Source organism: Nicotiana tomentosiformis, chromosome 1 (assembly GCF_000390325.3).
Source record: "Nicotiana tomentosiformis chromosome 1, ASM39032v3, whole genome shotgun sequence".
Taxonomy (NCBI): Eukaryota; Viridiplantae; Streptophyta; class Magnoliopsida; order Solanales; family Solanaceae; genus Nicotiana; species Nicotiana tomentosiformis.
In genome coordinates, this window is record NC_090812.1 from 47,187,653 (window position 1) to 47,259,741 (window position 72,089).

Here is a 72,089-nt window from a genome sequence, read left to right on the forward strand (position 1 = left end):
CATAACATTATCTAATATAGTCATGAAGCACAGGTTTGCTATTTCCTCATGTTCTGAGTTGTCTTCATCACTCCAGCTTCCGAAGGATTTGTTTTTGTTAAATCCTGTGGAGACTTTTCTTTTAAGTTCAAGGCATTCAACTTGAACATGGCCATACCTTCCGCTTCAAAGTATTTCCCATCATTTTTGTCTTGTTCATTATATTGCCTAGTTTATCTGGATGATATCTTTCCCTTTTTTGTATTTCTATATCTTATCATCAATCCATTCATGTTTCTTGATTCCATAGCAATTTCTTATTCAAGAGCTTCTGGATCGTCATCAATATCATCTTCAGGTCCTTCAGTTGTAGTTTTGAAGGCAACTGTTTTCTTCTTTTATTCCTGATTCGTTTTCTTGAGATGGGTTTTCTCAAATGCTATAAGATCTCCTCATAGTTCATCATATGAAAGTTTGTTTAGATCTTGAGACTCGAGCGCAACTACTTTTGTCTGCCATGTGGTAGTCAAACTCCTCAGGATTTTTCGAACTTGATCACCATTTGAGTAGGGTTTACCAAATGCTTTCAGATCACCAATAATTTTGCTAAATGTTGCAAACATTTCCTCAATAGATTCTCTTTCTTTCATCTGGAAGATTCATAATCATGAACCAACATGTTTATCCGAGTTTCTTTCAGTTTGATAGTTCCTTCATAAGTAACTTCCAGTTTGTCCCACATTTTTTTGGCAGTATCACAGATTGAAATTTTCTCATACTCTTCTCCACTTATAGCATTATAGATCAAGTTTTGAGCCTTAGCATTAACTTGAACGACAACCATTTGCTCTTCTGTGTATTCATCTATATCTTCAAGATCAGCGGATAGTTGAGCTGCTGCTGGCAGTGGATAGTTTTTCTTTTTTATGACACGCCATACTTTGACATCATAGGATTTTGCATAGATTTCCATGCGTACTTTCTAGTGGGATAAATATTGTCCATTGAAGTATGGTGGCCTTACTTGCGATGTCCCTTCTTGAAAGAGTGCTCCAATTGTTACTTAGTTTGATATGATCTTTTCTCACTAGCTGTTAAGCAAAAGATAAAAAGTGTGAGACCTGCTCTTATACCAATTGAAAGTACAAGAGGGGGTGAATTGTCGATTTTTTTTTTTTGTATTCTAAGTAGTTGACTAGTTTCAATGTGAATCCTACATCCAGTCCCCTTGGGTTGCAATGGTGCTCTCTTTCAGTATTTGAAGTTTTTTTATTACAAGAGAGTAGATGTAGCTTTACACCAACAGCTTAGTCACTATGTCAATTCTCTCTTCTTGATACAATATCTCACCAGTGTTTATCTCTTTTTCTTCTCTCACTAATTACACAACAGATCTAAAGAGAACTACAATGCTTGTTTGGAGTAGAACAAAAGGAGTAATAGTGGTTTGTTCAAAGTACATCTGCTTCAAGTCTGGTACAGATGTATATATACTTCGTGAGGCCTTCTTGACTCTTGATTGACGTGAATTTTAAGAGATTACAGACCCAAGGGAGTTGATCCTTGAAAGGAATCGTAAATTGATTCTTTCCAAGAAAAAGTTGAAGTTTCCATGATTCTCCTTTCTTACTTGCTTTGACACATATTTTCCTTATTTCTTTTACTTCTTCCATACTTGATGATAGAGCTTCTTGAGTCCTTTGTTTTATCCCTTGTGATCCTGCATCAATAGTAATATGTTATTTTTCATCATTGAAACTTATATTTAACAGAATTAACTGAGAATAAGATAGTTTGACCATTATATTCCAAAACCTGTTATTCTTTTTTAAATGTCGGGATTACATGATAAAAATTTCAAGATTGTGTACCAACTTTTTTTCCCACTTCATTATGCAAATAATTTGAAAATTTTACATATTTTCTTGATAAGTAAAATTTCTATGTCCCATTTGATAAAATAATTCAGAAAAAGCGAAAAAAGAAAGTGAAAAACAAATTAAAGTCCACGTTAATGACTGGAAAACATTACCAAACAATGTTTGTTTTGACATAAACTTGACCAGTAGTTGTCCACGTGCACAGCTTCTCTGCCTACAAATATGGAAAGAACAGTGCTTTCAGCGAATCGCACAATAAGCTCCATTCTATCCAAAGTTACTTCTTGTTTGAGAGAAACACAGAGAAAACATGAAGCCATTAATAAGAATGAGTTTATGGTCTTATTCTATGGTGATTACTTGGGTTTTCTTGGCAGCAATCTTATTTATGGTGGATACAACAGAGTGCAAAAACTGTGGATTTAAGGCAATCTTTAACTTTGGAGATTCAAATACAGATACAGGTGGTTTTTGGGCAGCTTTCCCAGCTCAGGGTCCTCCCCATGGAATGACCTACTTCAAGAAACCAGTTGGACGGGCAACTGATGGCAGAGTCATCCTTGATTTTCTAGGTCGTATATATGATTCTTCTCCGATCAAATTCCTTAAGTTTAATTTGACCGATCTATTTTTTTTTTATATTTTAGATTAGCATATTAGACTTGCTATGAAGAGTATTATGTAATTGTAGATCAACTCTTACTGTTTCAATTGAATTTGTTAGGTAAGACGTTTAACGGAGAGATAATGAAGGATAGTTTTTAGAAATAGTCTTATGATTTAGACTATTAAATATCTTAAAAGAGCAGATAATATAAACGAGAAGAAGTTTACTCTGTAAGTGTCATATCTTTGACCTGTAAGCTTTCGGACTTAGATTACAGGAGTTTGTATTTACAACAAAATGAAGTAGCCTTTGCTGGAAAAAGCAGCAAAATTGGTCCATGCATGTTCTGATTATCACTGGAAGTTGTTGTTTGTCCATAATATATAGGTTCTGTCCTAGATCCTTATCCTAACCATTGCACCTGTGACCGCTTCATATGTGCGCTTAATTTCGATTTACATTATTAGCCCTTTTATTGAGTGTCTTGCCACCATACCATAAGACTAATGATGTTCGGTGAATTCAATATTTAAGCTATATGGGTTCAATCTTTAACATTAGTAATGTGAACCTATTGTATCTTTAAAGTTATGAGTTACTTTTAATGAATTTTTACACATAAATTTATGTTCTACATCAAACGTACTGGGTTTAGTTGAACCTGATTTCAGTACGCTACATTCGACTCTGCTTTTAGATAAGATGATCACGTAATTCAACCAAAAAAAAAAATGTCCTTCATCCTGCCTCTCCTAACAGTTTTTTTGAAAGTCTTGTCGTTCCTCGTGTGCAGCTCAAGCGTTCGGTTTGCCATATTTGAGTCCATATCTGCAATCAATTGGATCTGATTACAAGCATGGTGCAAATTTTGCAACAGCGGCATCCACAGTGCGCTTGCCACAAACTTCTTTATTTGTTACTGGAGTTAGCCCTTTTTCTCTTCAGATTCAGCTTCGACAAATGAAAGAATTTAAGGTTAAAGTCGATGAACTTCAGCATAAAGGTATACCATTAGTGTTCCATTCTACAAATTTTTCGATGAATATTACTTTTTATTGTTAACCATAACCGAATATGTCCGAATTTTTCAGGGCAAACTAATCTGCCTTCCCCGGACGTATTTGGAAAGTCGCTCTATACATTCTACATTGGTCAAAATGACTTCACTGGAAATCTGGCAAGAATAGGAATAATTGGAGTGAAAGAGTTTCTACCTCAACTGATTTCTCAAATTGTTAGCACCATCAAGGTAAGATCTTTGACCTTCAATTTCCTAGCTAGCATTCAATGAATAATTAGTCACTCGTCTTTTCTTTCTCTTATTATTTTATAATTTCTTTTTGTAAACCAATGTGAGTCCAGTGAGCATAAAGTGAAAATGCATGTAGATATGAAATACAGTGTGTGATCATCTTATTTAAAAACTGAAATTATTAATATGCTTCTGATGTGTGATCTAGCTCTCTTTTCCTAGATCAAGCTTGATAAATAAATGACTGTGAGCTTTGAATCAAGACCTTTGTGTGCTCTAATATCATGTTAAAGTGTATGACGATCTTATAAAAAAAGTTTTGGCTAGCTATTTGATAGAGCATATGTATATATGTAAAAACAAGCATTGAACGGAGAGAAAGGACATTCAAGAAAAGAAGATAGTTGTTTAGGAAACATCTGATTATGAGTCCGTGCTCAAGCTAACCGAACGCTTATCTGATGTTAATTCTGTTTTATATGCCAGGAGATATATGCATTAGGTGGGAGGACATTTTGGGTGCTAAATTTAGCACCAATTGGATGTTACCCTGCATTTTTGGTGGAGCTGCCTCATAACTCTTCGGATATTGACCAGTTTGGTTGTCTAATATCATACAATAATGCAGTGATGGATTATAACAATATGCTCAAAGCAGCATTGGCAAAAACAAGAGAAGAAATTGCTGATGCAGATGTGGTATATGTGGACACTAATACTGTGCTCTTGGACCTCTTCCAACACCCTACTTCTCATGGTATTTGTTTTCTTTTTTAAGATGCTGAATAGTACATGATGTGCTCTTGAAAGGCCATATATTTTGTGATAATTTTTTTGTTTTTGCAGGGCTAAAATATGGAACCAAAGCATGTTGTGGATATGGAGGTGGTGCCTACAATTTTAACCAGCAACTATTCTGTGGAAATACCAAACAAATAAATGGAACTAAAGTGACAGCCAATGCCTGTGAAGATCCACAAAATTATGTAAGCTGGGATGGAATACATACTACAGATGTAGCAAACGAACTCACTATATATGCCATTCTCAATGGTTCTTATTTTGATCCTCCTTTCCCACTTCATCACATTTGTGATATCTAGCCTATAGGTTGACTCCATTGTTTTTTGTGTGTAGCAATAATAAACTATGACTCATGAGTCATTACTAGCCAAAGAAATGAAAATTTCTTGATGCTTTGATTATTAGCATCAAGTTCATATAATCCATAGTTAATAACCTGGTAGTCCGTTTGGCTTTACCGATTGAAAGTAGTTGATAAGCATTACAAGATAAAAAGAACCTTTAAATGTTGAATTGATCTAATGATTACTTGTTTATATAGAAGAGCTAAAACTGATAATATTAACCATCATCAGGCGTCTATAGGTTTATTTTTGTTAAATTTTTAAGATTTATTTAGTGGTATGACTTAACTTTAAAATGCGGCAAATAATGGAAACTTTGATAGTGGTATGAATTCCATCCCATGAAAACAAACTTAATCTATGAGCTGTGATCCATATCCTAATCCAATTTTCTTAAAAAATTCAATCCATCCATATCCATATGATGTGAATTTATCATTAGGTATGGTTTAATTTGAGACTGGACTTTGCAAAATGTTTGAATGAAAAAAAAAACTTTCTTTCTTCTAAAACTGTAATTAACTTAATCTTGAGGTCATCAGCAGCCCAAAAAAATATATATATACCTCTTTACATCAGAAACAGCAATTTCAAATGTCTTTAAAGGTAACCTTAGGGATTCTGTTGACTTGTCTTGAGGATTATCATCAAATGCTATAATCATCTAGGAAATTCTTGGCTTACACATCAAACTTTATCAAAATGCAGACAGCTCAACAGAAGATTATTCTAAATTTTGTGTTGGCCCATACATTTTGAGGAGAAAAGGTCAGATGTGCTGATCTTTATGTCAAAAAATTATAAAATTTTGGTTTTAGTACAATGTTGTAGGTAATTGTGCTTTCTTTCTGTCAAGAATAAATTTAGTACTCCTATTTAACAGAAAAAAACAAGTATGTGAGCCTGAAGCTATGGATAAAACCTAGTGAGGTGACTTCACTAGTTATTGTAAACTTTGAATCTTTCTTTCACATAGAACAGTCAACTTAATATTTAAATGGCATAGTATTATTTAAGCATAATCAGTTAAGGATCTCACTTTAGAACATTCTAATCATTTTGGAGTTTCTTCATTGGATCAAATTAATATTTTCAACCAACCATAAAGTTTAATGACAGTATGTACACTCAAAAGGAATCTCACCTTTTATGCATAGTTTTCTTTAGAGAAAGCACATTGCCTTCTTATTTTATTCATTTATTTGGAGGGCAGGAGCTGTATTATCTCATATTAAATAACGGATAGTTAAATAATTTGCAATAATAATAATAATAATAATACAAGACAAACAAAACAAAAACAAAAAAAAAATAGAAAGAAAGAAAATAACAATAAAATAAAGAAGGAAGGCAATTAAGTGGGCTTTAGCCCATCTGCTTCAAAATGACGAAGCTAGAAAAGGGTTTGAAACAAAAATTTCTTTAGCCAACCACATGTCAAACGGGGGAATAGAAAGAAAACGATTATACTGTTTCTTAGCGCCGAATACCGTGTTTCACTTCGTCATCAGCATATATTCTTGAGTGTCACCAATAAACTCCAGGTAATTACATATAATTCTTCTTCTTTTGATATAATATTATTTTATATTCTTGATTCCTTATGGGACTGAGTAGAGAAGATATTGGGATTGGATTAAGAGTTTAAAAGATAAAGTTAAGGGAATTGGGAAAGAGAGAAGCGCCACATTTAAACTTCTGTAGAATCAGAAGATAACTAAAATCCCTAAAGAAAGAAAAGGTTGGATTGGAGAAACAAAAGAAACCTAAAGCTTCACCAATGAAAGAAAAAAATTGAGAAAATAAAAGGCTTTGATCTCTAAAGCTTTGTCAACCTGGTTCGGTGAAGTTTGTAGTTGCTCTAGTGAAAATACTCCACCGCTTAGAACTAAAAATTCTATTTCTCCTTCTTTGGAACTTGCTTGAGATATTTTCTATAGTGTATGCTTTCATTGAATACAAAAAAAAGAAGATTTAAATAACAATTAAGAAGAATATCATGGACAATAATATTATCTGATTTTTGTAGTATTCATATGATTAAGGAGACCAAATAATACAATGAATAGACTATATGAATGACCTTTGTTTCGAAGATTATGGACTCGCTTAAGTTAAGTGTAGTATGGGTAGATAAAAAATTTGACGAATTGAGAACTAAACATGTGTTCCCGAGGGGTGGGTATTCAAATTTAGTTATGAATTAAACCGAACAAGGAAATTAACACGAGATCAATTTGATGTGATCATAGATTGATTGAAGGAAGCTGTACGGATTGCCCGAGGTGACGAGTTTGGTATTTCGGCACGAGTACTATGAGTAGTAATCTTACCACAACTTGTGTTTTATAACCTGCATGGTTTATATATGATTTTTAAAATAGTACGTCACCAAATGTTTGAAATTACATGTGGGATAAGTCCTTTACTTGATATGGTACTGAACAATTTACTCGAGATGTTTACAGTTATTTAAAATGTTCTCAATGTTACCAGACATGTTTTACTGTTACTTGAGATATGATTACTGTTACCGAAATGTGATTACATGATTTGATAAGAACTGAAATACCCTATACTATTTTGAAAATGCTTTCATATGAATATGTTTCGTTTACAAAGAAAAGTATAAATGGGAGAAAACTTTGAAGGATCCCGTAGCTAACGGCGGGTTCGTTAGACCTGGTACACCTTGTATTTACAGATTATCGATTATAGTTGTAGCCCTCGCTAGTGGAAAGGTAGAACTAGTATATCGTTACAGTTTTCCCGCGGGTAGGGACCTACAAGTTATATTTGACTCCTTTTACGAAGGGGTCCACACAGTGATACATATTACATGATCCTTTCTTGGAAACCTTCCAAACATAAAGATTTGCTATGAGACAGTATTTATCGAGTTTATTACCAAATTGTTAATTGATTTTTATTTATATGAAACACATGATGAAACAGATTATTGTTTACTGCTTCTGAAAGAGCATTTTTATGATATTTTCGGGTTAATAGGCATTTTTCTGACTTGTCCCCAATTAAAAATGATTGTGATTAAGTGTTATTACTCACTGAGCTAGCGACTCACTCCTCGCTATTTATTTTTACAGAGGCAATAGTTGACGCGAGCGAGGATTCCGTTAATTAAAGTACACAATTTGCTAGTTCCTGGTGAGCCCCGCACTTGTTCACGCGTGCGAAGAGTTTATTTATTGTTATTGTCTTTTCTTTTGAACTCTTAAAGTCGCTCCATAGTCATTCTTATTGGTGTCATGATAATTCATTCGTTATATTGGACTAGTTACTAGTATTGCACTTCCTCTCTATATTTTGAGATGGGTTTAGTATTATTATGTTGGTAATGGTAATGTTGGTGAAAATTTATTTTGGTTAGTTGATGAAGATTTTGACTGATTTGGGTAAAAATTGGTTGGTTGTTAATTGTTTATCAGACAGAAAAACTTTTGGATAGTCCTAAAATAGGGAAAACTCTGTCCGATTTTCTGTAAAATACCGATGATGCTTACTTGGGGGCACTTTCTCCCAAGCGCCGGTCATGATCCTAAATTGGATCGTGACAAAGTTGGTATCAGAGCTTTAGGTTATTCCTGCGACTAATGAAGCACATGTCAGTAGTAGAATCTCAATTATGGTTATGTAGCCGGCCATTCCCATTATTGTGATTATGCGAGGACGTAATAGGATGTGTCTTGTCTTTCTTTCTTATTCCTCCTAACGTATGTAGTGATTAAGGTCAAATAACTACATGTGTCACTGTTATCTTGTTCATGTATGGTTCACCCAATAATAACATTTGGCTAAAGGTTCAAAGATATCAAATGATGATACTAGACAAGCAATTGTCTCCCGCAAGAGAAAGCGACAGAAATGGTAGACAAGGACAAAGAAGGGTCGTTGTGCCATAATGAGGAGCTTTCTTTCCGCTAACATGTGTAATGGAGTCCATTCCTGAAATTAGTACGGTTTCACCATTATAGCAATCGGAGAGTGCCATCACAAAGGTACTTACCTCCATGCATAGAGAAATTGAGATCTCGATAGAAATAATAGATAGAGATGAGAAGAATGGGCAACACAATAGTGCTCTAGAGTCATTATGTACGTAGAAGATTGTAGGGAACATAAAAGTATCCTTAATAAAGTTTCTAAAGTTAAAACTACCAAGTATAATGTTTCTAATAGTTCATACGATCCTTAAGGGTTTTTGATAAAATATTTACCACATTACGAGCTATAGGATATTTCATGGAGTGGTCTATGGAACAAGCAACTTATAGACCAGAGATCATATCGAATACATGAACTGATACTATACTCTTAGGGATACCAACAAGAGCAACACAAATAATTTGCGAATCATTTCACTAAATTCTTTATGAATCACTTTCTTCTTGACAAGTTTCTAATATGAACTTGCATGCAAGATGGTTAAGGAATTAATTTAGACGATGGGTGTAACAACATATATCACCTAACTTTCTCAACTGTATAGATAAGCAATATATTAAGTTTAGACGCTTGCCAAAATATTGGTTAACTATTTAAACAAGGTAGTAACTACACATACGAAAACGTTGATCTATTCTATGGCAGTTACACTTAACGGAAAGATTGAAAAATATGGATATGGTAGCCGTGCACGTAAGAGGACCGAGATTAGGAAATCTTTCAGTATGGATTTTAATATGGGTCGAAGATCTAAAAATTACGAATATTATAAAATATTGAACGATCCTTCTGGGGTTTCCATTTTTGTAAAAAACAATCTACAGTAGTTAAGCTGTGTATAAAAGCTTATTACATTTGAGTTAAGAGAATGAATATCCTAGCTAACCAATTTGTACTTGATGTGGTATGCTGTGACGTGCCGATGGGTGTGGATTATCTATCCAATTGCCATACTACCTTTGATTTCCACGTAAAGGTAGATTGATTGAGATACACAATAAAATAAGTTTTGTACTAAAATGGATCTTTTACTAGTAATGGGTAAAGTTATATCACTTAGTAATGTTTAATGATTATTGAACAAAGGTGATATGAGTCTCATAACGATGGTCAATACAAGATATGAGACACTTAGTTTGAAAAAGGTACCAATAGTACGAGAATTTTCATGAGGATTATTAGGACTACTTCCGATAAGAGAAATAGGCGTCGCCTTTGATTTGAAACATAACATGCAAACTATATCATATGGCACCAACAGAGTTGAAAGACCTAAATGAACAATTGCAAGACTTATTGGATAAGAGTTTTATTATGCCAAATATTTCACCAACAGGTGCACCAATGTTATTTGAAAGAAAAAAAGGGAAAATAGGTCTCTAAAAATGTACATCGACTGCAGACAATTGAATAAGGTAATGATACATTATACATACCCATTATCTCATATAGATAACTTGTTTGATCATTTACAAGGAACCTCCCACTTTTAAGAGATTGATCTCCAGTCTAGTTATTATCAGCTTAAAATAATAATGGAAAATATTTTGATATCAGCCTCGAGAACTCAGCACAGATATTATGAGTTACTTGTACTGCCTTTTGGACTGGCCAGTGCTCTGGCCGCTTTTATAGATATAATGAATGTGGTGTTTGAGTTATTTAAAAAAAAGGATTATAGTTTTTATTTTTGATATTTTGATATATTCTCGTAGTCAGGAAGAACACGAGTACCTTAAAAAAAATATGTTATAGATGCTGCCAGAAAAATTAGTTTTTTTTGCCATATTCTTGAAGCATAAATTCTGGATAGACTCAGTTCGGAAATTTTGTAACTAAGGATGTGATTATGGTAAATTCGAAGAAGATAGAAACAATTCAGAAATAGCAAAGATCAACTATTCCTATAGTGATCTGCAAATACTTGGCCTGGCAGACTACTACTGATATTTGGTATAGGATTTTTCCAAAATAGAAGCACCACTAACCTAGTTAACACCCCCTCCCCCCCCCCCCTCCAAAAAAACAAATAAGGTTCCGGTGGACAGAGAAATGTGAGCAGAGCTTTAGAAACCCAAAACATGTTTAACAACTATACTAGTATTACCCTTACCATTAGGTTTTGGAGGACTCACGATATTCTGTGATACTCTGAGGATGGATTAGGATGTATCCTCATGCATATGATCGTGTTATACTGTATGCTTTGAGACAACTCAAGAAGGATGACCTACACTATCCTACTCATGACTTAGAGTTAGTTGCAGTGGTTTTGGCTTTGAAGGTTTAGAGGTATTACTTATACTGTAAAATTTGCGAGATTTATATAGACTACAAGCGTCTGAAGTACGTTTTCCAACAGATATATCTAAACATTCAGTAACGTAGATGGATAAAACTATTTAAGAACTATAATTGCACTACTCTATATCAGTGTTATCAAAAGTGAAAAGCGCAAAAAAGCTCTAAGGTCTATTGGGGCTTTAAGCGCAATGCGAAAATAAAGCGTTGTCTTTAATGAAAAAAGGCGCAACTAGAGAAAAAGTAAAAATATGTATATGTAATCCAAGACCAATAATTATAAGTATAAATAACAAATATATGGATAAAGAATCTGAAAAAAATTACGACAAAGTGAAATATCAATTGCTTAGTGTCGCCTTTTCAGGATCACACACATTGGCAAGGAAAAGTATGCCTTAGAACCTTGATGCGACAATGAAGCGCTCGCAAAGCGAGGCGAAGCGTTCAATATGTTTTGAGCCTCGCTTCAGGGCTTAAGTGCGCCTTTGACAACACTTCTCTATAGTATCTTGAAAAGTCCATTGTTGTGGCCAATGCAATTAAAAAAAATATTGTGGGGTAGTTTGGCACATATAACTCCTATAAAGAGACTTCTGGTTAAGAGTATGTACATACTAAATGGTATAGGTGTTAGATTTAGTATGGAAAAAAACAATCAGAGTCATTGTTGGCTTGAGTTCAAGTAAAATCTTCATTGGTAAAGCGCATAAAGGCCACTCAATATGAAGATGAGGCTTTAACTAGTAAAAGCAAGAATATGACTATTGATAGTGATAGTATTCTTTGGCTAAGTAGCGGGTTATGTATATCTGATATATATGGGTTAAGACAAGTTATTCTTGAGGAGCTCACAACTCTAGCTACACTGTATATTCGGGGACCAATAAGATATACCATAATTAGAAGAAAATTATAAATTAGCTTACATAGTAGGTACAGTTTAATTAGCTTACATAATAGGTACATTTTTGCTAGTTAAAACTTCTCATATCGAAGATAAATATGCACAAATATACATGAATAGAAAATTGTCAAACTCTTTGGGGTCTATTATCCACCATTTCTAATAGAATATCATAATTTACTGCACGGTTTTGAAAATCTATCCAAGAAACATTGGGCACACTAGAAGATCTTAGTAACACATTTCATTAACAGGCAGACGGGTAGTCTGAATGTACTATAGAAATCTTGAAAGATATGTTGAGAGCTTGCACTTTGAGTTTGGAGGTAGTTTGTACGCTTATATGTATATTTAGCTAAATTTGCCTATAACGATAGCTGTCAGTCCAGTATTGAGGTGGCACCTTATGGAGCCTTGTATAGTATACAATGTCATTCTCCTATTGGATGGTTTGAAGCCGATAAGGCTAACTTATTAGGACTCGACTTGGTACAAAAAAATATTGGCAAGGTCCAGGGGGCAGAGTGTCCTGACAAGTTCTACATGTGAAAGCCGTAATGTGATTCAAAAGAAAAAGAAGGCAAGTTGAGCCCTAGGTTTATAGAACCATATGGGATACTAGACCGAGTGAGAGTTATGGCTTATCGTTTGGTACTTCCTCTTGAGGTGTCTTTTATTCATCCAGTATTTCATGTTTCTATGCTAAAAAAATGTATATTAGACTCCTCTCAAGTGCTTGAAGCACCGACTATACCGCTTGATGAGAAGTTATATTACGAGGAGGAGCCGATGACTATTTTTGATAGACAAGTAAGAAAGCTATGGTCAAAAGAAATTGTGTTTGTTAAAATCTAGAAATCATACCGTTGAACAAGCTACTTGGAAAGTAGAAAAATGATATACAAGCAAAGTATCCCCGCTTATTTCATCTACATGTTTAAATTCGTAGACGAATTTCATAAGGTAGGGAGAATGTAATATCTCATATTAAATAACGGATAGTTAAATAATTTGCAAAAAAAAAAACAAATAATACAAGACAAACAAAAAAAAAAAGAAAAGAAAGAAAATAACAATAAAATAAACAAGAAAGGCAATTAAGTGGGCCTTAACCCATCTTCTTCAAAGTGACGAAGCTAGAAAATGGTTTGAAACAAAAATCCCTTTAGCCAACCACATATCGTCATCGGCATATATTCTTGAGTTTCAACAATAAACTCCACGTAATTACATGTAATTCTTCTTCTTTTGATACAATATTATTATATATTCTTGATTCCTTATGGGATTGAGTAGAGAAGATATTGGGATTGAATTAAGAGTTTAAAAGATAAAGTTAAGAAAATTGGGAAAGGGAGAAGCGCCACATTTAAACTTCTGCAAAATCAGAAGATAACTAAAATCCCTAAAGAAAGAAAAGGTTGGATTGGAGAAACAAAAGAAGCCTAAAGCTTCACCAACGTGAAAGAAAAAAAAATGAGAAAATAAAAGGCTTTGATCTCTAAAACTTTGTCAACCAGGTTCGGTGAAGTTTGTAGTTGCTCTAGTGAAAATACTCTATGGCTTAGAATAAAAAATTCAATTTCTCCTTCTTTGGAACTTGCTTGAGATATTTTTCATAGTGTATGCTTTCATTGAATACAAAAAGAAGAAGATTTAAATACCAATTAAGAAGAATATCATGGACAATAATATTATGTGCTTTTTGTCATATTCATATGATTAAGGAGACCAAATAGTACAATGAATAGACTATATGAATGTGATGACCCAAAATATCATCTTTAAATTTAATAAGTAATTTCGTATTATAAAACTTCGAAAAGCACCATTTATCATTCCTCGACTTGCGTGTGCAGTCCGTAAAATTTTCCTGAAAGTTTTTATGTGAAAAATGGATTAAAATGTGAAATAGAGCCTTAAAACTCAACTGAGTTGACTTTGGTCAATATTTTGAGCAAATGGACTCGAATCAGTATTTTGACAGCTCCAGTAGCTCCATATCGTAATTTGGGACTTGGGCGTATGCCCGAAATTTAATTTAGAGGTCCCTATCTCAAGTTATGACCATTTAACGGAAACTAGTAATTTAAAGGCTAAAGATTTCCAAGTTTGACCACGGGGTTGACTTTTTGATATCAGAGTCGGAATCTGATTCTGGAAATTGGAATAGCTCCGTTATATCATATATGACTCGTGTGCCAAATTTAAAGTCATTCCGGATTCATTTAACATGTTTTGGCACAAGATTTGTAAATTGAAAAGTTTTGAAACTCAAAAGTTCGAATCGAGGTGTGAATTATAATTTCAGCGTCGTTTGACATGATATGAGACCCCGAGTAAGTCCGTATAATATTTTAGGACTTGTTGGTATATTTGGTTGAGATCTCGAGGGTCTCGGGTAGATTTCGGGTGGTCAACGGAATTTAATTTTGGCATTTCAAGAACGTTCGACGTCGTTTCTTCAAGAATGAGTGGTATCCCATTAATCAAATGAATTCCAAATTCAGTTTTTATGGAAGCATTAGATCCGTATTGAAATTTTGGAGCCATAGCAAAAAGAATCATCGAATTCGGACATCGTATGAGAGAGTTATGCCCATTTTCGTATCGGGAAGGATTTTTCGTAGCCGTCAGCGCCCAGGATAGCGTGGGGCGCTAGCCCTGGCGCTGGAAATTATTGGTGTACTGGAAACTGCGCCACAGGCAGTGCCCCACGCTACCTGTGGCGCTCGAAAATGCCAGAAACCCCATAAAATGGGGAGTTTAGCCATTTTACTCATTTTTGAGTTTGGGGAGCTCGGTTTAGGCGATTTTTGGGCGATTTTCACAGGAAAAAATTGGGGTAAGTGTTCTTTATCCTATATTGATTATATTTTACGATTCTATACTCATTTACATCATGAATCCATGAATTTATGGAAGAAAAATCAAATTTTTATAAAACCTTCCAAAAATGTAAAACGAAGATTTGAAGGTCAATCCGATGTCGGAATTTGATAATTTTTGTATGGTTGGACTCATCTCAGAATGGGTGTTCGGATTTCATAAGTTTTTTTCGAGATTTGAGATGTGGGCCCCACTGTCAATTTTTAAAGTGAATTTCGGATTTTTATCCGAAAAATTAGTAAATTCATATTGAATTAATTCCTACGATTTGTATTGAGTATATCAAATTATTTGTGAATAGATTTGAAGCTTTTGGAGACAAATTTAAAAGGAAAAGCTGTGGTCGAGTAATTTATTGGAATTTGCATAGCGAGGTAAGTGTCGTGATTAACCTTGACTTGAGGGAATAGAACCCTTAAATTATTTGTTATGTGAAATGCATGTGAACGACGTATAGGCGAGGTGACGAGTGTCTATACGTCGTCAAATTAATTATTTGCATAATTATTTGAAAATCATAAATTGTTCTAAGACACGAATTAATTGTTATAATAATTATTTCTTTCCTATTCCTTGACAAATATTAATTCTTGAATTTCTGCAATAATTGTTACATGCTATTTGATTTATGTGTATTAATTGCTACTTGACATTTAGCATATTTAATATTAAACTGTCTATTTTCTCCCCGATTTTCATAATAAATTGCTAATTGTCATTGCTTGTTTCATAATTAAATCATAACTATTGAATGCTTGTTGTTTTAAAATTTTATATTAATTGTTGCATTTATTGGGATAATTTATTCTATAAGAATTGGTAAATGAATATATTGGAGGAGCGGGTTGCGCGCCGCAATAGAGTTGATTGAAATGAATATATTGGAGGATCGGGTTGCACGCCGCAACAGACTTGTTTAAAAGTCCATATTGGAGGATCGGGTTGCACGCCGCAACAGACTTGTTTAAAAGTCCATATTGGAGGATCGAGTTGCACGCCGCAACAGACTTGTTTAAAAGTCCATATTGGAGGATCGGGTTGCACGCCGCAACAGACTTATTTAAAAGTCCATATTGGAGGATCAGGTTGCACGCCGCAATAGACTTATAGAGAAGTCAATATTGGGGGATCAGATTGCACGCCGCAACAGACTTGATTAAGAGTCTATATATATACTTGATTGAAATAAATATATGACATACTTGATTAAAAGGAAAATATTGTGAGAGCGGGTTGCACGCTGCAACAGAATTGAATGTGAATATGTTGTGAGAGCGGGTTGCACGTTGCAACAGAATTTATGAAAATGATAATTGGTTATAACTGCTGAGTTGGCTTCAACCATTATAAATGAGTTACCTGATTTATTTCTATTATTGATGTTGTTACTAATATTGCGTACATGTTAATGTAAGTGAACCGCCTTAGCCTCGTCACTACTTCGTCGAGGTTAGGCTCAGCACTTACCAGTACATGGGGTCGGTTGTACTGATACTACACTCTGCACTTCTTGTGCAGATTTCGGAGTTGGTCCCAGCAGCGTACCATAGACTTGCTCGGATTTCAGCTACTCAGAGGAGACTTGAGGTATAACTGCACGGCGTTCGCAGTTCTGAAGTCCCTGTCTACTGTACCGTAGCTGTGTGCTTATTTCCAGACAGCTTTATTTTATTCAGACCTTTATTTTTATTATTCTAGAAGCTCGTGGACTTGTGACACTAATTCTGGGATGGTATTTAGACGCCGTTATTTTTATGGATTATTCACTATATTTCAGACCTTACTTCCGCATTTGTTTCTTTATTATTAATAAATTTAAAATTTATTTTAAAATGGCTAATATTATTTTAACGTTGGCTTGCCTAGCAAGTGAAATGTTAGGCGCCATCACGGTCCGAAGGTGGAAAATTCGGATCGTGACAGTTTGGTATCAGAGCACTAGGTTACATAGGTCTCACGAGTCACGAGCAAGCTTAGTAGAGTCTGAAGGAACGGTACGGAGACGTCTGTACTTATCTCTCAGAGGCTATGAAGTTTAGGAACAATATCACCTCTTTCATTCCTTATCGTGCGTCATTGATTTTGCTTGAAACCTATATCTCACATTCCTTTGTATCTACTCATGTATGACATTGCGCACTCGGTAACAGTTGTGCGTCTACAGTTCGTGATGCCGCAGATGAACTACGAGGGAGCCATAGATGCTCAAACATTGCCTCAAAATGTGATTCCGACTGAAGATGCGGACGTATAAAGAGATCACCCAGTGAATAATGTAGGGGATGCAACGTACCTTGGCATTTGGTTGATTTATACAAGTTGTGAAGGTTAATATTGTGGACCATCGGATGTGGTGAACTATGACATCGCGCCGAGTATGGGAGTCCACTATCAATGAATCGATTGCGAGTCATGTGTTATATCAGTTTTGGCCTGAAATGTATATATGTGGTACTGAAAGGTTCTCCCAAAATTTACATGTGTTTAAGGCCTGAGATCTTGTAGAGAATAAGGTTGGGACTTGCGGTATGTCCGCCTCCGTAATAATCTTATACTTCAGTACCAAAGGAGTTAGAGAAACAACATTAAATTTACTGAAGGTCTACTCAGTCTGGACGTCACGGTTACGGATTTTGGGGTACTTCGGAGGAAGTACAGTGGTTGGCGAGATTCTGGACTAAGAATTGTCTGTATGGAGCTCTACTTTTGTGATCATGTATATAAATAGGGGTAAGGTTTACCCCAAAGAAGAATCGAAGAGTATGTTAAGAAATGGGTTAGCTCAACAGTGTTGAGTCAGCATAAGAAAAGAAGAAATTGGCCTTGGGAGAGATAATTCTCCATAGGTGTCTGTGGCAAGCCTATGAAGAGGGCAGACCATCCAATACAACACTGCCCACTTGGTTCGATTCTCAGAAATACTTTTGAAAGAGTTTGTTTCCCGGACTCTCCGTAATGCATGGCGCATAGGGTTTGAACGATTGCGTCAAGTCACCATGACAGTGTCATAATATGCCATCAAGTTTAGTAAGTTAGCCCGTGCCAGAGAGCGAGTCCACAGACTCATTAAAGGACTTAATTATGATCGTAAAATTTTGTATGACTCGGGAGCTACAAACTAATACTTCATTTTCACTAGTGGTAGAAGTTGCCAAGATATTAAAACGTGTTCGGGGTGAGGAAAAAGGAAACTAAGGAGACCAAGACGTCTCGAGGATCTGGAGGATTCAGTGGATTCTACTCTGCGAGTATAAATCATTAAGGCGGGGGCTCGGGCAGTCGGCTAGCCCAGTTCGCACATAGGATTAATCGAGGTGCTCCAGTAAGTTCTTTAATGCACCACCGACATGAGTTTCCTACAATGGTTATTTCAGTTATCAGACACATACTCAATGTGAGCAGCCAAACCCGCAAAGAGGTTGTTATGAATACGGTGATACTAGGCACATCATGGGATAATTGTCCCAAACTTGGGAGAGGCATATTTCATCAAAGCACTCAGGCTACGTGCCCTATTGCAGTTACTACACCATCCACACGGCCAGTTAGGGGTGGAGGACAGGCGGGTAGAAAGCGTCCTAGAGGTGGAGACCTAGCCGTTGTTATATTTATTTTATGGTATGGCAGAGGTCGTTATACCAGATGGTATCATTATAAGTATGACCTCGATTTAAAATAAAAGAATAATTTCCTTAACTTGATTCAGTTATGAGTATCAAGACGAGTCCCCTTATTGTGCTCTACTTATGAGTGAGCTTCGTAATTCTATAATCTACTTATGTGTTTACTTCTGTTGTGAGGTTTTATGGAGATAACTACACCTATCATTCCATGATGGACTCTAATAAGATCTGTGAGGCTAAAGGTGCCTTTCTGGTACTTATTTTGGTATATTTTGATGTATTTTCGAATAATTAATTATAAATTATGAATTATATGCCCTACTGGTGTGGGGTTCATTATATGTTGTGATTTTGTTTAACAAAAATTATTTTAAATGAGAGAATGGAAAGTTTCAATTGGCACGATGTGCATATTACTTGTGATTCAGAACTGAGGACGAGATCCTCCCATTTTAATACAAATTGATATGTTTAAACCGGGCTATGAGCTGCGGTGGAAGTTATATAAGGACGAGATCCTTGTAATAAAAAAATTCTTGTGTTTAAATTCTCCCTTGTGAAATTAAATTTGTACTATAGTATTAATAGGGAGTCATGCCTGCTAGGCTTATTTGAGAAATTTTTTATATGAAATTCTCTGTGCATATTTGCCAAATTCATGTTGTAATATTGAGTTGTAACCTACGAGGTAGGTGCCCGCCCAGGTGTCGTTAAATGTGACTCGTTAATTCGGGTAAATAATAATTAGGTCTTCATGCCTCGCATCTCGTTATTAGTATTGCGAAGGTTTGAAACGAGATTTTTGATAACATGAAGTTAATTGACGATTCTGTAATTTATTATGAACAACTATTAAGACCAGATTGACCCAGAAAGGTGTCCCATTCAGATGGTCAGACGAGTGTGAGTTGAGCTTTCAGAAGCTCAAGACCGCTTTGACTACAGTGCTAGTGTTGGTATTACCACAGGTTTAGGATAGTATACGCTATATTGTGACACATCTCACATTGGGCTTGGTGTAGTATTAATGCAAGATGGCAAGGTAATTGCATATGCATCGCAGCAGTTGAAAGTTCACGAGAAGAGTTATCTTGTTCATGACTTGGAATTGGAAGCTATTGTTCATGCGCTGAAGATTTGGAGGCATTACCTCTACGGTGTCTCGTGTGAGGTATTTACTGATCATCGTAGCCTTCAGTATCTGTTAAAATAAAAGGATCTTAATTTGAGGCAGAGAAGATGGTTGGAGTTATTGAAAGACTATGATATCACCATTTTGTATCACCCTGGAAAGGCCAATTTGGTGGCCGATGCTTTGAGTAGAAAGGCTGTGAGTATGGGAAGTCTTGCATATATTCCAGTTTGTGAGAGGCCATTAGCGGCAGATGTTCAGACTTTGGCTAATCAGTTCATGAGGTGAGATATTTCAGAACCCAGTCGGGTTCTAGCTTGCACAGTCGCTCGATCTTCTTTATATGAGCGCATCAGAGAGAGGCAGTATGATGATCCTCACTTACTTGTCCTTAAGGACACGGTGCAACATGGTGATGCCAAACGGGTTGCTGTGGGGGAAGATGGAACTCTGCGAATGTCGGGCCGTATTTGTGTGCCTAATATGGATGTGCTTCGTGAATTAATTCTTGAAGAGGCACACAGTTCCAGGTATTCTATTCATCCAGGTGCCGCAAAAATGTATCAAGATTTGCGAAAACGTTATTGGTGGAGGAGAATGAAAAAGGATATAGTTGCACATGTAACTCGGTGTCGGAATTGTCAGCAAGTTAAGTACGAGCATCAGAGACCTGGTGGTTTGTTTCAGAAGTTAGAAATTCCTGAGTGGAAGTGGGAGTGTATCACAATGGATTTTGTTGTTGGGCTCCCACGGACTCAGAGAAAATTTGACGCAGTTTGGGTCACTGTGGATAGGTTGACCAAGTCAGCCCATTTCATTCCAGTGGCAGTTACCTATTCTTCAGAGAGGTTATCTGAAATTTACATTCGTGAGATTGTCCACCTTCACGGTGTGCCCGTGTCTATTATTTCAGATTGAGGTACGTAGTTTACCTCACATTTCTGGAGGGCTGTACAGTGTGAGTTAGGCACGCGGGTGGAGTTGAGTACATCATTTCATCCACAGACTGACGGACAGTCAGAGCGCACTATTTAGATATTGGAAGATATGCTTCGCGCTTGTGTTATAGACTTTGGAGGTTCTTGGGATAATTTCTTGTCACTTGCGGAGTTTGCTTATAATAACAGCTACCAGTCGAGCATTTAGATGGCTCCATATGAGGCATTATACGGAAGGCGATGCCGATCGCCAGTTGGTTGGTTTGAACCGGGAGAGGCTCGGTTGTTGGGTACCGCTTTGGTACAGGATGCCTTGGATAAGGTCAAGATTATTCAGGATCGACTTCGCACAGCTCAGTCTAGGCAAAAGAGTTATGCCGACTGTAAAGTTCGTGATATTGCATTCATAGTTGGAGAACGAATATTGCTTCGGGTTTCACCTATGAAAGGTGTAATGAGGTTCGGAAAGAAGGGCAAGTTGAGCCCTAGGTATATCGGACCCTTTGAAATTCTTGAAAGGATGGGTGAAGTAGCCTACATGCTTGCATTACCACCTAGTTTATCAGCGGTTCATCCGGTGTTCCATGTGTCTATGCTCCGAAAATATCATGGTGATCCGTCCCATGTGTTAGATTTCAGCTCAGTCCAATTGGACAAAGATTTGACTTACAAGGAAGAGCCGATGGCTATTTTAGCCCGGCAGGTCCGGTAGTCGAGTGCAATGGAGAGGTCATCTAGTAGAGGCATCTACCTGGGAGTCCGAGTCGGACATGCTGAGTAAATATCAACACGTTTTCTCCAACTCAGGTACATTTTTTAACTCCGTTCGAGGACGAACGTTTGTTTTAAAGGTGGAGAATGTGATGACCCAAAATGTCATCTTTAAATTTAATAAGTAATTCTGTGTTATAAGACTTCGAAAAGTACCGTTTATCATTCCTCGACTTGCGTGTGCAGTCCGTAAAATTTTTCTGAAAGTTTTTATGTAAAAATGGATTAAAATGTGAAATAGAGCCTTAAAACTCAACTGAGTTGACTTTGGTCAATATTTTGAGCAAATGGACTCGGATCAGTATTTTGACAGCTCCAGTAGCTCCGTATCGTGATTTGGTATTTGGGCGTATGCCCGAAATTTAATTTAGAGGTCCCTATCTCAAGTTATGACCATTTAACGGAAACTAGTAATTTAAAGGCTAAAGATTTCCAAGTTTGACCACGGGGTTGACTTTTTGATATCGGGGTCGGAATCCGATTCTGGAAATTGGAATAGCTCCATTATGTCATATATGACTCGTGTGCCAAATTTAAAGTCATTCCGGATTCATTTAACATGTTTTGGCACAAGATTTGTAAATTGAAAAGTTTTGAAACTCAAAAGTTCGAATCGAGGTGTGAATTGTAATTTCAGCGTCATTTGACGTGATATGAGACCCCGAGTAAGTCCATATAATATTTTAGGACTTGTTGGTATATTTGGTTGAGATCCCGAGGGTCTCGGGTAGATTTTGGGTGGTCAACGGAATTTAATTTTGGCATTTCAAGAACGTTCGACGTCGTTTCTTCAAGAATAAGTGGTATCCCATTAAGCAAATGAATTCAAAATTCAGTTTTATGGAATCATTAGATCTGTATTGAAATTTTGGAGCCATAGCAAAAAGAACCATCGAATTCGGACATCGTATGAGAGAGTTATGCCCATTTTCGTGTCGGGAAGGATTTTTCGTAGCCGCCAGCACCCAGGGTAGCGTGAGGCGCTAGCCCTGGCGCTGGAAATTATTGGTGTACTGGAAACTGCGCCACAGGCAGCGTCCCATGCTACCTGTGGCGCTCGAAAATGCCAGAAACCCCATAAAATGGGGAGTTTAGCCATTTTACTCATTTTTGAGTTTGGGGAGCTCGGTTTAGGCGATTTTCACGGGAAAAAATTGGGGTAAGTGTTCTTTATCCTGTATTGATTATATTTCATGATTCCATACTCATTTACATCATGAATCCATGAATTTATGGAACAAAAATCAGATTTTTACAAAACCTTCCAAAAATGTAAAATGAAGATTTGAAGGTCAATCCGATGTCGGAATTTGATAATTTTTATATGGTTGGACTCGTCTCGGAATGAGTGTTCGAATTTCGTAAGTTTTTCCGAGATTTGAGATGTGGGCCCTACTGTCAATTTTTAAAGTGAATTTCGGATTTTTATCCGGAAAATTAGTAAATTCATATTGAATTAATTCCTACGATTTGTATTGAGTATATCAAATTATTTGTGAATAGATTTGAAGCTTTTGGAGACAAATTTAAAAGGAAAAGCTGTGATCGAGTAATTTATTGAAATTTGCATAGCGAGGTAAGTGTCGTGGTTAACCTTGACTTGAGGGAATAGAATCCTTAAATTATTTGTTATGTGAAATGCATGTGAACGACGTATAGGCGAGGTGACGAGTGTCTATACGTCGTCAAATTAAATATTTGCATAATTATTTGAAAATCATAAATTGTTCTAAGACACGAATTAATTGTTATAATAATTATTTCTTTCCTATTCCTTGACAAATATTAATTCTTGAATTCCTGCAATAATTGTTACATGCTATTTGATTTATGTGTATTAATTGCTACTTGACATTTAGCATATTAAATATTAAACTGTCTATTTTCTCCCCGATTTTCATAATAAATTGCTAATTGTCATTGCTTATTTTATAATTAAATTATAACTATTGAATGCTTGTTGTTTTAAAATTTTATATTAATTGTTGTATTTATTGGGATAATTTATTCTATAAGAATTGGTAAATGAATATATTGGAGGAGCGGGTTGCGCGCCGTAATAGAGTTGATTAAAATGAATATATTGGAGGATCGGGTTGCACACCGCAACAGACTTGTTTAAATGTCCATATTGGAGGATCGGGTTGCACGCCGCAACAGACTTGTTTAAAAGTCCATATTGGAGGATCGGGTTGCACGCCGCAACAGACTTGTTTAAAAGTCCATATTGGAGGATCGGGTTACATGCCGCAACAGACTTGTTTAAAAGTCCATATTGGAGGATCGGGTTGCACGCCGCAACAGACTTGTTTAAAAGTCCATATTGGAGGATCGGATTACACGCCACAACAGACTTGTTTAAAAGTCCATATTGGAGGATCGGGTTGCACGCCGCAACAAATTTATAGAGAAGTCAATATTGGGGGATCGGTTTGCACGCCGCAACAGACTTGATTAAAAGTCTATATATATACTTGATTGAAATAAATATGTGACATACTTGATTAAAAGGAAAATATTGGGAGAGCGGGTTACACGCTGCAACAGAATTGAATGTAAATATATTGTGAGAGCGGGTTGCACGTTGCAACAGAATTTATGGAAATGATAATTGGTTATAACTGCTGAGTTGGCTTCAACCATTATAAATGAGTTACCTGATTTATTTCTATTATTGATGTTATTACTAATATTGCGTACAGGTTAATGTAAGTGAACCGCCTTAGCCTCGTCACTAATTTGTCGAGGTTAGGCTCAGTACTTACCAGTACATGGGGTCGGTTGTACTGATACTACACTCTGCACTTCTTGTGCAGATTTCGGAGTTGGTCCCAGCAACGTACCATAGACTTGCTCGGATTTCAGCTACTCAGAGGAGACTTGAGGTATAACTGCATGGCGTTCGCAGTTCTGAAGTCCCCGTCTACTGTACCTTAGCTGTGCGTTTATATTTAGACAGTTTTATTTTATTCAGACCTTTATTTTTATTATTTTAGAATCTCGTGGACTTGTGACACCAATTCTGGGATGGAATTTAGACGCCGTTATTTTTATGGATTATTCACTATATTTCAGACCTTACTTCCGCATTTGTTTCTTTATTATTAATAAATTTAAAATTTGTTTTAAAATAGCTAATATTATTTTAACGTTGGCTTGCCTAGCAAGTGAAATGTTAGGCGTCATCACGGTCCGAAGGTGGAAAATTCGGGTCGTGACAATGCATGGCCTTTGTTTCGAAGATTATAGACTCGCTTAAGTTAACTGTAGTATGGGTAGACAAAAAACTTGACGAATTAAGAACTAAACATGTGTTCTTTGAGGGGTGGGTATTCAATTTAGTTATGAATTAAACCGAACAAGAAAATTAACACGAGATCAATATGATGTGATCATAGATTGATTGAAAGAAGTTGTACGGATTGCCCATCAATATGATGTGATCATAGATTGATTGAAGGAAGTTGTACGGATTGCCCGAGGTGACGAGTTTGGTATTTCGGCACGAGTACTGTGAGTAGTAATCTTATCACAACTTGTGTTTTATAACTTGCATGGTTTATACATGATTTTGAAAATAGTACGTCACCGAATGTTTGAAATTGCATGTGGGACAAGTCCTTTACTTGATATGGTACTGAACAATTTACTCGAGATGTTTACAGTTATTTAAAATGTTCTCAATGTTACCATGACATGTTTTACTGTTACTTGAGATATGATTACCGTTACCGAAATGGGATTACATGATTTGATAAAAACTGAAATACCCTGTACTATTTTGAAAATACTTTTATACGAATATGTTTTGTTTACAAAGAAAAGTATAAATGAGAGGAGACTTTGAAGGATCCCGTAGTTAAATGTGGGTTCGTTAGACCTGGTGCACCTTGTATTTACAGATTATTGATTACAGTTGTAGCCCTCGCTAGTGGGAGGGTAGAACTAGCATACCGTTACAGTTTTCCCTCGGGTAGGGACCTACAAGTTATATTTGACTCCTTTACGAAGGGGTCCACACAGCGATACATATTACATGATCCTTTCTTGGAAACTTTCCAAACATAAAGATTTGTTATGAGACAGTGTTTACCGAGTTTATTATCGAATTATTAATTAATTTTTATTTACATGAAACACATGATGAAACGGATTATTGTTTACTGTTTCTGAAAGGGCATTTTTATGATATTTTCGGGTTAATAGGCATTTTTTCTGACTTGTCCCCAATTAAAAACGGTTGTGGTTAAATGTTATTACTCACTGAGCTAGCGACTCACTCCCCGCTATTTTTTTACCGAGGTAGTAGTTGACGCGAGCGAGGATTTCGTTAATTAAAGTACACGAGTTGCTAGTTCCTGGTGAGTCCCGCACTTGTTCGCGGGGGCGAAGAGTTTATTTATTGTTATTGTCTTTTCTTTTGAACTCTTAGAGTCGCTCCATAGTCATTCTTATTGGTATCATGATGATTCATTCGTTATATTGGACTTGTTACTAGTATTGCACTTTCTCTCCGTATTTTGAGATGAGTTTAGTATTATTATGTCGGTAACGGTAATGTTGGTGAAAATTTATTTTGGTTAGTTGATGAAGATTTTGACTGATTTGGGTGAAAATTGGTTGGTTGTTAATTATTTATCAGATAGGAAAACTTTTGGATAGTCCTAAAATAGGGAAAACTTTGTCCGATTTTTTGTAAAATACAGATGAGGCTTAATTGGGGATACTTGCTCCCAAGCGCCGGTCATGATCCTAAATTGGGTCGCGACAGGAGCAGAATTTAATTTGGGGTTGAATTATTCCCCTGTTCCTATAAAATATTAGGATGATATCAAATAAAAATTTCAAGAAAGTATCCATGAGAATTCTGGTTATATGGGGAGAAATGTAAGCAATGTTCATGATTCATACTACATTGATTTCCTAAAATGAATGAATTTGATGAGACCTGAATATATATACACCTTAAAATGGAAAGAACAAAAAATGAAAAAGTGAAAACAACAAAAAGAGAAAAAAATAAGAAAATTGAATCAAGGAACATAACTATTCTCAAGAACTGGTTGAGTTCTGATACCTGAAGCAGAAGGCATTCTGCTATTCCCAACCCAAACTGTGTCCAAAGCCTCACTTTTTTCAGATTGTCTCTCCATTTTTCCCCTCCTTTTTAGCCCAAAACATTTATATACCAAACTTCCAATCACAATCAACAATATGAATCCAACAACTCCTACTCCAAATCCTATTACCCACCATTTCCATTGCCCCCTTTTATTTTCCTTCTCCTCTGGCTTCAATGATGGAATGACTATGGAGAAATGGCCTTGTCCTCGCGATATACACGAGTTATTCATCGTTATATTGCTGAACTCTATGCTGCCATTTGAAACAAATCTAACACATTTCATTGTCACATTCTTGTTGTGATTTTGTGGCAGAGATATTTGTGGGAAATGAACCAAAATGTGATTTGCCATAATGTTGAGCTCAACCATTCCATAATTTTCTCTGCTTCTATTTGCATCATATGCTAAAAAGCCTATGACAGGAGTTACAAATGTGTAATTTGGAACATCATAGTATTTAGATGACCAATTACCAAGATTTTCATAAATGATGTCAAATCTCTTAACAAAAGGCCATGGTAATACACTTGGTGGGATGTGGAAGAAGCTAAAATTGGCCCCTTTTCTCCAAAAACTTCCACTTCTAAAACGAACAATTGAAGTTTCCATGCCTGAAAAATTTGTAGGGAGGGAAATATTATACAATTTACCTGTATAACGTCTCGTCATATTATTGATTGCATAGTCATGAATGAATGAATCTAATGAGTCTCGATCTAATATATGACTTGATCCTCGTACTTTTGATGGCAATAACAACAACAACAATAATAGCCAAGACATCAGTCGAATGATGTGACATATATTATTATACCCCATCAACAATCGCCAAATGACCTCTTCATCGTCATATTTACAAAAACATTAAAATCTTGATCTTCTCTAGCCAATGTGACATATATTGCACGAAAGAAAAGAGAAGATCACAACCAGCTAATAAATGAAACCTCTCAAATAAAGGCAGGGTTTTGGGGTGGAGTGAGGATATTAAACAAGAATTAGCATTGCTAATCTTCTTGGCAATGCCCAGGATTTGGAGGAGTATGAGTTGTACGAGAGAGGCTGGACTCTTTAGAGGCAATGATTGATAAATGCAACAAACAAGATTATTTAGGTAATGATAAAAAATGGGGCTTTTTAAATACGGTTTCTAATATTTTCGTGGGGTGGCTAGAAGGGAAGGTTAGGGGCCTAACCTTAATCTGGCACCTAAAAAATAAAGATACTGTACTAAAAAAAAGGGTCCCTTAGGAATTGTTCTATGTTGTTAATTTGTTTAACCAAGATTGTGCCAATTGGGTTGGTTGGAAATATGATATACAATTTTATTCTTCTAATCCATTAGTACTTTATAAATTGTGCCAACTGGTTTTTTGTTAAGGACAAAGTTATGTATACAAAATATGCACAAAATGCTTATTTTAAGGGGGTGGGTTGTATTGTCCATTTTATTGGCAAATCTATCTGTATTCCAAGTTATCCTTTTGCATATTAGGAAGAAAAAAAAAATCAATATAAAGCAGAAACCTCAATCTGGTGGAGATATTAGAAGCCGATGTAGTCCATTACAGCAGATGTTCAGTTTTTGTATATTTTCCTTCTTCTTGAACTTTGGTTGAGACATAGTTTTTGCAAAGAAAAACTAATTTTTTGTTTTTGCAAAAACTCTTTTTCACAATTTGAACCAAACACCGCTTAGTTGATTTAAGTTTGGTTTCCAACTACGTCTTTGATTATTTTGGCATAGTGTTATTAAGATAAATTTATATCTTAATACTAAATCAACCTCCAGTACAAAAAGTCTTCTATATATAATTTTCACTTGATCAAAATTAATTAGCATATATTCTACACTTAATTAAAATAAATTTATGTGAATTTGGTATAAATATTAGAGGTAAGTAAAAAAAAAAAAAAAAATATTGTACGAGGGTACTAACTAAGGACGGCCAGTTGACACGTGGATGGTTATGCTGAGTCAACTTGATGATTAGGTGGCCTCAGTGCGGCCAACTCAAGATACCATATTAGCCGAAAGCTTACCTCCACAAGCCATTCACTATTCAATAGGAATAGGTCTTAGTGTTAAGACTGCAAAAATACAAATGTAAAATTCCTCAATTTGTTCTAACGAGATGTTATTGACACATGCTTAACAAAAGAAGGAATTCACCAATTATTTTTGCGTGCATTTCTATAGCCATTACCATACATATTTGGTATTATTGGCTAATAGAGTAAAATAAATTGGTTAGAACTTGGAACTCCTATCCTAGATTCCTCATAACATGATAACAAGCTTCTAAGAGAATATGAAATTGTCATCTTGTTGTACATGTGAATACTACTGTTTTATTGGTTCAAAAATAATAAGATCGGTTAAAAATTAGAGATTCTTTAAATTGATAGACCGAAAAGATTCTTACAATCAACAAATCTAATATAAATGTGATAATAATAACTATTACTACATTTTAATCTTTATTCCCTTTTCAGTACCTTTTATTAGTCCTCTATTGATTTGGTACGCCTCTTGAAATCATTTATTAAGGATTTATTTTACTAAATTATCCTTGTTAGTGGCTTAGTACAAGAGTGATTGCTCTAGTAGTGAGCACCCTCCACTTCTAACTAAGAGGTTGTGAGTTCGAGTCACCCCAAGAGCAAGATGGGGTATATCGGAAACAGCCTCTCTACTCCAGGGTAGGGGTAAGGTTTGCGTACACACTATCCTCCCCAGACCCCACTAGTGGAATTATACTGGTTGTTGTTGTGGTAAGGCATGCGTACACACTACCCTCCCCAGACCCCACTAGTAGGATTATACTGGGTTGTTGTTGTAGTGGCTTAGTACATCGGGCTACCCTTTATCCTTGGCAGTGGCTGTTATGTTAAGTTTAATTCTAAAGGATTTTGAAAGTGCAGGTATTTAATATTAAGGATAATATTGGAAAAAATAATAAATTAAAAATAAATAAATAGAAGGAAAAAATTATTTTTAATATAAAGAATCAGTCAGAGGGAATGTAGGGAGCAACTTGTATATAAGGATGTCAACCGTTCGATTCGGGCAGTTATTTTATAAAATTTATACCATACCAATTTTTTAGTTACTTTATTTGTATAATCAAAATTAAACTTTTCAAAACCGTATCAATCATCTTGGTTTCTCTTCGGTATCGATATCGGTACAGTTCAATTATTTTTTTTTAAAGGTCATGTAAGAGTCACTAATAGAAGTTAGAAGATGATAACGTACCTACTTACTTATGACTTCGACAAAACTCTAGATATTTTTACTGTTTAAAAGACAATAAATCAAAGGAATATGAAAGATAGCCAGAATAAAGATACATCTCACTATTCAACTACAACGTAAGAGAAACTAAAAGACAAGATATATCCAGGGGCGGATCCACAGTGTAAATCGTGGTTCACGTGACCCCTTAGTCCTCCGACAATATCAAATATATCATGTACCTAATTTGCGAAAAAGTAGTTATTATTACTTGATGACACCCATGGTCAAAAGAGGCAAAGTGGCTCATTAGTTTTGGCCCCTTATTCTTTGTTACTTAAGGTCATGGGATCGAATCCCTTCAAAATTTCTGCTTTAACTTCTTATTCTAAAGTCTTTCCCACATCATTTTATTTTAGTTCTCCTTAAGTATTCCTTTTCTTTTCCTTCTTTCTTTGAGTTAACCCATCCTCTTTCCTTCATGATGCTATTATTGATCATTTTCAAAGCCAAACTCATGATATATTTTTGTGATAATAAAATTAGCTATTTTTTGTTCATAAGTTGTTACGGCAACAAAATTTTATATCATCAAACTAAATATAAAATTAATGGTGTACTCATATTCTCGAAAATTCTCGATCCGCCTCTGGATATATAGATCACACGAGTGAGAATATGCTAATCAAGATGAGACTTAAAAATAGAGTCTATTTAAAAATTAAGTATCATATCCAATAAGAAAAATCTAAATCATACGAGAGGCAAGATATTCAATACTTTATGACTTGCTACTCAAGATCGTTGGAATATCTTGTGGCTTTCTACTTAAGATGCTAGCAATAACTTATTTAGTTTCAATAGGATTAACATAATAGATTTGAGAGTTGAGACTTTGAGTTTTAATTACTTGTTAGCTTGTAGACATTTTCATAATCACAAGGCCCAAGAAAAAAATATATTTTTGTTACTTTTAACCTTAACATATAAAATTATCCGGTACAATTCGATATTTTTCTGTTTATTTTTTCCAAATTAAAAAACCCTAATTACCAGTACGATTATAAATTTATAAAAAAAACCTACAATTTTATTAAAAGAAACCTAATAATCAGTTCGCTAATGTAAGGTTCGATTGGTTTAATCGATTTTTAAAGATTCATTGACATTCCTACTTGTATAGCCTACATAATCATTTGTTGCTAATTGTGTTTTGTCACAAGCTAAACTCGGCATTAATTCAGAAAAAAATTAGAAGCTTTCAAGTATTCCACAATGCATTTTTATGGTATGATTTTAGTTGTTTTGACGAGCCGTATCTCTATCAAAACTCCTCCAGCAAAAGAAAAGATAGAACTTAATTCTGTAATTTAGTTATTTAAATGAAATCCCGTTTTCGAATCTCATCAAATTGAAATCACCCCAGGAAAAAAAAATCAACACTCTAATTTGGATGATTTTGTGACGACCCTATCTTATTCTATCTTGATTACCACAATTTCCCTGTACGACAAAAGTTGCATTTGTATATAATAATCGGATTGGTTTAGTAGTAAAAGTGTGATTTGTTCTATTATCCCTTAAATAGTTAAAGGGTCCTTTGATTTGATTCGTATTCCGATCAAAAATTTTATTTCTTAAAATGATTTAATCCTTTTCCTTTCAATTACAGATTCAAGAACAAATACACATTCTCGTGATTTGTATCCAAGGATCACTAAAATATTGAAAAATTAGATTATGAAATTGCGAAACATAATTTTTGAATTGGATCAATACTTCCAATTGAATAAGTATGAATAAAGGATCCGTGGATAAAGATAGAAAGTTGATTTCTAATCGTAACTAAATCTTTAATTTCTTATTTGTAAAGAAGAAATTGAAGCAAAATAGCTATTAAACGATGACTTTGGTTTACTAGAGATATCAATATATTGTTTTAGCTCGGTAAAAATAAAATCCCTATTAAATAGAAATAGAGAAGGAAATAAGTAGAAAGGTGTGCAACTCCAATTTAGAAATGAATAAAAATAACTCTAAATATAAAAGCTATGGAAGAAATATTGAAGACTAAACAAAAAGTAGATATTGAAGATAGGGAATGGTCCAATGAGAAAGCAGCGAGGTTCCACGTATCACACACCACAATCAAATTCTATTGCCCGAAAAAAATAGTGGATAACCAGAGGTAGGAGAAGCACATAAAATTCCCAGAAGAAAATATACTACTTTTGGGGATATCAAGATACCAAAAAGGAGATTTGAGATAGACAAGAAAGAGAGGCCAAAGTTAAGCTCACACAGCCAGCCCCAAGAATCTAAGCATCGGCCAAATGGCAGCAGCAGCTTCTACTTCAATGGCAGCTACTGCCGTCTTTGCTTCTCGTTTCCCACTTTCCTCCACCACCAAAGCCGCCCCTGTTCGCTGCTCCGCCTTGCCTTACCTTCCACCCCGCCTTTCTGCTACTGCCTTCTCATCTTCTCTCAAGTTTGCTGGTACCCGCTCTTTCTCTTCTTCTTCTTATTAGCTTCTGTGTTTCCTCGTTATAATGTCTCTTAAATACTATTTTTACTACCAAGAATTGGCTAGACCATTGTTGTAATTGATGAAGACTACCCATTGAGGTCACATTTAGAAGGCAATTCTTTAAACTCCATTGTCTGAGAGTAAATTCAAGTAGATGTACCACATGTAATTAGAAAAAAAGGAATCCAATTCATTAATATTAAACATATGGTGCTTTGTGTTAATTTTTTTCTAAAAAGATCCTTTCTTTTCATTATGTAAATCTTCAAGTTGATATGCTGATAAAGTTGTTGAGTTTAGATTCCTTTGATTAAAAAAAAGTGCTAAATTGTTAACCAATTCCAGTCTTCTGTATGTTTGTCGAGCAATTTGAAGCGAGCTCACACATGATAGTACTTAAACACTGATTTGAAGGCAATTCCTTAACTCTATTTCCCAGACCCAACCATATTCAATGAAATCAATAAAATTTGTATATGGAGTGCTTTGTTTGTACATAGAGTGCTTTGTTTGGACATAGAGTGCTTTGTTTTATTAGTATCCTAGAAATATCTGTTTCTTTTCCCTTCTCTCTAACCAGGATTGAACATTGTGCTGTAGTCCTTCCGGTTGCTATACTAAGAAAATTGTGCTGACGAACGACTCCTATATGTAAAATGGTGCTATCTTGTCACTAAACTTCACTCTTGTGTGTTTAAAAAACAATGTAAAGTGATTGTCTAGACGGTTGTATGACAAAATTGCTTCCATACTGGTGATGAATTGAGTAGTAACTTACTTCAATTGTTGTTTAGAAGCCATTTCTGCCAAGATGTCTTAACCTTTGCTAGGATGTTAACTTTGTGCTCTTTCCATTTGCAATGAGCTCATCTACTGCGCAATTATGACGTAGGAGCCTCCTTGTGTACCCCGTGCTACTTGAGTTAGGTCTTGGCTCCTTTGGTTAACTGAATTTTTTTCAACCAGTCCAATTTCAACAAGTTGTAGTTGTTGATTCTTCTGTCATAAGAAAGCATTTGGCACCACCTTAAGGGTCCTTACAGTAAGGTAACACGATATTATCCCAAAGGAATGACAGCTCTTGAGGCAGGCATAGGAGTAACAGCTTGGAGATCCGAGGTCTTAATAACAGCTACATTACTCGGTGTCAGTCCATCTTCTCAAATCTTGGTGGGCAAGTTGACCGGACACTTGTGCTTGTGGCCTGTACTAGACTGCACTGTGGATTAGTCGTGGTGCGACAAGCTAGCCCGGAAACAACAATCATTTATGTTTTAAAGAAAAGGAAAAATGATATCTTCAATTTGCAATCAACTTGAATTTAGCTAATTATTTTTGATTTTGTTCCACATTCACTAGAATCATGAATATTACTTTTTGATAGCTTCTGTTGAACCTATATCTATTATCTTTTACCTGCTTTTGATTTATTTTATTTTTTTGGTGAAGTAGATTACAGTTAGCCTGCTTTCGGTAAAATTTATGTGTATTGTTACTTTCCATTGGTTTCAGAGGTTCAAATTTTTGTCATGCTTCTTTGCAACAGACGAGGGACTCTATGTGATTTATCTACAAGATTGTCACACTTTGATGTGGAAGTTAACCCTGTATGCTCTGTTGAACGACTTCTCAATTGGATGTCTTAAAATAGAGAGTGAAATGGCTTAACACAATATTTTTCACATTTCCGAATGAGTAATGATAAAGTATCTCATGGGCATTATCATGTTATCTCCAAGAACACGGAAGTCCCTGCCCAGAAGCTGGACTCTATTCTTCCGTGCAGTCATAAGAAATTCGGTGCAGAAAAGGTCTAGATCAGATGAAAGTGATACGCTTATTGCTGATTTTGATATAATTACTTAAAGTTAAACCTGACATAAAATAATAAGCAATTAAGCATAAGTGTGCTGTTTACTATATACTGTAGTTCAATACTTATTTGTGTTGCTGGGCTCATCATCTTATGTTGATATTCTTACCAGAGCCCAAGAGGTCTTCGCTACTCCAAGTCAAAGCCTCTTCATCAGAAGAATCTGGTGCTGTTGATACCAGTGAATTGCTGACAGATCTAAAAGAAAAGGTAAACTGGAAACTTGCCAGCTGAAATCTTTTCTATTGCACTCACTTTAGTCATTTGCTACACACACACACTCTCTTGGCTGCATTATTAGCTTTAAGGTTATTCAGAATACATAACATTTTTCTGTACATAGTCCAATCTGTGAGAGTGTAAGTTGCTTGTTCCTGTAAAATAGCATGCGGCAAAACCTGTCATATCGGTGTGTTTGCTTTCTGCTTTATAGTTTTTTTTTTTTTTTTTTTTTTTTTGCTTTTATAAATGGTTTATTTAGGCGCTAACATAATGAGCATTTTTGGTTAATGGCTCACAGTGGGATGCTGTTGAAAACAAGTCTACAGTTATAGTTTATGGAGGTGGGGCAATTGTTGCAGTTTGGCTGTCTACAATTGTTGTTGGTGCTATCAACTCAGTTCCTCTGGTATGTTAATTAATGTGATAAGATAATAATCTTTCTCTCTGAACTGTTTTAAGCTTTGTTTTGGGTCTTATCCCAAACTATAGTCTGTTTCTGTCTGACTTCTTTTTTTTCTTTTTTTACGGATTTTCTTTTGTGATTTCATTCAACTATCCAGATCAGTTGATCTTTCTTCCTCTTTCTGCAGCTCCCGAAAATAATGGAGCTGGTGGGCCTTGGATATACTGGGTGGTTTGTCTACCGCTATCTTCTATTCAAGGTAAGATTTTCGGACTGTTGTAGCTAGTCACATCATCTTTTAAGCGCTGAACGCAACCACCAAACAAGCAGTAGAGAGCCTACTCTCTCTGTCTACATTCCATTAACCTTCCTCCATTGGGGTGGGTGTTATTATCCATCAGTCCTGTGACCTTAGAGGTTGTCTGTCAATTAACTTCAACAAATTTATAGCCTGGATTTGAATGGTGGTCTGCTATATACTTTGTTTTCTTTTGCATAGTTGCGAATTAATCTTTCGGACCATGGCATTTTACTGACTGATTAGGTAAGGAGTATTCTTTGTAGAATAAACTTTGATTATGCTGACCAGACGAAACAAAGGTTTTAATTTGAGTCAGTTTCTAACTCTTTTCTACATTATATCCCCCACAGTAACACTTCCTTCTACACCATCAAACCAGAGATACTTCCTTTAAAGTTGTCACGCAGTGTCTGTCTCAATATTATCCATGTTCAGTTCATTTGTCTGAGAAATCTGCTTTTAGCATCAATTTTCAACTGACATTTATGGATTTTACCTTTAGGTCCGTAATGCATCATTTACCACGACATGAAGCATAGTGTAGCAAGTCTTTTGTGAACTAAGTCAACTCCATATAAAATATACTCAACTAATATAGGTGCTCTCTTGACTATATTTACTAGTGATTTGAATTTGTTTTTCTCGCTGACAGTCAAGTAGAAAAGAATTGGCAGAAGACATTGAGCAATTGAAGAAGAAGATTGCAGGAACTGAATAAATGCGCACAATGGCAATGCCAGTTCAGACTGTTAATTTTCTGTACGAGAGGCATCTGTTCGTGTGAAGTAGAGTAGATTTTGATGTAATTTCCTTCTATTCTGAGCAAATCTTCAAATAAAATTATGTATTTACCTTACAGTTCATTGTGCTTATAAATTATATAGTATTATCCACTCTGTTTCTATGAACCTCTGATGCATTTTTTCTGCACCAAATTGTTTTGTTGGTCGAGTTCTATCCCTTTTTGTGCTCTTACTAGTGATCAACGGGGCAGGACAATATCCCAGTCAAATAAGATTTAAAAAACCCAGCTTTTTATCCTATTTAGTTATAATTCGTTATGCTATTATTAGCTAAAGCAAACCAGTGGAAGGAGATGAAGTATAATTAGTTGTATTTGTCTTTGTAGCGTGCAATTAGATCTCTAGCAAACATTGAAGACGGTTAAAAAAAATAAAAACCATCAAGTTGCTATCTCCAATCAATCCTGTTTGTATCTTAACAATCCAATGAGCCGTTCTTGGAACTTCTATTGTCTGAGCATAGCTAATAAAGTTTTTCTTCTTCTTTTGGGTTTCTGTTCAGGGTGTTTTGTGCCGGGAAGTTCCACTTTGGGAGTAAAATGCTCTACTCAAACCCGAGCCCTCTAGGTAAGAGGCAGTAGTAACTTACCAAAACCCATTACAACTTTTGATAGTATAGCTCATAAAGTTAAACGTAAAAATGTGATATAACCTAAACTAATTTCCACCTATTTTTTAGTAAAACCCTATCATAGAAACTAATAATATTTGGAGAATGAAACCTTTTTTTCTTCCACTACAATTTCTTAAAACATATTTGAAATACATTTGTTATAGATACATCTTCGGCTTGTGATAATTTATACTATATATTTTCAAAAATGATGGAGTAATATTTTCACACTAAAAGTTAAATGCTAATCCTTGTACTCCAAATTTAAGACGGAAAAAAATACTACTAGCAAATTATGAGTCAAAAAAAAAGGAGGAAAACTCCATTGATAAAGGTGTGGTTTTCTGTCGCAAATTAAAAAAGAAAAGGGGATATTTCTGAGAAGCCCTTGTTGTTTCTTAATTTCTATATTTGCCCCGACCCAAGAAGGGTTTTTGAGGGGTTTACAATTACATCGTCAGTCGTCACTTTCACTTTTCATTGCATAGCCAGATTCATCCTAGGTTTTGAGCATTACGCGGTGAAATCAAGATGATGCGAATAACCGAAATCGCAAAATCCAAACCCTTGACCTCATCAATTGAAACCCTAAGTCACCAATTCATACAAAAATGCTTCGTCAGTCGAACAGCAAAAGGAAAAGGCAAACTCAAAGCAGGGCAGCCACTGAAAAGATCAAAAGTCTCAACGAAGAAAGGCGCAGAACTAGCAAATAAAGAACCACCGAGAAGAAAAAACGAATTCGACGAAATGGTTGAAGAATGCTTATCGTCTACTGCTCCAGTGAGATCATTGAAGCCCAAAGAACAAGCGCGAGAAGCTGAAAGAGAGAGAATGGGCTTAATTAGCAAAGCCCGAGATGAAGAGCTTAAAAAAATGAACAAGATGAAGAAGGAGTTTGCAAATCCATGGCCAATTGGGCCACCGGGTTTGGATTTGATTTCACTTGGGCTTGTTGATGTAGAGAAGCTTCCCAAGTACGAAATGACAGTTGAAGATGGAAGGAGGCTTGCGAAGGAGTACAGTAGGGTTTTAATGCGTAAGCATAGGCAGAGGCAGGCTGCTGAGACGACATTGTTGAGGTTGAAGAAAGAGGCAATTGAGGCGTTACCGGAGAATTTGAAAGCTGCTGCTTTGGTTCCTGATTTGACACCGTTCCCTGTGAATCGGTTTATGGCTACTTTAACGCCGCCTATTGAAGGTTATATTGAGAAGGTTAAAGAGGCAGCTAAGAAGAGTTCTGCAAAGGAGAAGCTTAGATGATTACGAAAGGTAAGGTGATACTTTATTGATACATTTTCGAGAATCCCTAATTTGCAATAAAGACAACATTACGAGCATGGAGTAAATTAGGCTCGACTAGAAGAAATAGGACAAGTAATCAATCAGAATGGATATAGAGGATTTCATATAGCTGATCCGAACTAGTTTGAGATTGAATCATAGTTGTGTTTGATTTTGATCTTATTTTGCCTCTCTTTGAGTTTGTACCCTGGTGTCTGATTTATTTGTGTGATGGTATGATACTATGATACAAAGATGCTTTATGAACTAAGACTTAAAAGGAAAAATGCTAATTTTGGTAGTAAGAATTATGTACTTTTTAACTTATCAAAAAAAGAAATATATACTATTTGATTGTTGTTTCTTACCTTAAGAAATTATTAGGACATTGTCTCCTGCAGTTTATGATCATCTAGGCTCTAGTTCCTTAAACGCAAAGGTGTTATATCTCTGTTGATATTGTCAATTGAGAGACCTCTTAGTGTCTTACAGAGTATTCGAAGAAATGCATACTATCTGTTCAAGGACACAACACACCTGGGATTATCCTTTCCTCTTTACTTTTCTTTTTATCCTCAAACACTTTTTTTTTGGGGGGGGGGGGTTGTCCTTGGGATTTAGTAGGCTGAAATGTGAGCTTCCTCAGTATACAACGTTTTTGTATAATGTATAATGCTCCATCATTTCTTATAAAAGATGACTTCGTTAAGTATTTCAGTGTTTGGTTGAGTATGGAGTTACATCGCAGATGACAGTAGTGGAAGATGGATTGGGTTTGGCGAAAGTATTTTGGTGATATTTTGAGTAGCAAAAAGTGACATACATGTGCCGAGAGCAAGTCATATATGAGAAGAGCTGAGATACTTGTAACTGAGAATGAGTATGCACTTAACAATGAAAGTTTGTGTTCCCACCTTTATGGTAACTCAGTTTCATCGAGGCCTATCAGGAAAATGATTCCATGAAGAAAAAAATGTTTAGTTATTTTTATGGCATCCCAAACACATCTGTAACCAGCACTATTACTGGGTTGGTTACTGTAATAACTATCTTTGTATCCCCAGAATGTTTCAGTTTATGCTCTTACATATTATCTGGATATACCAAGAATGTACTGTCTAATGAGGCTAATATGAAATATTTACTCATGGTGAGGCAAGCTCTTTTATTCTGATTCATGGTTTAATGAGTGATTCGGCACTGTACTGGACTTAAGAAAATTCTATTTCTTGATTGTCAAGGTGTTTACCATATTAATGTTACCATTTTCAAAAAAAGGTGTTTACCATATTAGTAATAATGTTCAAGTATTGAACTTGGTGCTATCTTTACCATGGTTTTGTGAAGTTGGAACTCAACCTAGATGGTACAATTCTTGATAAAATTGAAATTCAGCTTGTAGTAATGACATTGAAGCTTCTGCAGAAACTAGTATAAAATTGATATCATAGCGATAGTGAATTTTCTATTGGTATTTAACCTTTATCTAACTAGATTCCTGTACTGACTGTAATATTCTATGATAAGCATGCTAACTACTGTATGAAAGCATTGATGCAAGGATTAAAATCCTCCTTTCTCTGAACAACCTATTGTGGGGAACTAATTATCTCTTTCTTATGTTCTTGTCAATGAATAGATTGCGTTTCATGCTATTTCCATTAAGTAAACCCTCAAAGTATTAGATGTTAGGCTTTCTTATCATTGAGGTTATGTATTGATGAGCTTAACAGCTTCTCCCCCTCCTTTTGACTTTCTTTCATCTTACTGTGATTATTTTTCTTGTCTTGATATGAAACTAGTGCCTGTTATATGAGTCGAGCAAAATAACTAGTGATTGATAAATTCATTGACTTGGTAATTTGATTCCAAATGCAGTTGGAAGCATTTTTTTATGGAGATTGCAATGTTTTCTGGTGGCCTTGTAGCGGTATGCATCCGTTATTTAGCAGCAAGAGGGCACTGGAAAACAAGAAGTTGAATAAGCCTTGTAAACGCAGCAACTATTCACTTTGTTTTGGTTAAACTGGCGTCTTTTGCTTTTTAGATATGTCATGTCTTGCTACGCCAAAATATACTTGGTCCATTGCACTAGGTTTGTATTAGTTATAAATCTCTTGATCAGGTTGCTTTACTTATTGGTTGTTAATACCACTTTCTGGGATCTATATCCTCTGTACGGTGGAGTCATTGTTTCTTCCCTTTCAATCTGGTCAGGCTGCTACCGATATATACGAGTTTACTTAGCTTAACTAGCTCTTTTTTTCTTCTGAAAATAAGTTTTCTTACTACGACAGTAAGACAGCAGTTCTATTTATTAAGATTTTGAATACTAAATTGAGTAGCTGTATAAAATATGTTCATTCGCCCTTTGACGTAAATGTATCTCCTGACATTTATAGTCATGAAGAGTTTAAAAAGAAGGTATTTGAAGGTCAGGCATCCTAGTGTTGGAAACCAACGACTATACAGTTTTCTACCATATCATGACGGTAGTGAAATCAGGTTGCTGTAAATAGGCTAAAGAATTAGTAAATTTTGTGGAAATTGGAAGTTAAACAAGAAAAGTTTAACTCATAAGCTTAACTTTGAATAAATCAAACTCTGACAATTACTATTGTGTTTCAGAGTGAAACATTTGTTCACTCACAGTTTTAATTTTTTCTACGTGAAATTCATATCTAATTGCAAATTAACTTCTAAATACTTTTAACTGCATCAGTAACTATTCTTCACTCCTTAAGCTAGCGCGACAAGAAGAAATCAGTTAGTCTAATCAAATTTCTCAATTGTGAGGACGCTATCGCATGGGAGATTGATCTTGCGTCCTATCTGGTATACCAGTGGTGTTGTGGACATTCCCCTCTGACCCTTAACATTGAATGCATGAACAAAATGGCAATAAAACTGGGCCATTGTCTCATTTGCTTAGGCGCATTTCAAGGCAAAACGAGAAAGTAATCCAAATTGTTCCCCCAATGCCTAAAATTGGTATTTTGGAGAGGCAGTATTCACCTGCCTGGTGGGCTGCATCAGATATTATTCTCAAAATGCAACACTGTAAAGCGTCAGACTAATTGTCCCAGTTGAGACTACTTTTTAGCACTGAAACTACACCAAAAAAAAAATTAAAAAATCAATTCTTAGTCGTAGCTACTAAGCATGTTCCTTCAAAAGCAGTGTCTAAAAGACACCAATGATAAAGTGGTTCAATGTTCAACAGTGTAGAAGTAGATATAGAGGTCCGAAATACCAGTTCCCCCTCCCCTCTGCCAGCAGAAGACACAAACTCAAAACGATATTAACAGCCTAATAAATGCACTTCAAGGAGCTAGTCCATACTAAATGCACTTCACGGAGCTGGTCCAAATTGACTAGCAAGCCTAGATGTCCCTTTGGCCAAGCTAGTTCTTCAAAGTAACATCGAAAGAGCACTGTTTTACTAAGAAACACGCAACACGTCTTCAACAATGGAATTAGGCCTGTCTAACGAGTTGCAGCAAGCAATTCTGAAGGCCCTTTACTTAAAAAGAGTGTCAACACAAGTTATTATTGCATCTGTTAAATCAACAGACAGTTGCATCAGTAAAATAGAGAACAGGTAGCTGTTATTGCATCTGTTTCATCAAAGCATGAATAAATCTTCATACAGAAATACTAATGCATAAAGCTTAATCATATTACTTAAAACGGTACATACAAGAGTTCTCTCTTTTTTGTATTAAATTCAAACTCCACAGAAATATTTGAGCGCCCAGCAGGAACCCCAGTGACAGCACTATTTAAATCAGGAAATTTAGATTTTGTCAATGTCCTCGTCTTCAAACTCAATGTAGTCATCACCATCACCATCATCTTCTTCATCCAATCCGTTAACCTCATTGAGCCTAGTGTTCTCTGGCAACTCTCCGTACGCCTTCAACAACCTCGCCTCATCTGGCATAAACTTCAGAATCACATCAGCTTTGTCATCCTGCCAAAATCCAAACAGGAGATTTAAAAAAATTATTAAAGAGACGGCCAAATCGACATTCCATAAGAACTGAGATAACATAAAAAGAGCAACCTAATGATGTGAATAATCGCCCAAACAACATTACAGAGACAAGATTCTCACAAACAGAAGAGGCACATTTAGAAACTCAAAGATGTCCCCTGCACTCTTAACATGGAATCACAAATATCAAGACTTCATATTTATGCTTTCTTTTAACCGAGAAATTCTTCTGCGGCCAACTCAGGACCAACCGCATCCTTCAAAACGGGGTAGTTGGTCCTCCCCTCTACTCTTCTCCGCTTAAATACTAAGCTCAGTTCGCATGGCACAGGGCTCAAGCATGTGACCCTAAAGACATAAGGCAACTTGAACTAAGCCCTGGGGAAATACTCATGACACTTAAATGGCCAAACATAAGCAAATAAAAATAAAATTGTATATTTATACTCTGATGACACTTATAATTATCAAATACACAAACTGCAATAGTGCACATCATGCGTTATTATTAAGGTTATCAAGATCTTACAATAATTGAACGAGAAATATGAACCATCTACTCATTCATTTTCCTTTCCTTTTCTTTTTGGAAGAAAAAGATAAAAGCCACAACACCTTTAGAAACTGAAAATTCCATAGACAAATACATAAAACACAGACAGAAAGGGAAAAGCAAAATCACACAGCTTTTCAATTAATCGATCACCAACTTTAGCTCAATCTTAAACCAGCCGATTCTCTATATATTTTATCGCACCATTCTGGTCCATCAAAATCATAATTTTTAATAGGAAAAAAAAAGGGTGTGATAAATAAAGGAACAAAAATCCCAGTTAATTAATAGAGTCAACGAAGCTTGAATAAAAGAGAAAAATTAGGATCTTGCCTGATAATCACGGAGGCCGACAAGGATGATATCACCGGCGGCGATCCAAACCTTCTTATGCATCTTACCACGTATGTGACAAAGACGTTTTGTACCATCAATACACATAGCTTCACAACGCCCATTACCGAGCATACGAAGAACCTGAGCGTATTCCTGTCCGTCTTCCTTAAAAACAAGCTCTCTCTTTTCGTCATCAGCTTCGTTCTTTCCTCTCTTCCTGTTCTTTCCTCCCTTTCCCTTGTTCTTCGGCATGATTGGTTTTTGCTTTGATGGTGGATGCCCTTAACCCTAGATTGAACGATATATGAATGAAACCCTAGAAATGACTGAAGAAAGCTTCAATTTTTTCTTATCTGAAAAAAGAGAACTATTTAATTGATTGTGGTTTTCCTTTCCACTTTATATATGAGTTTCGTTTGGCTTTTTCCACCGAGGTAGCGTGGAAGCTACGACAGTTGGTGGTTTGACTATTTTAACCTTTGGTCTTTCTTTGGCGGTGGGTGATGAGCCTTGATATGTGAGGGCAAAAGTGGAAAAGCGTATGCATGTCATTTTCCATTTTTAATTTCAATTTATGAAAAAGTAATAAAAAAAATCAATTTTGTTGCTAATTTTTTCTTTTTTCAGTAAAAAAAAAAAAGAAAAAAAAGAAACTATTTTCGGTTCATATTATGTATTTGTCAAAATTACGTTTATCTCTCTTATTATTTTTTGCTTTTTGAAAACGTTAAATACTGTAAAAGGACAAATCTAAAATTTCAAAACTTATCGAAGGAACTATTACACTATTAAACACGTCAGAGTCAACTCAAATAATTTTACGTATTAGATTGCGGTACACTCAATTATCTTTATTCTATTGTGATTGGGAAGAATTTCCTCGTATTAAGGACCAATGCTGTCAATGCATCTCCGATTGAAACTTAAACAAGAAATTCTTTTCTCTCCCTATTATTTTATTTAGATAATAAAAATATTCGCCAAAAAAACAAGTAATGTTCCACCATTATTCAAAAGCGTGACTTACGTCAATTGATTCTCTAAGATTTCATTTATCACACTAATACTGTTTCAGTCTCAATTTATTTGATACTTTTCAGTTATAGATGACCAGTTATCCAATTTTGGAGTTAAATTAGCTAAGATTTAACTAGAAGCGTTCAGAGATGATGACAAATGATTTCTTAAAGGAATAGGTAAACAGCTTTGGATGAGCATCTCACAACGTTCTTTAAAGATTCCTCTGGTAGTTCAACTAGATCAGGCTCTTGACACCAATAAAGTTCTACTCCATTTGTTTTTCTTTTACCGGTAAAGTTCTATAGAAACCCCATTTGAGAAGCATAATGTGCCATTCGTGGTGCTAACAAAATAAAAAACCCCAAGTTAAATAATTTAGGACGCACAATTTGAGGTTCAATCAGCAGCAAGCATCAAAGAATAAGGGAATCCCTTGGCAGAAGAAACACAGAACATATGCCAATACAATGAAAGGGAAAGGGCCAGAGTTTGTAACCAAGTATACCATTCAGTTTATTTTCCTCTTCCATAAAACAACTGTGAAAGAACATGAAACCATTCTATTTCATTAGAGCTACGAACATTGTTGAGTGCAATGAACAAATAGTTGAAGTGGTTAGATTTTAAGAGTTGTTCTAACTACTGCTGGATGTGACTCCAAAAGCAGCTGATAAGCATGAACTTGTTTATTTGGGTTGGGTGGGGGGGAATGTTGCTACTTGGTACCATGCTGATAGACATGTATTGAAACATTGCTACCTCTGCATAGAAATGTTAAAAGAACCAATTCACAATCACAATATTCAGGACAAACTTATGCTTCGTTGGCATTTTGTCCACTCCCTCAATTCCATTTACATCCTTCTCATTTTTTCTAGCAGAGCATATGGATAACTTCGGCTAAAGGAAGATTAAGTACAGAATGCTTCAAAACCAAGTAAAATTATCTAGCACGGGCAAGCTGAGGTTCAACTGGCAGCAGGCAGTAGAGAAACAAGCCAATCCATTGCAAAAATAGAGCACAAGATACCTCATCAATGCTATTGAAGCCCAATGGCCAGAGCTTGCATGGGACCCCCCAAATTTCAGTAAAAATATACTCTGTAATCAACCATATCATACAACACCTAGTAAGTTTTAATTACCACCTTCCGTTCGGTATCCCCGGTTCTGCAGGAATGCTGTTTATTTAGAAAAAAGAGTTTGCTAGCATATTCATACAAAATCGGCTACATATGTTGTACACTGTCTACTGCAGCATGACATTTTTATTAACATGTTAACAATGTTCAGGGCAATCTGTGTATCACATTTGGACATATCACAGTAACCAACATTCTTACACTCATCAATTCCATTTACATCCTTTTCTATCTCTGCAGAGCATGTGGATCTGGGGAAAGTGATTTAGTACAAAATATTTCAATGCCTAGCATACGACAGTTAGCCCTAAACCTTGCCTTCTTTGTTTTATCAAACCAAGAAACATTGGGTGTTGAACTCATCCGAGAAGCAAAAACAACAATAGTAATTGACATTGTGGGAGCAAGGAATCAGTTCCTGATAGTAAGTTCAGCCCTGAGATGGAGCATACCGTTAATAAAATATGGACTGTCCTCAGCGATGAAAGAAGGCCATGGTATGGCAAATAGATTGCGGTAGCCAACTGCCTTGCCCCCCGTAAAAGTGTAGTTACCTTTGTATTTGCTGACATACTCCTCTCCTGGTTTTGTTCTTGCTGCAAATTCGTAATCAACAGCAAAAGCAACAGAACCCTTTTCCTGCATACCCAGAAAGAGACCAAAACAATGGAAAGAGCTTTGCTGATCCATGTTGCAATGTGCAGACAGGAAAAACCCTTGTCCCCCTAAATGAAATGCTTGAGAATACACTCTTCCTGAAGGGAAAAGGTTAGCACATTCCTCCCGCTTAAGATCCAGGTAGACTACACATTGTTGCCGTGGAAGTTCAAAATCAACCACCTTGACAGGTCGATACTTGTAAGAACGCTCCACAAAACGACGACTAGGTGATGACGATTCTTCTGCAGCTTGGTTTCGCTGACGATGAGGGGCCTCAGCTTTATAAAAGAGGGCCTCAAGAACAAGCTTGGATGCAAATTCATGATCAAAGTCATTACATGCCAGAACCTTCCGAAGCTTTCGACAACTCATGAAAGGAAAACGGATGCAACGACCAAGTCGCGAACCAAGGATTTCTCGTCGTTCCTCAAACTGTGGATAATGAGCCCTTGTCCACTTCAACACGAAGTCGTACACTGTATCCTCTGATGCTACCTGGAGGTCATCACTGGACAAAATAGCCTCTACTCCAGCAAGAGGCAACTTCATAACCTCTTCCTGAAACCTGTCCAAAGACAATGGGCTCATTATCAAGACAGAGAAGTGTGACAGCTAATCAAAACTCACCAAAAGCAACAATAGATGGAGACCGACTTTTCACTTGTTCCCAATCCATCAAAACAACTTAGGGGCTATGGAAAAGAAACTTTTTCATTCTTTAACAATTCATAATAACGAAGATGCAATTTTGATTGACGTAGACAGAATTCGAGGAAAAATTTTCCGGCACTGGATAAAAAAGGTCTCCTAGCAAATACTAATTTATTGCCACTGCATTGACCAATGGATGCTGTGGAGACTGAAATATCATTATTTGGCAAACATACAGCAGCATCAGAAAACAAACTTAATAGAACATAAGAAGAAATAGAGTGAAATAGAGTTTGGTCAGAAATGGAACTGACTTGGTAATATCTTTGTATCTTGCAGCTAGGAATTGTTCTGCGGCATCAGTCAATGGCTGAACAGCTTCAGCCATCAGGACGCTAGAAGGAAGCTCCAAATACAGCAAAGCGGACTCTGGAGTCATTGGTAAATTACGCAGTTGCCGGCTGCAATACCGCATGCAAGAAGCAACTTCAAACTTGTCGGCAGCCATGAGTACATCCAATAAAGCAGGCGCTGTATCAGTGGTCAATGTATTGCTATACATAAAATTCAGGAGCTCCATCAGTGCAGCTTCCTCTGCTCCATGGGAATGGAAAAAGACTATTCATTCCACATGAAATGGATAGGAATTCCTACTACTTCTCTAAGGTAACAATATTTTACCCACAATTATCAAATCACTAGCACTAGATGAAATGAAAGAAAATTCTCCGTGCTTTGCAAATTTCTCATTAAAATGGCAAGGGAAAAACTATGCTCACACAGCAAAGCCCAGTCCAAAATAACTACCAATAAGAGTTCATTGCATGATATAATGTGAGTCTTAAATTCCTCATACCTGAAGCATTAATTCTTAGAGTTACTTGTCTTTGCTCAGACTCCCTCATCCCATTGGAGAAGAGCTACATAAATTACAAGAGAACACTGTTGATTCTTCACGTATAAACTCTAGACGGTGCTTAACAGCTTACATTTGAAAAAGGATGTTTACCTTGTAGAAGAATGGGCTTCTTGCTGCTAAAATTGGGGAGCTGATATGTAAGGTTTTAACTTTAACAACTCTTGGAGAATCAAAGTTCCAAGATGAATCATCAGTGTTAGCAGCTTCATCTCCTGCACATAAAACATAGCATGGCTATCTTTTGCATGGTATTTTGGAGTAGCAGTAAGAATCAAACAAATGACAAGTTTGAATCCGAGAGTAAAACAAAATACAAGTTATGAACACCATGAATAACTAGAGAAACATGTCATATGATATTGCAAAAAGATAAGCATCAAAACTAGAAAGTGGAAAGAATGTACAAAAAGATAAGCACCAAAACAAGAAAGCCAAAGGAAGTGGAGGAAAATGCAACAGTATGTTATACAACATACACAGACAAGAAATACTATTGACTCCACTCTGCAACATATAGCAGCAGTAAAAAGGTCAGTAGAGACGTATGCTCTTTAGATATCGTCTTCTTCCTTTCCTTTTTCACTCTGTACCTACCACCCCTTGCAAGGAAATGTTTCCTTGTATAACGAAAGATTCGGTTAACATTTGTTTACAGTATGCCTACAGATCACCTTACATGGAAACAAGGTATCCTCATTCAAAAAAAAAAATTGATAGGTTCCACAATCAAGTTTAAAATATAAAGAACAAAAGAAAGCGGCCTAATGTAGCAAACCTGCTGGTGGCTACTATATGAATTCATCTTGTCATAGATAAACAGACAGCAAAGAAGAAAAATTTATGTCTATCTCTTTAAATCCCTTGAATTGCACACACACATTCAGAACACTCAATTATTCAATATCTATAAATACCTTTCAGCAAATAAATCTACAGAGACTCAGTTACATTTTTGTAATGTTTACTGATGTACATGCCAAATCTCTGAAAAATAGCTTATGACCAAATCCTTATGTGACCAAATCCTTATGCAGGCACCAATAAGTTAATTTCAGTATTCAACATCTCTCTGCATAAAGAACTGACTTCTAAATTACAGTTGTCCTAGAATCTTATAGAAAAAAGATGAATGTCAAAGGAAAAGACTCCATCAAAACAAAACCTGAAGAGTCAAATAAATCTACATTTTAGATTTATGGTTCCTACGAGATCACTCATTGGCTCATCGCTTCATATCTCTGACTTAAATGCGTTCCTGTAATATTTCATTTCTTTGTCTTTGAATTTTAATTCAGCAGAGTAGCAGTTGAAGTATCACCTATTTCGAGAACATGCATGGAAATTTCAAAAATCTCATTGTTTATCGAAAAACATAAGCCGACGAAAACGAAATGTAGGATTAGATTTGATTACCATACCTGAGTGTGGTTCTTCGATCATTGCAACAACTGACTCATCTTGATTTTCATTCTCAGCATCTTCAGTATAAATTTGGTTACAGCTTATAATCTGCTCTTCAGGGCATGCAGTGATATCCAAAGCTGCAAGCAAGTGGCACGTCTGGTTATCATCAGAGAAAAAGATAAGCCCATGCAAGAATTAAAGAGCACAAGTCTAACCAATATGCATTACATTCATAATTAGGGAAGCAACAGTGTTTTCATGACCCCCTCATCACTCCCTCTTTTCCCTCCCAAAACAAAAAAAATACTACATTTAATACAACTTTAACAGCACCTATTTCAAATGGAAAATGGAGAATTTGTTAAAACATCATTTATATCACGTTCTATAACAACAAGAACTATGATATGTTAACGAGATAATTTAATATAAGAACAAGAGCAGTAGACAGTATATGATGTTATCTATAAGATCAAAGATCATTTAAAAAAGAAAAAAATAGTTGCCTCAATCCCCCAAATTAGTAAGGGTCAGAAATATGAATCCTCTATCATTTTCATTCTACTAGGGTCCAGTTCATTCAAAATATTTAAGCAACATAAATACACTGTTCATAAATTAGTCAGAAATGAAAGCAACTGAAGCTTAAAGAGATACCAGTTCAAAAATTAGGTACAAACTCGAGCAACTGAGCTTAAAAGACCAATTACAGAGCTAATATAATAATATAATTAAGAGAAAAAGGAGGGAGCAAAAGGACAAACCCATATCCTTGTTGATATCATCTCTACGTCGTTTGCGATTGCGGGCCCAATCAGCTAGACTCTGACAATGAAAGCCCTCGGGGTCGAGCGGGTCGGCCATAATCTCGATTCGGAGGAGACGGTCGGAGAAGTTGCTGTCGTTGAATGCAAACCCGAAATCGGGGTCCCGGGCACGGTTAGGAGAGTATCCCGGATCCATTATAGCCGTTCTCGGGTCGAAAAGATCCAAATTCTGATCCTTCATCACTGAAAACTCTCTCTTTGCTTTCGTCTCTGAGATGTGGGTGTGTGTGTTTTGCGTGGGGATGGTTCAGTTTCGGTCAGCGGGCGGAGCAGGAGTTGGTTCAAATAGTTTATTTGTTTACCAAATTTTAATTTAGAATTCAATAACTTAAAAATAGTTATAACTTAAAAATAGGAAACTACGGCTGCAACTCTGGCCACCAATGACTTATAGATATACAAGTGGGTTTGATTAATTACAGAATCAAATTTGAACTATGTGTTAGAGAAGGAAAAAAAAAAACAATAAAAGAACCTCTAGATAGTACTAAGCTATGTTAGATATATAGTACTAAATTATGTTAGTTAATTAAAATAAGATTCGTTATAAATTATAATTAAATAAACTTTATAGCATAACAAGGGTAAAGCAATTTCTACCAAAATAAATTTTGTTTTCGGAGCTAACTTCATACCTAACTTTTATAGTAAAGAAATATGTTTTCTAGTTTTTCATTTTCTTTCTCTTTTTCTTTTATCTGATTTACTACTAGGTTAATTTGCCAAGTATACTCATGCTATCCCGCTCTAAAAGTTTTGCTATTTTAAGTAGTAGAAGTAATTTATTAATCAATTTGATTAATGATCACACCCAACTCTAATCCTAAAAAGAATAAGCGGTCGCTGCAAATACAATCCGGTCTAAAAGTTCGGAATTGAATCCCACAAAAAACTAAGACTTAGCTACAATTGTTCACTATCGCTAAGAAGACAAGCTCGAATAAGTCCAAAGTTATAAATATTAAGATTCTTATAACTAATTAACTAATAAATTAAAGTAGTAGATTAACAACTAAAGATACTAGGGTTGGAGAAAATATTAAGGAGGTCTAGATATGATTTTCTCAATTATGGGAATCCTTCTCGCTACGTCTTCTATAATTTCGCCGAAATATTCTCTACCGATCGTGATTAATTTGGGTGTCGTAGCTCTCTCGAGCAACTACCACAATTTACTAGACGTATTCTATCGAACTACGCTAGCTGGCACTAATTCACCGCTCATTACGATAGCACCAAGGTTTCGTTATCTCTAATCTCGCCTTTAAACCCTCTGTATTGATCTCTCACATACGTTAGGAGTGATGTTGTTCAACAACTACCTAAATGTGTACTCTCTCTCTCGAGCAATATACACACTAAATAGGCACAGTTAATTGAGAGCTCTTCAATTAACAACAACGAAAATATAGTTGAACAAGTAGAGAAAGATCAACGGCAAATTTATATAAAAACGTAATAAGAATTCATACTACAAAAGGTTCCACCAAAACCCTAGATAACAAATTAGTTATTCATAATAATATGTAAAATATAATACTAGAATGCATGACCAATAATGAAGATAGGAAGAAGGAAGTGAAAAACTCGTAGAAGAATTCTCCGCCTTGTTCCTAGTGTGTTCTTGCCTCCTTGGGTCGAAATCCCCTCTCCAAACGTCCTCCTTTTTGGTCGAATCTGCTCTAATCCTCCCCCCCCCCCCTCCCTAGACATGTTTAGGGAGTATTTATAGGCTAGGGTTGAAGTCCTTGAGTCCAAATCCGGGTCGGAGTCTTTTAATTCACGCACTTCTGATCACAGGGCTATAGACCTCGCGAGGCCAGGCTTATAGCGCGGTCAGCTTGGTACAGAGCTGGCTACGCGTGGCCTGTAGCGCGGTCAAGCTAGCTATAGAGCTAGCTATGCTTGGCATATAGCCAGACTTGGGTACTTCGTGCTTTTGTGCTATTTTCTCGTATTTTTGTCCTCTTTTTGTGCAACTTTCACTCTTATTTGTCTTCTGATGCTCCTACACATAAAATAACATAATTTAGCTCAAACGTTGCACAATTAACCACTAAACTAATAACATGTAAGGTGAATAATGTACTAAAAATATAGTATTTTAGTCAAATATCACTACCCCATATTTAAATGTTGCTCGTCCTCGAGTCAACCACCAATTCACACTAACCTTGAGCACTTTATTTTCTTTTTAAACATCCGAAGCACACCATACCTATGACTATGGTTGATAGCAACAATTATACTTTAGCATATGCCTTCAACACGCACTTCCCTTTACTTGATGACATACTTCAAAAAATTTATTTAACAACAAAACAACATGATTATAACAATCCTAACCTCACAAACTGACTCAATATTATAACGCATTCATGGCTTGAACACTTAACATCATAGAGAAATCTAATAACGTTACCTATCCCTTACGAAATCATGTTCCCTCACAACAATAACAAAAGAGTAAGTTGAATCCACACATTTGAATCAAATACTCAAATATATTTTAAGCACTCAGATAAATCAAAGAAATTCCTCACTCTCACAAAGAAGTCACATGTATGCACAAAGTACCATAGGCTTACCCATTATGTAAACCTCCACTAATATAGGCTTGCTCGATCTAAAATCAAGTAGGACTTTTCCATATTGTAACATGGGCTAAGGGAAGGGTAAGATATATTTTGGATTAGTGATTCATCCTCCCAAGCACCTTAACACATCACATAATAAACTTCAAGCGCAAATTCTTCAATCCACTTCAATTTCACAAAAAGCTCACACCCCAAAAATATTCCATCTTTTTTTAAGCACTACTTTACTTTATATCCCACTAGCAAGAGCAAGACAATAATTTATTCATCTATATTTTTCCTTCTTTTCTTCTTTTTTTTTTTTACTATTTTTTTCCCTTTTCAGTTTCCGCTAGTGGTGTATTATTTTACAAAATAAGTGCACCCTTCTTTCTTTCATTGGTTCCACTCGAAAGCTATCCCACATTTAGTCCTTACTTCTTCTAGCGCTCATTTCACAATTAAAGTGTTTTAAGAGGTAAAGGATCAAAATGATGTCAAATAAGAACAAAAGGGTACATGCTCGTAATGTGGGTGCCAAATAAAAGTCTATAGGCTCAAAAGGGTTTACTAGGGATAGATTTTATTTATGGTAAACATTAAGTTCAAAAAGATCAAAGAAAGCTTAAAATTATTTTTCAAATCAAGTAAGCCTAGGATTTCAATTCAACTCACATGCTAGGAAAGTTCTAGACTCAGTTACGATGACATGGACTACACAAAAAGATCTCACCACGCATGGCACATGATTCACTAAGGATGGTTCCATTCCAACTCTCAAACAATTGCAAGTATTCACGGCGCCACAAATTATTAAGCATTAAGCAACAAAGTAAATACGAGCCAAGAAAATGAGACATAGGCGTCAATAGATATGCTATCTAACTCAACAAGACCTCATTAGCAACTTCAAACCATAGGAAAGGTAATACACATGCTAGAGCCTAAAAATGCTACTATCAAACAAGTCAAAAAGGCACCTAGAAATTTCATCTTCCTTCTTTTATTCCCTAAATCCTATTATACTCTAAAAATAAAAAGTTATGACCCGGTTCAAACTACATCCCATGAAAAAGAACCGAGGCACAAAGAAAAATTACGGGGGATTATTACTACCTACAAAAATAAAAATAAAAATTTGGATTTTTTAATTTTTTTTGTCAGACATTAAACCCTCAAGAAAATTGTCTAGGATATTCATCGTCGAGAATGTCCAATCTTTTTTTATTTTTCTAAGAAAATATTATTCAATTAAACTAACACATCTAAAATAGCATAGAAAGTCACTCAGACAATCTCCTCACCCCACACTTAAAATTGTGCATTGTCCCCAATGCACACCATAACTAATAAGAGGGTAAAAGAAACTCCCTGGAAGGCCAAAGGCCGAAGCACTAGTAGCTCATGAGGTACTTAGACTTCTCTAGGGCATTTTCCTTTGTGCAGGCACCCCACACTTAGTTCTAACCATCTGGCTTGTTGTTGCATCCTTCAAATAGCTTTTCTTTCCATGCTCCTACAAAATAAAAATAAAAAATGACACTACAAAAATAATAAAATTAAAAAAATTAAGAAAAAAAATCAAAAATAAAAGAAAGCAGTTAGTTGGGTTGCCTCCCAACAAGCGCCTGGTGTAACATCGCGGCACGACGTGAATCACTTTCTGCCTCCACCTCGAGCTTATGAATTGAATCCCTAATTTTGATTCAAGCTTATGATTATGTGATCTCGTCCAAGTCACACCTCTATTTGGGGTTGTAAAACGATCGATTGCAATAATAATACCCAACAAGGAGTCGGAATCGAATCCACAAGGAGCTGAGATGGGATTAGTGGTATATATTTGGATAAAGCACGTGAAGTATCTTGGTTGCACTTCTACAAATATGGTTTTATTTTTACTTCTAAAATCACGTTAAGGATTACAATTCTAAAGATATAAAACTAGAGAATATTGTTTTTGGATAATTTTCAAATATATAAAAAGTCCTAGGGGTATGACCTTCACCTAGGTGTTTGCCTAACGGGTTATAAACTTTAAAGCTTATTTTGTTGGTCAGAGTGTATTATAGAAATCAACACTCAAATACCCGCTCAATACCTCTCGGTAAGAGAGTGATTTTGCCCAATTTGGATTTCTCAAGTCCAAATGGGTATTGAACAAAACAGTTGATAAAATGCTAAAGTCGGTTTTTACTATCTCTAGGTTCTACCCTTTAATTGGGACTATCAATCTCTTGATTTTATCCCAAATTTTTGTTAGCCAAGTTTTCCTAGACTAAGTCTTTCTTTCTCAAGTAGAGACCAAGTCAAATAGGCATGAATTAATGTTTGCAACCATTAATTCTACAATTAAAGGCAAGAACAAGGCTAAATAATAAACATCCAACCATAAACAAGCCATAAATCAAACACTCATTAGGTTCACACACTAGGGTTGGGTCACAACCCTAACTAAAAATCTAGCTACTCATAATGGGTATAGAGGAAAATAGAGAAGAAAAGATGATAAAACTCATATTGCAAGATTAAAAGATAAAAATCCAATGTTAAATCACCAAAGTAAGCTAAAGTTGCCTAAAGGGGTAAAGAAAAACGGCTACAGTACTTTTAATATTCAAAACTTGACCTAATTTCGTGAAAGTAGTCTATTTATACAAAGCTGGAATTTTCAGACAAAATTGCCCTTTCAGAGGTTCTGCGGCCGCACAATTATATGTGCGATCCGCACTTCCTTCAGATCTTGACAAGAGTTGACTCTGCGGCCGCACAATTCTGGATTTCGGCCGCATCTCTTATGTTCTGCGGTCCGCACAATTCTGGGTGCGGCCGCATTGGGCTCTTCTGTGGACCGCATATTTTCTGAGTGCGGTCGCATAGCTATTGTCAAGACCCAAAAATCTATTAAAGGCCGTGATGGCGCCAGACACCACTGTCAGGCAAGCCAACAATAAATACTCAATTTGGTTCTCGTTTTAATATTTTGAAATCATATTTTTTTTCCTTCCATTAAATAGTAGAAGATGGAATTTACAGAGTAAATGATAATATTTTTAACAATTTCAATACAGAACAACTCATAATCACCCCAAAACCCGGTGTCACAAGTGTATGAGCATCAACTAGGAATGTAAAATAAAATACAGCATCTGTCCAGAATACAAATCTGGACAGGAGAAATATAAATACTCTAAAGGAGACTCTGCCGGCTGCGGGTCGTAATGTGGAATGCAGCTCACATAAGTCCCTGCATGCATACACGACTCTGCTCTCACAAGGCCACTAGTCACATATGTACCTGCACAAAAATGTGCAGCAAGTGTAGCATGAGTACGTAATCAACGTGTACTCAGTAAGTATCTAGCCTAACCCCGGAGGAGTAATGACGAGGGATCGACATAGACACTCACTAGTGGTCCAATAACATCAGGTACAATAAAGAGATAAGTAAATATGAGGCAGAGCAGATAAATGAGATAAACAAGTAATAAATCACATGGTATAAATTCCCCCTCTTTACGAGGAACTCAAGCTCTCCATTAGAAATTCCCTCCTTAACCGGACATAGATACATCTATTAAACTGCCGAGGCGAACAACCCTCTCCCATGAAAGTGTGGTACATAAATCCTGCCGAGGCGAACGGCCTGATCCCATAAGAGTGAAATACAAATTCCTGCCGAAGCGAATGGTCCGATCCCATAAGAGTAAGAAGCTTTGACGGGTCCTTGACCCCACTCACGAATAAACGTGTGAGTTGTAATTTCTTAACAAAAATCTTTCAATGAAACATACATACCACGGAAACATACCGTAAGAGGAGTAAAATTATTAGGTGACTAATCATGAGCTCGTATAGTCTCTATAATAGCAAGTCTAGTCTCAAGTAGTAATGTAACACAAAGGAATTTAATAGGCGAGAGACTGCTCAAATAGTACAACTATAGCATGATGTGAACCTAAGTCTACCCGGACAATAACATGAATGTAGCCATGTACGGGCTCTCGTCACCTCGCGCGTACATAGCCCCCCACAACAAGTAGCACATATCAATATACAACATCTAGGGGTAATTTCCCCCTCACATAGTTAGACAGGAGACTTACCTCGCTTCGAAATTCCATAACTGGCTCCAAAGCCTCTATAACATCTCAAACCGATGCCCGTTGCTCCAAACTAGTCAATTAAGATGCAACCCAATCAAAATGTACTCTAATACTCATAATTAATCAATTTATCACAATTTCCAACTCCGCTCGAAAAATCGATAAAGCAACCCTCGGGCCCACGTGCCCGGATTCCAAAAAATTTCGAATACAAACACTACCCATAGCACTACGAACTCAAATATATAATTTATTCTCAATTTCATGCCCTAATTTGTGATCAAAATCCAAGAATACCAATTTCTAGGTTTTTCTTCAGAATCCCAAATTTCTACAAATTTGCATGCTTGAATCCATGTATAAATCTTGTATTTAACTCACAATGCACGGGAATCACTTACCTTGACATAGTTGATAAAAGTCTCTCCTTGAAGCTCTCCAAAATCGCCCCAACCAAGTGAAAAATGAGAGAAGAAGAGCCAAATCCCGCTTTTAAAATGATTCCGCCCAGCGATTTTTCGCACCTGCGGTGCCTTGGCCGCATCTGCGGTCCCGCACCTGCGACAAAGTCCTCGCAGGTGCACATTTCCCTTACCTGGCCAAGTTTTACACCCCATGTTATCGTACATAACAGTACGTCATAAGTCAATTGATGTTTGTATATAAAATATAAAGTTTGGGAAAGTTGGATTTAACTTACGGAAAAATCGAGTTACGATTTGCTTTGTAACGAGCCGTTTTGAGAAATTAAATTCGTAAGCTTTGTGATGTCATTTTGGGACACATCTCATACCAAATTGAATGTCTTCAAACCTAGTTTCCAATGATCCAAACCATTTATTCATACGACATCGGGGTAGATAAATATGGAGTTTTAAATTTAGGGTCGCCAAGTCACGTTGCCGCACTTAGGAGAAACTGGCTGGTTTATAGGCCAAGTTGCGATGCAGTTTTCTCCCAATCTATTGATAGTTACAAGGAGATATTTATATTTAATTAAATCTCCATTTGTCTAGTTTCTAACGCTAAAAACCATTTGTCAACACGATATCGGAGTAGAGAGATACAAGTATCCGAAGTTGCACTGCTCAAGCTGCCAGGCAGGCAGCTTACCCACCTGCTTGGAGAATTGAGGCGGTGGGCTTATAAATTGTCTTTACCCATTACATTTCATCAATATCCAGAGATTTCTTACACCAAAACACTCTCAAGCTCTCCAAGAACTGGTCCAAGATCCCAAGAACCAAACTCAAGAGAAATCAATACAATTCATCATCAAAGGTGTCAAAAACTCCAAGAGAATGCTTCTATGATGTTGTGGTGTGATTGAGGGATATTGTGAGCTAAGTTGAGTTAGGGTTTCGAGTTGTAGCTGTTGTACAAGGTATTTATAACATCTTCTTGATTGTTTCTAAGGTTAATCTTGTGTTGGTTGTGTTGTTTGAGTAAAAAACCATAAGATAGCACTTGAAAGAACATGAGATATGGTTGTCTTTTTAGTTAGACCGTTTCGTGGCTAAATATATGGTTTGTGGTGGCTGAAAATTATGAGAAATAATTTTATAATATTGTGGCTGATGTTTTTAATCTTTTCTAGGTGTTAATTAAGTTGATTGAAAAAGAAAAGATGAAAAACAAGTGATTGACGATAAAAATTAAGGTGCTAGATGTATAGGGCTATTTTGGAAGGTATTTTGTGGCTGTTTTAAACTAGAAATAATATACATATAAGTATGATATTCTGAAGGTTGTAAACTAATTTATAGAATAGGATTTGGATTCAAATTATATCTTGTTATGAGTAAAAACGAGCTTGCCGCTCAATATGATTGTTAAGATAATCGGAGAAACTCATATTGGATCATATCGTTGTTATTGCTATTATTGGTTATAGTTGGTGTTGTTGGTCTGTTGATGACCCTTAGTGGTCTTTGGGTTGTATTAAAAATAGAGGAGTTGCTACCCGATTTTCCTTAAGTCATACGACTAGCCAAATTCGATGGTACAACATTATATGTTAACGACAATATCATTTCACTTGTTGTAGATGAAAGAATTTTTGTGTTGAGCTTGGTTGAGTAATAAGGAAGAGATCATACAGGTATGTTAAGGCTAATCCTTCTTTCTTTTGGCATGATCCAAGTAACGAGACGTAAACGTAATGCTATTCCATAAGTGGTTCTACTCTTAGTAGTTAAGGATATCTACGTTGTTCATTCCTATAAAGTGATATTCAAGCATGTCTAAGTATGTTCCTAAGTCCCTGTTGAGGTATATGATAGAGATGTTAATGTTTTTAATATAGTGATACCTGCATCTTTATGCATTTACCACCGTGCTACGGCCGGTCGGGCAGTTACCACCGGTTGGACAGCTATGTATCATTATTTACCACCGGTTGGGCAGTCATGCATATTTATTTACCACCGAGCTACGGCCGGTCGAGCAGTCATGCATTTACTATCGAGCTACGGCCGGTTGGGCAGTTACAAATTTACCACCGAGCTACGGGCGGTCGGACAGTCATGCATTTACCATCGAGCTACGGGCGGTTGGGCAGTTATATATTTACCACCGAGCTACGGCTGGTCGGGCAGTCATACATTTACCACCGTGCTACGGCCGATCGAGCAGTTACCATTGATCAATTGGGCAGTCATGCATCATACGATATGGATAATAGAAACAATCTCAAGAGAAGCATATATATATATATATATATATATATATATATATATATATATATATATATATATATATATATATATATATATATATATATATATGTGTGTGTGTGTGTGTGTGTGTGTGTGTGTGTGTGTATAATAAGTATGCATATAAGGTGGCACTTCAGAGATTCAAGTTGACTCTTATATGTCTTTAATTATGCTGACTTACTGTTATGTTTCAATTCCGCCTTACATACTCAGTATTTTATTCGTACTGACTTCCTTTTGTTTGGGACGTTGCATTCATGCATGCAGGTATAGATAATTAGTTTAACGAGCCCTCATAGTAGACAAGATTGGCTTCAGCGAAGGATCGGTAAGACTCCACATCATTCGGAGTGCAGCCGAGTCTGTGAGTCATCGTGTCAGAATTTTGCTACAGACTTATGGGTAGGCCGGTACCCTGTCCCATTTGACGTCAAATAATCTTAGAGGCTTTGTAGACAAAGGTTCATTTTGTACAGTATGTCAGAGGCCTTTACGGCCCATATGTATTCCTTTGTTAAGAAAAATGGTTCAGTGATACAGTGTTGCCCACTTATAGTTATACATTATGAGTTTTGGCCATGTTGGCCCATGATAGTTACGGAAGAAAAACAAATGAGTTATACTATGGTTCGCTCGGGCCAGCACGACACTGGGTGCCAGCAACGCCTCCCGAGGTTTGGGGGTTGACAAAGTGGTATTAGAGCGGGTCGTGTCCTAGGGAGTCTACAAAGTCGTGCCTAGTAGAGTCTCACTTATGGGTGTGTTGCGCACCACATTTATAATTTAGAGACTATAGGGCATTTAGGAAATGTTACCCTTCTTTTGTTTCCAAATCGTGTCATAGAGCTGAGTCGTAAGAAGACAGTATGAAACTTTTTCCAGATTTTGTATGCACCAGAGGTGCAAGTATCACATCAGAGCTTTAAGGCGTAGATGTAATTTCTACTTATGTGGAAGGAGGTTATCAAAGAAACAAAAGATAAGATGCGAGATTGAAAGGTAAGTTAGGTAAAGGTGAAGAATATACGAGATACTCAAGTACAAAAGGTTGTGAATAGTCCATACATCAGATAGAGGTTGGGTTTTAGTTTAGTTTATAAAGGAGAGAAGAGTCGCATAGGCGCATTTATAAGGTCAGAGACAGTTACGAGATTGGAAGAATTTCGACCACAAGTCGTGGTGTGAGAAAGAAGCCTAGAGGGGGGAATGCCCTGGTCTTTGGAATTATTCACAAAATAAATACCTAGATGGCAAGAAGAGTAGTAAAGTATTCCCAAGAGCTATAAGTTATGATAATGATAAGTGCATCAAACAACATTCGAGGACGAATGTTCCAAAGGGGGGAATGATGTTACACCCCGTGTTATCGTACGTAAGAGTACGTCGTAAGTCAATTGATGTTTGTATATAAAATATAAATTTTGGGAAAGTTGGATTTAACTTACGGAAAAATCGAGTTAAGATTTGCTTTGTAATGAGCCGTTTTGAGAAATTAAATTCGTAAGCTTTATGATATCATTTTGGGACATATCTCATTCCAAAATGAATGTCTTCAAACCTAGTTTCCAATGGTCCAAACCATTTATTCATACGACATTGGGGTAGAGAAATATAATTTTTTAAATTTAGGGTCGCCAAGTCACGTTGCCGCACTTCGGAGAAACTGACAGGTTTATAGGCCAAGTGGCGACGCAGTTTTCTCCCAATCTATTGATAGTTACAAGGAGATCTTTATATGGAATTAAATCTCCATGTGTCTATTTTCTAACGCTAAAAACCGTTTGTCAATACAATATCATAGTAGAGAGATACAAGTATCCGAAGTTGCACTGCTCAAGCTGCCAAGCAGGCAGCTTACCCACCTGCTTGGAGAATTGAGGCGGTGGGCTTATAAGTTGTCTTTACCCATTAAATTTCGTAAATATCCAGAGATTTCTTACACCAAAACACTCTCAAGCTCTCCAAGAACTTGTCCAAGATCCCAAGAACCAAACTCAAGAGAAATCAACATAATTCATCATCAAAGGTGTCAAAGACTCCAAGAGAATGCTTCTATGATGTTGTGGTGTGAATGATGGCTATTGTGAGCTAAGTTGAGTTAGGGTTTCGAGTTGTAGCTATTGTACAAGGTATTTATAACATCTTCTTGATTGTTTCTAAGGTTAATCTTGTGTTGGTTGTGTTGTTTGAGTGAAAAACCATAAGATAACACTTGAAAGAACATGGGATATGGTTGTCTTTTTGGTTGGACTGTTTCGTGGCTAAATATATGATTTGTGGTGGCTGAAAATTGTGAGAAATAATTTGATAATATTGTGGCTGATGTTGTTAAGCTTTTCTAGGTGTTAATTAAGTTGATTGAAAAAGAAAAGATAAAAAACAAGTGATTGACGATAAAAATTAAGGTGCTAGATGTATAAGGCTGTTTTGGAAGGTATTTTGTGGATGTTTCAAACTAGAAATAATATGGTACATATAAGTATGATGTTCTGAGGGTTGTAAACTAATTTATGGAATTAGAGTTGGATTCAAATTATATCTTGTTATGAGTAAAAACGAGCTTGCCGCTCAATATGATTGTTAAGATAATCGGAAAAACTCATATTGGAACATATCGTTGTTGTTGCTATTATTGGTTATAGTTGTTGTTGTTGGTCTATTGATGACCCTTAGTGGTCTTTGGATTGTATTAAAAATAGGAGAGTTGCTGCCCGATTTTCCTTAAGTCATACGACTAGCCAAATTCGATGGTACGACATTTTATGTTAACGGCAATATCATTTCACTTGTTGTAGATGAAAGAAGTTGTGTTGAGCTTGGTTGAGTAATAAGGAAGAGATCATACAGGTATGTTAAGGCTAATACTTCTTTCTTTTGGCATGATCCAAGTAACGAGACGTAAACGTAATGCTATTCCATAAGTGGTTCTACTCTTAGTAGTTAAGGATATCTACGTTGTTCATTCCTATAAAGTGATATTCAAGCATGTCTAAGTATGTTCCTAAGTCCCTATTGAGGTATATGATAGAGATGTTAATGTTTTTAATATAGTGATATACGCATCTTCATGCATTTACCACCGTGCTATGGCCGGTCGGGCAGTTACCACCGGTTGGGCAACTATGTATCATTATTTACCACCGGTTGGGCAGTCATGCATATTCATTTACCACCGAGCTACGACCGGTCGGGCAATCATGCATTTACCACCAAGCTACGGCCGGTTTGGCAGTTACATATTTACCACCGAGCTACATCTGGTCGAGCAGTCATATATTTACCACCGTGCTACGGCCGGTCGGATAGTTACCACTGATCAGTTGGGCAGTCATGCATCATACGATATGGATAATAGAAACAATCTCAAAGAGAAGCATTATATATATATATATATATATATATATATGTGTGTGTGTGTGTGTGTGTGTGTGTGTGTGTGTGTAATATGTATGCATATAAGATGGCACTTCAGAGATTTAGGTTGACTCTTATATGTCTTTAATTATGTTGACTTACTGTTATGTTTCAGTTCCGCCTTACATACTCAGTACATTACTCGTACTGACGTCCTTTTATTTGGGACGCTGCATTCATTCCTGCAGGTATAGATAATTAGTTTAACGAGCCCTCATAGTAGACGATATTGGCTTCAGCGAAGGATCGGTAAGACTCCACCTCATTCGGAGTGCAGCCGAGTCTATGAGTCATCGTGTCAGAATTTTGTTACCGTCAGAATTTTGTTACAGACTTATGGGTATGCCGGTACCCTTTCCCATTTAATGTCAAATAATCTTAGAGGCTTTTTAGACAGAGGCTCATTTTGTACAGTATCTCAGATGCCTTGATGGCCCATATGTATTCCTGTTTTAAGAAAAATGGTTCAATAATACAGTGTTGCCCACTTATAGTTATACATTATGAGTTGTGGCCATGTTGGCTCATGATAGTTACAGAAGAAAAACAAATGAGTTACACAGTGGTTCGCTCGGGCCAGTACGACACCGGGTGCCAGCCACGCCTCCCCAGGTTTGGGGCGTGACAAAGTGGTATCAGAGCGGGTCGTGTCCTAGGGAGTCTACAAAGTCGTGCCTAGTAGAGTCTCATTTATGGGTGTGTTGCGCGCCACATTTATAATTTAAAGGCTATAGGGTATTTAGGAAATGTTACCCTTCTTTTGTTTTCAAATCGTTTCATAGAGCTGAGTCGTAAGAAGACAGTATGAAGCTTTTTCCAGATTTTGTATGCACCAGAGGTGCAAGTATCACATCAGAGCTTTAAGGCGTAGATGTAATTTCTACTTATGTGGAAGGAGGTTATCAAAGAAACAAAAGATAAGATGCGAGATTGAAAGGTAAGTAAGGTAAAGGTGAAGAATATACGAGATACTCAAGTACAAAAGGTTGTGAATAGTCCATACATCAGATAGAGGTTGGGTTTTAGTTTAGTTTACAAAGGAGAGAAGAGTCGCATAGGCGCATTTACAAGGTCAGAGACAGTTACGAGATTGGAAGGATTCCGACCACAAGTAGTGGTGTGAGAAAGAAGCCTAGAGGGGGGAATGCCCTGGCCTTTGGAATTATTCACAAAATAAATACCTAGATGGCAAGAAGAGTAGTAAAGTATTCGCAAGAGCTATAAGTTATGATAATAATAAGTGCATCAGACAACATTCGAGGACAAATGTTCCAAAGGGGGGAATGATGTTACACCCCATGTTATCGTACGTAAGAGTACGCCGTAAGTCAATTGATGTTTGTATATAAAATATAAAGTTTGGGAAAGTTTGATTTAACTTACGGAAAAATCGAATTAAGATTTGCTTTGTAACGAGCCGTTTTGAGAAATTAAATTCGTAAGCTTTATGATGTCATTTTGGGATATATCTCATACCAAAATGAATGTCTTCGAACCTAGTTTCCAATGGTCTAAACAATTTATTCATACGACATCGCGGTAGAGAAATATGGATTTTTAAATTTAGGGTCGCCAAGTCATGTTGCCGCACTTCGGAGAAACGGGCAGGTTTATAGACCAAGTTACAACGCAGTTTTCTCCCAATCTATTCATAGTTACAAGGAGATATTTATATGTAATTAAATCTCCATGTGTCTAGTTTGCAACGCTGAAACCGTTACTCAATACGATATTGGAGTAGAGAGATACAAGTATCCGAAGTTGCACTGCTCAAGCTTCCAAGCAGGCAGCTTACCCACCTGCTTGGAGAATTGAGGCGGTGGGCTTATAAGTTGTCTTTACCCATTACATTTCATAAATATCCAGAGATTTCTTACACCAAAACACTCTCAAGCTCTCCAAGAACTGGTCCAAGATCCCAATAACCAAACTCAAGAGAAATCAATACAATTCATCATCAAAGGTGTCAAAAACTCCAAGAGAATGCTTCTATGATGTTGTGGTGTGATTGAGGGCTATTGTGAGCTAAGTTGAGTTAGGGTTTCGAGTTGTAGCTGCTGTACAAGGTATTTATAACATCTTCTTGATTGTTCCTAAGGTTAATCTTGTGTTGGTTGTGTTGTTTGAGTGAAAAACCATAAGATAGCACTTGAAAGAACATGAGATATGGTTGTCTTTTTGGTTAGACTGTTTCGTGGCTAAATATATGGTTTGTGGTGGCTGAAAATTATGAGAAATAATTTTATAATATTGTGGCTGATGTTTTTAATCTTTTCTAGGTGTTAGTTAAGTTGATTGAAAGAAAAGATGAAAAACAAGTGATTAACGATAAAAATTATGGTTCTAAATGTATAGGGTTGTTTTGGAAGGTATTTTGTGGATGTTTTAAGCATGTATAAGTATGTTCCTAAGTCCCTATTGAGGTATATGATAGAGATGTTAATGTTTTTAATATAGTGATACATGTATCTTCATGCATTTACCATCGTGCTACGGCCGGTCGGGCAGTTACCACCGGTTGGGCAGCTATGTATCATTATTTACCACCGGTAGAGCAGTCATGCATATTCATTTACCACCGAGCTACGGCCGGTCGGGCAGTCATGTATTTACCATCGAGCTACGGCCGGTTGGGCAGTTACATATTTACCACCGAGCTACAGCCGATCGGGCAGTCATACATTTACCATCGTGCTACGGCCGGTCGGGCAGTTACCACTGATTAGTTGGGCAGTCATGCATCATATGATATGAATAATAGAAACAATCTCAAAGATAAGCATTGTATATATATATAAGAATTGTATATATATATATGTGTATAATAAGTATGCATATAAGGTGGCACTTCAGAGATTCAGGTTGACTCTTATATGTCTTTAATTATGTTAACTTACTGTTTTGTTTCAGTTTCGCCTTACATACTCAGTACATTATTGTACTGATGTCCTTTTGTTTGGGACGCTGCATTCATGCCTGCAGTTATAGATAATCAGTTTAACGAGCCCTCATAGTAGACGAGATTGGCTTCAGCGAAGGATCGATAAGACTCCACCTCATTCGGAGTGCAGCCGAGTCTATGAGTCATCGTGTCAGAATTTTGCTACGGTCTTATGGGTAGGCCGGTACCCTATCCCATTTGATGTCAAATAATCTTAAGAGGCTTTGTAGACAGAGGTTCATTTTGTACAGTATGTCAGAGGCCTTGACAGCCCATATATATATATTCCTATTTTAAGAAAAATGGCTCAGTGATACAATGTTGCCCACTTATAATTATACATTATGAGTTGTGGCCATGTTGGCTCATGATAGTTACAGAAGAAAAATAAATGAGTTACATATTGGTTCGCTCGAGCCAGCACGGTACCGGGTGCCGGCCACACCTCCCTAGGTTTGGGGTGTGACACCAAGCTCCGTATCTGCGGACAAAAGGGACCGATTCTGCGAGCCCATCCTCTCCTGCGACTACTGCTCTCGCACCTGCGGTCACGCAGGTGCGCCAAAACTTCCACACCTGCGGTGGCTGGGCTACCCTCACTCTTTCGCTTCTGCGGCTCGTAGCTCGCACATGTGGCTGGACAAGCGCATGTGCGATTTTGACAGCAACTGGGAGCTTCAATTGTTGCTCCCAATTTCCAACTTGGTCCAAGCCTCGTCCGATTGCCACTTGGGGCCCCCGCCCGAACATACCAACAAGTTTGGAATCATAAAACGGACTCACTCGAACCCTCAGAATGCCCGAAACAGCATTAAAACTAAGAACCGCACCCCAATTCAAGCTTAATGGACTTTAGAACTTCAAACTTTTACATTCGATGCCAAAACCTTTCAAATCACGTCCAATTGACCTCAAATTTCGCACACAATTCATATTCGACATTACAGACTAACTCCAACTTTCGGAATAGGAATTCGACCCTGATATCACAAAGTCCACTCCCTGTCAAACTTCTCAAAAACCTTCGAATTTCTAACTTTCGCCAAAAGACCCCGAAATGACCTACGGACCTCAAAATCCACTTCCGGAAGCGCTCATAATACCAGAATCACCATACGAAGCTATTCCCATACTCGAAATCCCAAACGGACATCGATAACATTGAAATACGCCCAACCCAATTTTTATGAAATTCTTCCAAAATGCCAACTTCCACAATAGGCGTCGAAACGCTCCCAGTTCATCCAAAATTCGATCCGAACATATGACCAAGTCCAAAATCATCATACGAACCTGTTGGAACCTTCAAATCCCGATTCCGAGGTCGTTTGTTCAAAAATCACACTTTAGTCAATTCCTCCAACTTAAGGCTTCCGAAATTAGAATTTTCTTTCTAAATCAACTCCGAACTTCCCGAAATTAAATTCCAACCACGCGTACAAGTCATAATACCTGAAGTAAAGCTACTCAATGCCTTAAACCACCGAACGACGCGCTAAAGCTCAAAATGATCGGTCGAGTCGTTACAGCTGTTTCTGCGGCCGCACAATTATTGTGTGGTTCGCATTTCTTCTTGAGCTTGAAATGAAACTCTCTTAAATTTTGCTCTTACGTAGCTTCTGCGTCCGCACAATAATTGTGCGGTCCGCACTTTGCACTGGGGCTCTGTTGATTTTCCTTCACATTCTGCGGCCGCAGATAGAAATATGTGGTCCGTACTTGAGCTTTTGTGCCTGATTTTTGTCCTAGTTCAGATCACTCCTCCTTGAGTTGGATTTCATCGTAGTGGCTCATTTTCCAATACTCCTGCAGGTAAGCATATTTTATCAGTTTTTGAAAATACAATTAGACACTTTTGTACTAAAATAAAAGCTAAAAGGCACTAATAAGTAGTCAAAATTCCCACTTATTAACTCCCCCAAACTTAAGCTTTTGGTTGTTCTCAAGCAAATAAGGCAATTCCCACCTCCACAAGATAAGAGCTATTCCAGCTAATATAAGGTGAACCTAACACACATCAATTGGGACCAACAATTACCCACAACACTTATGAATTATCCACAAGGCAATGATTTGAAGTTTTAAGCACAAATAGTTCTAATGTGACACTAGAGCATCAGGAGTTAACTTTACTCATCAAGGAAGTTCTCTCTTTCATGTAAGTCATTGAGGATCCCAAACTCCTCCTCCTCTACTCTCCGTTAGCATATCTCACTTAAGAATGTAGCACTCACTTCAAGAATTTGTGAAAAGTTCTCTCATCTCTCTCAAAAGAATGTCACAAGTACGGCTCTAAGTACCATATGCTTGCCCCTCATATAAATCACCACTAATGTAAGTTCACTTGGCTTGAAATCACGTAGGGCTTTTTCGGAATCTAATGAAGGCTTTTGGACTAAAGTAGGAAATGTTAGAATAGAATGGGCTCATCTTTCCTTAAGCACTCCATTTTCTCTTTTTGGCTCGTGCTTTGCCGACTCTTTGAGTCATTTTCTTTTTCCTTTGGGGAACTAGAGAGATTTAACATCATTCTTTCTTGGTCATGATATTCGTTTTCTCCTTCTTTGTTTTCTCCATGCTTTGCATTTTTTCTCTTCTTTGAATCCCTTCAACTCTTCAACTTATTCACTTTCTTTTTGCATTTTTTTTCTTTTGTTCTTTCTTTATTTTTCTTTGCCTTTCCTTTTCTTCATTTCTTTTCTCTTTTTGTACCTTGATACCACTTTCAAATTTTTTTCCTCTCCCCCAAACTTATGTTTTAGCCAATTGTTTCTCAAGAGTGTTAAGAAAAGCTCGGGTGCCAAGAGAGAATCACTACAAAACGGGTTAAGGCTTGTAACATGGTTATCAAATGAGAAAGGTTTTAGATTCAAAAGGGTTGAATAGGGATAACAACATTGGTAGGTCATGAAAAATTTTAAAACGGGTCAAGGAGAGCCTACAATCACTTCTCAAGCCAAGCAAAACTTAGAATTTCGCCCAGAAACACATTCGGGGCAAGTTCTAGACCATTCGCACGGGTACTTGGACTTGCAACAAAATATCTCACCTCTCACATAGCTGGATTGTTCAAGATGATAGAGTCGAGGGCCCACAATAACCATATTCAAGATTGAAAATCACTAATGGTTCAACTAAACCACTCGATGATTGCTTAAGTCAACATAAGAGTCAAATGGTCACTAACTAGAGCTATTTCTTTCCAAGAACTTATTTTTAATCATAAGCATGTAGTTAAGTGTGTTGGTACCAAGTGGAGCATGCTTGACTCTTCTAGTTCAACTCAATTAGGTCCTATTATTCATTATTCACCCGGTTCACACAAAAACCACCTTTGGAAAGAACCGTGGCATTAAGAAAACCAAAGGCTTATTGATCACTTAAACATGAAAAGAAACTACTAAATTAAAAAGAAGCTATTAAAGTAAATAAGAAGCTATTAGACTAAACATTGACTACTGAGAAAATAAAATAAAGAAGCTATGAAGTAAACTGCTGAAAGCATAAATGAATATACAAACTAAGAAAGGGAAAGAGAATATATACATCAATAGAGAGAGAAGAATATGTACATAAGGAAAGTAAAAATAAAAAGAATTTTTTTTCGTTATTACAGGCCAATGTCAAATGTCAAATCAAAATAGACTCCATCCCCCTGAATAAAAATAAGCATTGTCCTTAATGCTTAACAAAATAAAAATAGGGAAGGGAAAGAGTATATAGGACTCCCTATGTGGTCTCAGTGTCCATAGCATCATCACCTCCCTCAGTCTCCTCCAACTGGATCTCATGATCCCCTGCTCGAGGAGTAGCTGGGTTGGTGAACATCTGTAGCACCGCCTCAGCAGTGTGGGCAGCAAGGTCTGGCTCCTCAGACTGGCCAGCTGGTGCCACTGGTGCTGATGGTGCTGATGGGTCTGCTGGTACTAATGGATCTGTCTCCATCAGTAAGTCAAATGGAAGATCTCCAACGACTGCTATCTTGGTCACCTCTCGTCTCAATTTGTCAACTGATTTCCTTGAAGCCTGAGATTTCCTCCTCTTCTTCACCTGCTTCCCAAGCTCCTCAATTGCTCCCCCATGTGCCAACAAGGTGTCCATGATAGTCTTCTGATTCTTCAATATTTTCTTCAAAGTTTCCTCTACTGACAGAGGAATCTGGGGTGCTGGGGTAGAAGTCTGAGCTGCAACAGGACTGGATAGGTCAGACAGCTTTGAAGTAGCTGTCTGCATCCAGTTGTTGAGATTCACCAGTGTCTGGGAGACTCGCAGCGCAGAGAGTGGATAAGTAGAGGAGGAAGGCACTGACACTGATGGCCCTGAAGATGGAAGTGGAGGTATGGCAGCTGTATCGGTGGAAGGCACGACTGCTGTGGAAGGCATGGCTACTGTAGAAGGCATGGCAACTGAATCTGCAACTACCACCGACGTCTCATCAAACTGGCCTACGGTAGTAGTCGACTTACCCTTGTTCTTCGGGTTCCTTGGGTCCTTCAGAGAGTACCAGGATAAGGGCTTCTTAGCCCTAACCTTCATATCAAAACTCTTGGGCTCCACCCCCGTATCCGTGAGATACCCCATGATAGTGTTGGGATACGGATAAGAGCTTCCACCCTGCCTGACAACCAAAGACATGTTGACCGGCATGATGGCATCCACATTGATTGGGTACCCGGCCATGATGGAAGCAACTGGGACTGCCCGAGGGATTGAGAGATTGTTTTCATTTTGGCTTGGATCTATGCGACTGCACACAAATGTTTGCCACCCTTTTGCTTCAAAGTTGAGAGTGTTCCGCTGAATGGGAACCCTTGCTATGATCCATGGTGGTGGTGGTCCTGAAGTTGCTAGTATCTCAGCTAGCCAAGGGCGAGCTGCATCATCCATTGTGAACTTCTCTAAATACTGCACCGGCTCCATATCCTCGAGCCCCAAATAAGTGTTCAGGGTGCTCTGATCAAATCGTAATTTCAAGTTCCTCACCTTAGGCACCTTAGTCCCCTTCTTGATGTGCGCTACATTGGCGTAGAACTCCCGGACTAAGTGCTCCTTGGCATCCACTACGCTTTGCGTGAACCATTTCCACCATTTTCTTTTCCGAAATTGTCTTAACACATTTGGGTTGTATCTATCCAGATCTTTCAACATAAACTTCCGCTCAAGAGTGAGCGATCTCTGTGGCCACCACTCTCGGAACCTGTTGAATGCAATCAGGCTCACAAACCTATCTTCCCAAACTTCCTTCTTCTTTGACCTCTCCAAGCCTGCAACTCTAGTATCACCCCTCCCCCCCCCGACCGTCATCCGGAATATCATCATCATCATCAAATGTGACTGGTACGGCAGGGGTATGAGTATATGAGGGTTCTGAACCTTGACTGTCATCATCTGAGCCCTCAGAAGTGCTTGCTGAGGTGGAAGGCTCATTTCGGAGCTGGTATCTCCCTGGAAATTGTTGTGGCTGAGATTGGGAATCAGGTCGTTCTTCCACAGAGTGGCCCTCTGATGCTTCTCTAGATGGGATGTATAAACTTGACTTAGGGGGCTCTGCATCCCTACCTCGCAATGCAGTTGCCTTTTTAGATATCTTTTTTTGCACGGAGAGTGGTAGGGTACCCCTGCCTCGGTCTCGGGAGGGTTCACCCCTCCCCTTGGATGTATCACCTCGTCCTCGTGATCTAACCATTGTCTGCAATACATAGCAACAAGAATCAGTTATAGTTCAAATCCAAAGTATCAGACAGTTGTAGACAAATAATATGCAGGTTGGGAGAAGTGCGGTCTGCACATTTTTGGGTACGACCGCAAATGGGCTTGTGCGGACCGCACAATTTTGGAAGTGCGACCGCACTGATGGTTCTACGGTCCGCAAAATTTTTAAGTACGACCACACAATTGAAATGCGGTTCGCACAATATTGAGTGCGGCCGCATAATTGCAAGCTCCAAAATGATAACTCTCTGAAGTCAGAGAATTGATCGATTGCGGCCGCACATACTTTTCTACGGGCGCCGTTAAATTTTTGCGGACCACACAATTTTGAGTGTGGTCCGCACAATCATTGCACAATATTTTCCCTAGACTAATGATCTGTGGACCGCATAATTCCTTGTGCGGCCGTACAATTCAAAAACAAACAGCAGTCACTTAGGGTTTTTCAATTCATGCACAATTTAGACATGGTATTGGCTATTTAGACATGATACACAATTTACCCATCCCCCAATTAGCAAATAGGAAGTTACCCATACACTTTTAAGCTCGCATGATTATGAATTTTGACAAAAATTAAGCAAACTGAAAAATTTAATGAGGAATTGAACATATCAGTAATGTAGTGATGCAAGGAAGAATCAAAGATGATGAAATGATAGTGAGATGCTTGAATCAATTGTGTGCATTGTGCTTGCCCTATTGTCAAATGTTCAGAGTTCGTAAAGTTTGAATAGTGGTGAGGAGGAACTACTAATAGTTGGCCGGTTAGGGCAAGGACTCAAGAGCTGAGTGCGGCCGCACAATTTTGTGTGCGGTCTGCACTCCTTTACTTATTACAAATTATCCTTTTGATGATCTGCGGTCTACACATTTTTTAGAGCGACCGCAGATTTTTGTGTGGTCCGCACATTTCCTTGTGCGGTCGCACTTTGGCCATTTTTCTAACATGCACAACTTCAAAGAGTTTGCAATTTTTGATCTCCAGTTGTGCGGCCGCAACAAGATTTGTGCGGCCGCAACAAGATTTGTGCGGCTGTAGATCCCTTTTTGTTGTGGCCTTCAAAATTGTGCGGTCCACACAATAAATGTGCGGTCCGCACTTTTTTCACACTTAGCCAATTTCCCTGAGCACAGTTCCTAAAAACGCACTTCAAAACCAGTTAGCACAAAACAAGACCTATCTAAAGAAGAAGAAGAAAGAAAAGAAAAAGAAACATGGGTTGCCTCCCAAGAAGCGCCTGATTTAGCGTCGTGGCACGACACAGATTACCATCAATCACTTGAAATGAATCACTGCCACTACGTGGCCATCACCAACTTTTTCCAGATAG

The 72,089-nt window shown here is 36.9% G+C and overlaps 6 protein-coding genes across 7 annotated transcripts; 3 read left to right on the forward strand and 3 right to left on the reverse strand.

Annotated features, from left to right (window-relative positions):
* Positions 1–2,093: 2,093 nt before the first annotated feature.
* Positions 2,094–4,943, forward strand: LOC104119556 (GDSL esterase/lipase At4g01130-like). The gene is made up of 5 exons (XM_009631087.4): positions 2,094–2,431; positions 3,260–3,469; positions 3,558–3,715; positions 4,205–4,475; positions 4,565–4,943. Exons 1-5 carry the CDS (start codon positions 2,170–2,172, stop codon positions 4,819–4,821), a joined length of 1,158 nt encoding a protein of 385 aa, XP_009629382.2. The 5' UTR covers positions 2,094–2,169; the 3' UTR covers positions 4,822–4,943.
* Positions 4,944–26,232: 21,289 nt separating this feature from the next.
* Positions 26,233–27,472, reverse strand: LOC104107312 (uncharacterized). Its single transcript, XM_009616076.4, has one exon. It carries the CDS (start codon positions 27,333–27,335, stop codon positions 26,424–26,426), a length of 912 nt encoding a protein of 303 aa, XP_009614371.1. The 5' UTR covers positions 27,336–27,472; the 3' UTR covers positions 26,233–26,423.
* A 4,326-nt stretch (positions 27,473–31,798) lies between these two features.
* On the forward strand, positions 31,799–35,988 carry LOC104107311 (protein CURVATURE THYLAKOID 1A, chloroplastic). The gene is made up of 5 exons (XM_009616075.4): positions 31,799–32,250; positions 34,267–34,364; positions 34,675–34,782; positions 34,967–35,038; positions 35,733–35,988. Exons 1-5 carry the CDS (start codon positions 32,088–32,090, stop codon positions 35,796–35,798), a joined length of 507 nt encoding a protein of 168 aa, XP_009614370.1. The 5' UTR covers positions 31,799–32,087; the 3' UTR covers positions 35,799–35,988.
* Positions 35,989–36,858: 870 nt separating this feature from the next.
* LOC104107310 (uncharacterized) lies at positions 36,859–40,032 on the forward strand. Its single transcript, XM_009616073.4, has 2 exons — positions 36,859–37,768; positions 39,659–40,032. The coding sequence occupies exon 1, from the start codon at positions 37,028–37,030 to the stop codon at positions 37,757–37,759; it is 732 nt and encodes a 243-aa protein (XP_009614368.1). The 5' UTR covers positions 36,859–37,027; the 3' UTR covers positions 37,760–37,768; positions 39,659–40,032.
* A 1,339-nt stretch (positions 40,033–41,371) lies between these two features.
* LOC104107308 (eukaryotic translation initiation factor 1A-like) lies at positions 41,372–43,050 on the reverse strand. The gene is made up of 2 exons (XM_009616072.4): positions 42,664–43,050; positions 41,372–41,753 (listed from the first exon to the last, which is right to left on the reverse strand). Exons 1-2 carry the CDS (start codon positions 42,916–42,918, stop codon positions 41,577–41,579), a joined length of 432 nt encoding a protein of 143 aa, XP_009614367.1. The 5' UTR covers positions 42,919–43,050; the 3' UTR covers positions 41,372–41,576.
* Positions 43,051–44,922: 1,872 nt separating this feature from the next.
* On the reverse strand, positions 44,923–49,592 carry LOC104107307 (BTB/POZ domain-containing protein POB1-like). 2 transcript variants are annotated; one of them, XM_009616071.4, is made up of 6 exons: positions 49,254–49,592; positions 48,477–48,599; positions 47,149–47,270; positions 46,996–47,059; positions 46,454–46,733; positions 44,923–46,053 (listed from the first exon to the last, which is right to left on the reverse strand). In XM_009616071.4, the coding sequence occupies exons 1-6, from the start codon at positions 49,468–49,470 to the stop codon at positions 45,240–45,242; spliced, it is 1,620 nt and encodes a 539-aa protein (XP_009614366.1). In that variant the 5' UTR covers positions 49,471–49,592; the 3' UTR covers positions 44,923–45,239. The 2 variants fall into 2 exon arrangements, with proteins under 2 accessions (XP_009614366.1, XP_009614365.1); XM_009616070.4 differs by having other exon boundaries at positions 49,227–49,591.
* Between the last annotated feature and the right edge of the window lie 22,497 nt (positions 49,593–72,089).

Coding starts and splice junctions, on each gene's coding strand:
- LOC104119556 (XM_009631087.4), top strand. CDS start 2,170: ATGAAGCCATTAATAAGAATGAGTTTATGGTCTTATTCTATGGTGATT. Junction 3,470..3,557: donor CGATGAACTTCAGCATAAAG/GTATACCATTAG, acceptor CGAATTTTTCAG/GGCAAACTAATCTGCCTTCC. Junction 3,716..4,204: donor AAATTGTTAGCACCATCAAG/GTAAGATCTTTG, acceptor TTTATATGCCAG/GAGATATATGCATTAGGTGG.
- LOC104107312 (XM_009616076.4), bottom strand. CDS start 27,335: ATGGGGTATAATAATATATGTCACATCATTCGACTGATGTCTTGGCTA.
- LOC104107311 (XM_009616075.4), top strand. CDS start 32,088: ATGGCAGCAGCAGCTTCTACTTCAATGGCAGCTACTGCCGTCTTTGCT. Junction 34,783..34,966: donor CTATCAACTCAGTTCCTCTG/GTATGTTAATTA, acceptor CTCTTTCTGCAG/CTCCCGAAAATAATGGAGCT. Junction 35,039..35,732: donor ACCGCTATCTTCTATTCAAG/GTAAGATTTTCG, acceptor TCTCGCTGACAG/TCAAGTAGAAAAGAATTGGC.
- LOC104107310 (XM_009616073.4), top strand. CDS start 37,028: ATGATGCGAATAACCGAAATCGCAAAATCCAAACCCTTGACCTCATCA.
- LOC104107308 (XM_009616072.4), bottom strand. CDS start 42,918: ATGCCGAAGAACAAGGGAAAGGGAGGAAAGAACAGGAAGAGAGGAAAG. Junction 41,754..42,663: donor TCGGCCTCCGTGATTATCAG/GCAAGATCCTAA, acceptor GGATTTTGGCAG/GATGACAAAGCTGATGTGAT.
- LOC104107307 (XM_009616070.4), bottom strand. CDS start 49,470: ATGAAGGATCAGAATTTGGATCTTTTCGACCCGAGAACGGCTATAATG. Junction 48,600..49,226: donor TGATATCAACAAGGATATGG/GTTTGTCCTTTT, acceptor ACTTGCTTGCAG/CTTTGGATATCACTGCATGC. Junction 46,054..46,453: donor AGATACAAAGATATTACCAA/GTCAGTTCCATT, acceptor GTCTTTGGACAG/GTTTCAGGAAGAGGTTATGA.